The sequence below is a fragment of the Solanum dulcamara genome, chromosome 2, assembly GCF_947179165.1.
Source record: "Solanum dulcamara chromosome 2, daSolDulc1.2, whole genome shotgun sequence".
Classification (NCBI taxonomy): Eukaryota; Viridiplantae; Streptophyta; class Magnoliopsida; order Solanales; family Solanaceae; genus Solanum; species Solanum dulcamara.
In genome coordinates, this window is record NC_077238.1 from 81,711,791 (window position 1) to 81,772,738 (window position 60,948).

Consider the following 60,948-nt stretch of genomic DNA (forward strand, 5'->3'; position numbering starts at 1 on the left):
AATATCATATTTATTTAAATTAAGATACATAAAATGAAAAAATTGGATTACTTTGTTAGGAAATGAACATAAATATTTTTGTTTATGTTTCACCTTTTTCTCTTTTTACTTAACAAAAAAAAATATATGTTAAGCTTTATTATTTGAAATTGCAAATTTTAGGAATAGCCAAAAGTTCAGATGTAATACGTGAAAGTTTTGATGAGAACATGATATAAGTACTTTAAAGAGGAGTCGTCTAATATCCTTCTTTGCCTAAATATTAAAAACAAAATCACTTTCTAATACGGTATTTGATATTTATATTAGAATCAAGTTAATTCAAATTTGTACCCTAAACAATACATCACAGAAGGGGAACACTTTTAGTTATTAGTTATCTTTTTCATATTCAAAATTTGAATTTGAATCTGATAATCACAATATTAGACTTATAATTAACAAGATTTCTTGAACCTTTTCTTACACTTGGCATTATGTGAAAGGTAATTAAATTGTCCTATTTTGAATAGTTTAACATTTATAGCTTTTCTTTATTTAGGGAAAGAGGTTAGTTAGTTGGAGGGGTAAAAATGAACGACTAGCAATTTTGGGTAAAAATTGAAACCACATATAAAGCAGAGGCGGATTCAACTTTGAAATTTCAGGATGTCACGCTGATTTGTATAATAATCTATGACAAAAACTTTAGTGTAGAGCAAATAACACTTAATATTTATTAGTAAATTTGATATAAAATTTAGATTTTTTCTGTTGGTTTAGTTAAGATTTTACTTATAAGTAGTCTAGTGTTCTAATCTACTTATTCATAATTCTTCTTACAATAAATTCGCTATCGATGTCTTGCGTGATAAAAAAAAGTTTAAAGAAAATAGACACCACAACAAAACTCGAACTTGCATCCCCATGATGGTAAACTTGAACTTTAAGCATTTAACCATTAGCACTGCAGTCCTTATTATTTCTAAGGGTGTCACGTTTAATATTTATATTTTCCTCACACTTATATATAAAGATTTTCAATTGAGATCACAGAGTGGCATGACACCCCCTCCCATCTACATAGATCCGCCTCTGATATAAAGTATTAGGTATATTTCGAATAATTCAAAAGCTTTAATCACTTACCACCCCTTTTCATGTTATCAATAATATTTATATGAAAAATTACTTGTTATTATATCTTTAAAGTATTCACACGATGAAATCACTTAGCGTAAGTTATGCTAAGTGACTTCATCGTGTGTGAATACTTTTTAAAATATTTTCATCAATACATAAAACTTTTTTTTTATATGCATCCTTTTTTCAACACAATTTGTATTATTGATTGAATATGATGTGTAGAACTAAGGCAAATACACTGCATCTAGTATATGAACTTAATTTCCACAACTTGACCTAAGCAATGAGATAACTAATGGCAAAATTCAACCATCAATATTATCTGGAGAGAAAAAAAAGAATGAGCAAAATACGACTTAAAGTTTTACTAGCATCTTACAACATTAATAATTATGCTCTAACTTCAAGCAAGTTAAAATCGATTATATGAATCTTCGCTAATAATGTTATTTTACTTAAAATCTACAGTGATTATACAATATAGTTTGTCAAAATTCATAAAAAGTATACACTGATTATACAATATAGATTATTTATAAATGAGTTATACACTAAATATAGATTATGATACATTTTATACATGAAATATACACTGAGTATACACCGAATATACACCAAGTGGCCTTTTTTTGATAAATTAAAATGACCAAATGGTCATCGACTATAATTATCCCTATATTATACTCTCTAACTTACTACAAATTCCTAAAAACAGAACACAAAACATTTGTATTCTAGAATGAAATTTATAGAGATGAAGAAAATCCTATATAACCGAAAATATATATAAGTATCGAAATATTAACGATTATATAATATTGATTATTTTCATAAAAGTTTTTGATAGTAATTGTTGACCAACAATCAACAACTCTCAATTTGTTGATAAAGTAAGAGCTTCAAGTTTGATTTTTGATGGACGAAGCTATAATGCCCAAAACTTCAATCCATCTTTTTAAATGGAGATATCCGAGACATCTCATCTTCTCATTATTACTATAGTAGATAAATGCTTGCATGATTAAAAGCCCCATGAGGTCTAATCCTTAATTAATTAATAACGATTGATAGTGATTAGTCAAAACTCTCAACTTTCAGTGTCAAAATGTAAAATATTATGGTTGCTTACTTTTTAAGGACTTGAATAGTACTAAAATTATTTATTGTTAAAAATAATTATGTCAAATTATTTATTATTTAAAAATTCTGGAAGAATAATGTTCAAATTGACTATTTTTCAACCCATGTGTCACGGACTTAGACTTTCACTAAGACTTCCGTGCGGCACTTGACAACTTACTCACGAATCTTTCACGATCTTGTAAACTCAAGTAAGCCTTTAAGACTAGATCGCTAAGGGAATGCTAGATTGCAAGAAAGACAAGAGAGCTTTTATGAAGAAGGCTTTTGTATTGCTTTGGAAGAATGCTTGTTTGCTTGATGCTTTTCTACAAATGAATGCCCCCTCTATTTATACTACTCCTAAGGGGCTCAAGTGTAAATAAAAATTGCTATACAAGTCCTTCCATATTTACAAAGAAGTCCCTCTCTAGAATTCTCTACACACTCTAGAGAATTCTAAGTCTTTCAAGACTTCTCTACAAGTTTCTATAAGGATCTAGAGTCTTCTACTAACCTCTCCAAGACTCTAGATTCTTCTACCTTCTTCAAGATCAAGTGGCGGGTCATAACACTCTCCCCCACCTGATGTGGCGACGACCGCGGCGCACTGCTACTGCAAAAACTCTCGGATCTTGTCTTTGAACTGCCACAGGTCTTCATATCTTTCCCAGGTGGCCTCCTCCGGAGATTGTCCCTTCCAATGGACTAAGAACATAGCAGTGGCCTGTTGTCCCTGTTTTCGCTTGGCTTGGTAGTCCATAATGGCTTCGATGTCTCGATCATGCGAGGCGGTGATTGTGAGTGGCGCCCGACTTGATTCTCCTCGGCTAGGATCATCCTTGTCCTCATGGTATGGCTTGAGGACGCTGGCATAGAAGACTGGATGAACCTTAAGATGCGGTGGTAGCTCCAACCTGTAAGAGATCTTGCCAACCTTGGCAACGATCCTGAACGGGCCCTCGTATTTTCGCACCAAGTTTTGATGCATGCCTCGCAACGCCTTGAATTGCCTGGGGTTGAACTTGACCAAGACCATGTCTCCAACTTGGTAATCCGTGGGACGACGCTTGCGGTCGACAAACTTCTTCATCTTCTTCGCTGCCTTGTCTAAATAAGACTTGGCAGTGTCGAGCTGCTCCTCAAAGCCTTTGGCCATATGATAGGCCCCCAAACTCTTGCCCTCGAATGCGTCCGGTAGTGAATGTGGAGTTTGTGGCTGTTGGCCTGTGGCTAGCTCGAATGGTGTTCGCCCTGTGGCCTCACTCCGTTGTAGGTTGTAAGAGAATTGGGCTACGTCTAGTAGTCTCGCCCAATCTTTTTGATGGGAGCTCACAAAGTGCCTCAAGTAGCACTCCAGTAAGGCATTGACTCGCTCCGTCTGGCCGTCTGTCTGCGGGTGGAAACTAGTGGAGAAATGTAATTTCGTGCCAAGAATTTCGAACAATTCTCTCCAAAAGTTCCCGGTGAAGCGTGGATCTCTGTCGCTAATGATATGTCTTGGCAATCCCCAATACTTCACCACATTCTTGAAGAATAGCCTGGCAGCCTCCTTAGCAGTGCAACCTGCCGTGGCGGGCATGAAGCTGGCATATTTGGAAAATCTGTCCACCACGACCATAATCGTCCCATACCCGTCGGACTTCGGTAAGCATGTGATGAAGTCCATGGTCACGCTCTCCCATGGACGCTCCGCTACGGGCAGGGGCTCCAAGAGTCCTCCTGGTTGGCGCTGCTCTACTTTGTCTTGCTGGCACACAAGACAAGTCTGCACATAGCATTCAATATCGTCCCGCATGCGTGGCCAGTAGTAAATCGCCTCAATCAATGCCCTTGTGCGACGCTGCCCTGGGTGTCCGGCCCACAAGGTGTCATGGCTTTCCTTCATGATCCGTCGCCTGATAGTTCCGAATTTCGGCACATAGACCCTTCGTCCGGCGGTAAGCAGGAGCCCATCTTCTACCCAGAAGCGCCTTGTCTTGCCTTGGGCGGCTAACTCCATAAGTCGCTTTGCCTCTGGATCATGCCGTAGACCATCCTTGATTGCATCCTGGATGTCACAATGTGCTGTGGTGATGGCCGCTAGTTCGAACTTCCTGCTAAGAGCATCATCCACAACATTGCCTTTGCCCGGCTTGTACTCTAGCTCATAGTCAAATTCGGCCAAGAAGTCTTGCCACCTAGCTTGCTTCGGGGTTAGTTTCTTCTGTGACTGGAAGTAGCTAGTGGCCACGTTGTCGGTCTTGACTAAGAACTTGGAGCCAAGTAAGTAGTGTCTCCATGTGCGTAGGCAATGGACGATGGCTGTCATCTCCTTCTCCTGCACGGTGTACCGCCGTTCTGTCTCGTTCAGTTTGCGGCTCTCGAAGGCGATAGGGTGCCTCTCTTGCATCAATACTCCTCCAATGGCATAGTCAGAGGCGTCCGTATGCACTTCGAATGTCTTGAAGAAGTCAGGCAACGCTAGGACCGGCTCCTCTGTCATGGCAGCCTTGAGGTCTTCAAAGGCCTCCTTGCACCCCTCGCTCCAAACCCACGGCTTATTCTTCTTCAATAGCTCCGTAAGTGGAGCGGCTTTAGCGGAGTAGGCGCTTATGAACCTGCGGTAATAGTTAGCAAGTCCAAGAAAAGATCTAAGTTCGGTTACTTTTGTGGGCGCCTCCCACTCTTTGATGGCCCGAACTTTTGCTTCGTCCATCCGTAGCTCTCCCTGGATGATAATATGTCCCAAGAAGTGTACTTCAGGTTGGGCGAACTCGCACTTCTCCCGCTTGATGAAAAGCTCATTCTCGCGCAAGACTTGGAATACCTTCTTTAGATGCTCCACGTGCTCTTTCAAGTTGTTGCTATAGATGACTATGTCATCCAAGTAGACTACCACAAACCGATCCAAGTAGGGGTGGAAGATTTTGTTCATTAATGTGCAAAAGGTAGCGGGTGCATTGGTTAAGCCGAAGGTCATCACCAACCACTCGTAAGCTCCGTACCTCGTTACACATGTTGTCTTCGGTTCATCTCCCTCTGCTATGCGTACTTGGTAGTAGCCCTTCCTTAAATCCACCTTGGTGAAGTACTTGGCCTGTCCAAGTCTATCAAACAAGTCGGCAATGAGCGGGATGGGATACTTGTTCTTCACGGTCACCTTATTGAGTGCCCGATAATCTATACACAGGCGCAATGAGCCATCCTTCTTCTTTTGAAATAACACTGGCGCGCCATAAGGTGCCTTGGATGGACGGATATGACCGGCCTCGAGGAGCTCCTTCAACTGCTTCCTCAGCTCCTCTAACTCGGGTGGAGCCATGCGGTATGGTGGGTATGCGGGCGGCCTCGCTCCTGGCTCCAACTCGATCCTGTGGTCTACCTCGCGCCTTGGAGGTAGGTGTCTTGGCAACTCTTCGGGCATCACGTCTTTGTTTTCTTTAAGCACCTTCTCTATGTAAGGTGCCAATGTCTCCTTAGCACCATTGCCTTCATCCAAGCTCGCAATGGTGGCTACGAACGTCGGCTCCCCCTTCTTTAGGCCCTTCACAAGCTGCATGGCCGACAGGTGGGCTTGTCCTTCCTTCTTTGGCATCTTGACTAGAGGTACCATGCAGGGTCCCTCTCGCTCCATCACCAAGAGTTGTTGGAGATAGGGATCGATCATCGTGTGGTACCATTGGAAGAACTCCTATCCAAGGATGATATCGAAGATATCTAAGGGGGCGACAGTGAAGTTTATCTTACCTTGCCACTTGCCCAGCGTGATGTCCACTCCGTGAGCGACTCCGCACACGGGAGTCAATGGTGCATTGACCGTCTTCAGGCGGGTGTTGCTTGGCCCGTAACTTAGCCCCAACCTTGCTGCCGCCGACTTGGTCATGATGTTGGCTTCTGCTCCAGAATCCACCATGGCACGAGCTGGTCGTCCGTTGATGGATATGTCAACATATTGGGCAGAATAATCCCCCGCCTTCTCAGCTTGCTTCGCGATGGCTCCACATAGCCCGATCATGCCTAGCTGAGTCGTGTCCGAACCCTGCCCTTGGTCCACTTCCTTGTCCTTTCGCTCCCGCAGTATGGCACCAAGGTTCTTCATCTCCGGACACCTAGCATAGCCGTGAGGACCTCCACATATGTAGCAGCCGCTGCTCTTCGTGGTCTGCTCCTTTCTCTCGGCGTAGCCCTGTCGCCCGAACCTCCTACCGTCGGACTTGCTGGAATCATGGCTCTTGGGTGGAGGATGTTGCTCTTTGCCTTTGCCACGATCTCCCCCACCTTTGGCATGACTACTCCTTATTTCTTTGCCCTTGCCTCGGTCATGCCTGTCATGCTTAAAGTCCGTCAAGGCTTCGGCTTGGGTGATGGCCTCATCGATGGTGCTGACTTGCCGGCGTTCCAACTCCGTCTTGGCCCAACTCTGCAGCCCATCCATGAAGTGGAAGAGCATATCTTCATCTGTAAGGTTGGGGATTTAAAGCGTAAGGGTAGTGAACTCTTTCACATAGGCCCTTATGCTACCCGTATGCTTCAGCTCTCGGAACTTGCGTTTGGCCTCATAGATGACATTGTTAGGGAAGAAGGCCTTCTTGAACTCGTCCCGAAACTGCTCCCAGGTGCTGATGGTGCATAGACCCTTCCCGATCTCGGACTCCTTGCGCTTCCACCATAACATGGCCATCTCCGAGAGGTATAGCACGGCCGTGTTGATCCTTGTCTCGTCGCTCTTCACTTTGTTACACTTGAAGTAATTCTCCAAGTGCCAAAGGAAGTTCTCCACCTCTTGTGCATCACGGGCACCTTTGAACATTGGTGGCTTGGGAGCCTCAATCTTGGCCTCCCGGTCCGCACTGGATGTCATGCATCTCCCAGCATCTATGTCTCCTTTGAGTGCTGCCATCTCGGCCTTCATGGTCTCCACCGTGCTTAGCGCGTCCATGAGCCGACACTCCAAGGAAGTGATCACCTCCTTCATCTCGTACTCGATAGCCTTGCGCACCTCCAACTCCTTCCGGATGTTGTCATTCTCCTCAAGGGTGAACTCCTCTAGAGACTTGAACTTGCCGTCGACCTTGTTCAAGCGCTTGCCTAATATCTCCACAGCTTGCCGGGCAGCATCTACCCTTGCAATCTACTCCATGCCGGGCGTGACGTCCACGGGCTCCTCACCTCGCTCATCGTCACTAACCTCAGTGGCCGAGGGTGAGTAGGATGTTAGGGCCTCGCTTGGTGTAGGCTCAAGCGGCACCTCCTCATTTCTCTTAGAGTTTTTCTTTCCTTTGCGGTGCTTCCTTCCAACATCTTGCTTGACGTTGGTGGCGGTAGTGGCATTGATGTCTCCCTCACTTGCCATATCCCTTAGTAGAACCTCGCTCTGATACCACGTTGTCACGGACTTAGACTTCCACTAAGACTTCCGTGCGGCACTTGACAACTTACTCACGAATCTTTCACAATCTTGTAAGCTCAAGTAAGCCTTTAAGATTAGATCGCTAAGGGAATGCTAGATTGCAAGAAAGACAAGAGAGCTTTTATGAAGAAGGCTTTTGTATTGCTTTGGAAGAATGCTTGTTTGCTTGATGCTTTTCTATAAATGAATGCCCCCTCTATTTATACTACTCCTAAGAGGCTCAAGTGTAAATAAAAATTGCTATACAAGTCCTTTCATATTTACAAAGAAGTCCCTCTCTAGAATTCTCTACACACTCTAGAGAATTCTAAGTCTTTCAAGACTTCTCTACAAGTTTCTATAAGGATCTAGAGTCTTCTACTAACCTCTCCAAGACTCTAGATTCTTCTACCTTCTTCAAGATCAAGTGGCGGGTCATAACACATGTCTCTTATCACTGTACTAGATATAATAATAACCAACTAAGTCCAACAATCCATGAATTAAGAAACTATTGATTTATAAAAAAATTATCAGCATTTCAAATAACAAAAGACTCACTTTAATCATTTATAATGATCCAAAAAAATTGATCGTAAAATTTACGTTAGAGATATTTTTATTTTCTATTTAAACTTGTGTGTGCTTATAATATTTTAAGGTGATTTTAATCATTACTATAATTTTGGGGAATATTGAGCGGAATTATTACATAATAAACTCTTTATTGTAAATATAAAATATATATTTTTATAGATAAAGTTTTATTGAATTATGGAGGACCACTTTCTTCAAGCTTCGATTTTTTTTTACCTTATAACAATTCAAGTTGGACAAGTAATCCAATTTTCGAACATGTCTAATGTGTCCAAATTTTAGCCTTGCATGTAGACATAAATGTTGAGTACTTGATTAATTTTTATTAAATTAGTACTGTTAAATCATTTTATAACGATGTTGCTTATTTGTATATTCTTTTACTACTATAATAAAATATTATATATATATATATATATATATATAAAATTGATAAATAAATTAATCGTTATGATAAGATATTGTTATAAAGGTTTACTGCTATAAATTAAAGAGGACAAAACTCATACAATCATAATAACAACTAACTAAGTAAGCCAACAAAACGGACGTTAATGATGTAAGGACATTTCACTTATTTTTGGGTGAAATTCTGAAATTATTTTATTTTATATTTTATAATTAGAGAAGACGGATGTTAACGGTGTAATTAAGTGACAGTTTGTTACGTTCATTTTTGGACGAAATATCTATTTTAGTGCATATTTTTGGATAGGATCCGTTTTGATATGTGGTGTCAAAAAAACAACAAACAAACAAAAACAAGGCGGCTTCACATTCTAGAGACTAGCAATAATTTCTACTTCAAGAAGCCAGTTTTTCCCTTTTTCTTTTCATTATTTTTTTGTCCCATAGTTGGGCTAATTAAGAAAGTTTTACTTCAATTAAATATTTATTAAATCTGCCTAATTATAGGATAAAAAGCTACTTTTATCTCGTGTAAAATCAAACACATGTTTTATATCATACATCATATATATATTTCAATTTCAATCCAATAAACAAAATCTTACAAATAAAAAATATTATTCAAAAAATAATCTCATTATTATTTAGTTCTCGTATTATAATTCCCATATAATTTGTTCATAAATCAAACACTCTCAAAATTTCCGTCAAAGTAAATGCAAATTTATTTTGCTTTAAGCGATATCTCAAAATTTCAGTACTTATTATTAATATCGCTTATGAAAAATTATAATTACGTTAAAATATATGTGGACACTAGCAACTTTCCTTTTCTTGCATGGTCATGCAACAAATATTTTTCCATGATTCCTCCTTTTCATGGAAACATATCTTTTCATTTTCAAGCACGTTTTTCTTTTTAAATTCATCCACTTAATTTTTTAAAAATATTTTTCTAGGAAGTTTCATTTCAACAAGTACACATCCATTCATTAATTAGTAGTACTATAAATACCTTTCAAGACACATAAAATTGTACATTTCTCACTTATATCCAAATATTTCAAAATTCCCTTTACCATATATAGTACAAAATTTATCCATATATGATTTATATATAGATTAAAAAAAATGGAACAAGGCAAGAAAGGGAAAAATTCTAGTAGAAGAAATTATAAAGAAAAAGAGCCAATGAAGGTGAAATATATTTCAAGTCCAATTATGGTAAATGCAAAAAATACTAATGAATTTCGATTGATCGTTCAAGAACTCACCGAAAAAAACCCCGAGAGAGGCTGTGGAATAGGCGGCGATGGTGGCGGTGGTGGTGGTGGTTGGCCTAAAGATAATGAAGGAGTTGAATACAATTCAAGTACAAATAATATTTCTATGAATATTGATAATAATGATGAATATTTTTGGAAGCAATTTTCAGAGAGTTTATCTGCATTTCAATATCCAGATTACTAGTATAATTATTTTAATATTTAGTGTTCACTTTTTTTTTTGGATCATGATAGAAATTCTAGATATAATAAAATCAGTCTATCATTGTATTATAGCAATAAATCCAATTTGATACTTTCTAGCTTATTTGAAATATTACTATGTTGGATATGAAATGTGTGTAGGAATTATAGGTATTTTCTATGTGGTTTGATTTATTTTATTAAAAAAAAAGCATTGTCCATAAATTATAAGTTTAATTTTTATTTTAAATGAAGTAGTTTATCAGGCTAAATTGTGTGACCTTTTAGAAAAGTAATATTTATCATCAGTCATCTTAGTAATGGCGAACATGGTGAATATTGGTCATCAAATTGTTTTTAAAGAATGAATCAAACTTTACTAAATTTAAGAAAATAGCATATATTAATACACACCAAAAAAATATTAAATTTATGAATTTGAATGTCATATCCTTAAAACGCTAAAATAAATAATGTAAGTCATGACGAATATGGTGAATACTAATCACTAAACTATTTACGAAGGATCCACCAAATTTTAGGTCAAACCGAGTTCGCAATCAAATTAAAAAAAAATAGCATGTATTAATATCCACGAAAAAAATAAAATTCATCAATTCGGATTTAATGATTTTGAAATGCCAAAATAAATGGCATTAGTCATGACGAACATGGTGAATATTGATGACTATAATATTTTTGAAGGACCCACAAATTTTAGATCAAATAGAGTCCACAACCAAATTTAGAAAAATCAGCATGTATTAATAATACACATGAAAAAGATCAAATTAATGAATTTGAATTTCGTGACCTCAAAATCCAAAAATAAATGACGTTTGTCATGACGAACTTGCTAAGTATTGGTCATCAAATCATTTTCGAAGAGCCCACCAAAATCTAAGGTCAAATCGAGTCCATAACCGAATTTAGAAAAAATAAGCATGTACTAATACACACACCAAAAGATCAAATCTATGAATTCAAATTTCATGACATCGAAACGCGAAAATAAACGATGTTAACATGGTGAGTATTGTTCAATAGACCATTTCTGAAGAATCCTAAATTTTTTTAGGCTAAACAGAGTTCACAATCAAATTCACATAAAATCATTAGTATGTATGTAATACACACACAAAAAGATCAAATTCATAAATTCAGGTGTCATGGCCTCAAAACGCCAAAATAAACAATGTTAGTCATGACGAATATATTGAGTACTGATCTCCAGAATATTTTTAAAAGACCCACCAAATTTGAAGGCCAAACAAAGTGTCTAACCAAATTCAAAAAATCAATATATAATATTAAGTACAAAAAAAATATTAAATTCATAAATTCATATTTTATAACCTTGAAAGATTAAAATAAACCACGTTTGTCATAGCTAACAATATGAATATATATGTTGATATATGTTTCTACGAAATGGTGCGATTGATAGTACATGACATCCATCACTTTTCAAGCAATTAATTAACATTTGGAATGTTGTAAAACTTAATTCAAAACTTGATTTTTTTGTTGACCAAAATAATATTGCAGTGGTCAAAACTGAGGTGCTGTTATAGTATATTTAGCGGATGTCCCTCTTGTAAATGGGGCTCACTTAAAGTATATAACTTGCCCATTTGTTTTTTTTTCTCTTATTGCTGGCTATAAAATATTATACTTTGGCATTGAAAAAATACATACTGATACGTTTCTCTCGTCTTCTTCTCCTCTCTCTTTCTTTTATTTTCTCCTTCTTAAATTGCTAAGTTAATTTATTTTATAACTCGTTATCAGCATGAGCCTTCATCGCTTTGAGCTATATTTTTAAGAAGGTAACAAAAGGGGTAAAAATTTTATTTTTCTTAAAATGTCTAATATTTCTAAACTTGAATTTGTTGCTCTTGACATATCTGAAAAATGCTACTCATCATGGACACTAGATGCCGAAATACATCTAGAATCGATGGGTCTGGCAGACACCATCAAAGATGACAATACGACATCTAGTCAAGACTGTACCAAAGCCATGATATTTCTCCGCCACCATCTTGACGAGGGATTAAAATTACAATACCTCACATTAAAAGACCCTCTTAAACTGTGGAAAATTTTAAAATAAAGATATGACCACCTGAAGTTGGTCATGCTTCCACAAGCACGTCATGATTGGCTAAATCTAAGATTAATGGATTTTAAAAATATAACTGAATATAATTTTGCCTTGTTTAGAATTATAACTCAGTTAAATTTATGCGGAGAAGAAATCACTGAGTAAGATAAACTTAAAAAAATATACTTCACATTTTCACCCGCGAATATGCTCCTGCAGCAATATCGCGAAAAATTTTTTAAGAAATATTCTGAATTACTTTCTCACTTTCTGATTGTTGAACGTCACAATGAACTATTAATGAAAAATCATGATAGTCGGCCCGTTGGTTCTTTGCCACTCCCTGAAGTGAATCAGACAAATTATAACCAATGAAAAAGAGGTCATAGCCCCAGTCGTGGTCGTGACCGTGATCATGATCGAAGAAGAAATTATAATCATGATGCTCGGCTGATACCGAGAAATGATCAGCAGTACAAAAAGAAGAGTGAAAAGCCAGAAGCTTTACCAAAGAAAAATTTAAAAAGTATATGTCATAGATGTGGAGGTATGAGACATTGGTCACAGATATGCCGGACATCAAAACGTTTGGTTCAGCTATATCAAACATCCTTGAAGAGGGCAGAAAATAATTCAGAGACAAACCTTATCTCAGAAGATAATATTAAGCCTATGCATCTGGATGTAGCTGATTTCTTTAATTTTCTAGAAGAAAATATGAATATTGATAAGCCAAATAATATTTAAATAATTTTTTTTTATTTGTGTGTACTAAATGATATTTCTAATCCATGTAAATAAATAAAAGTTGTATAATGAGCTATGTATTAATTATAATATTTACCTTATTTCTTTTTGAAGAAAAATATGGATATACCTCAAATTTTATTTGGATCAATGATCAATCATGAGGATATTTGTGTAATTGATAGTGAAACAAGTCATGCTATTTTTAAAGACGAGAAATAGTTTTCCAACTTGCTTAGAAGAAAAGCAAATGTTACTATAATTTCTGGTAATTCAAAAATGATTGAAGGCTCCGGAAGAACTACTATATTTCTACTTAAGGGGACAAAATTTCTATAAAAGATACACTATTCTCTTCTAAATCTAGAAGAAACTTGTTAAGTTTTAAAATATCCACAGAAATGGATATCAAGTTGAGATACTATATGAAATGAATACTGAATACCTTGGTATAACCAAAAGTGTCTCAGGCCAGAAATATATTTTAGAAAATTTATCAACTTTGTCGTCTGGCTTATATTATGCAAAAATTAGTGTAATTGAAGCACATTTGATTGTAAACCAGAAGTTTACTGATCTAAATACATTTGTACTATGGTATGATTGAATATGTCATCCTGGATCAATAATGATGAGACAAATTCTTGAAAATCCAACTGGACATCCGTTAAAGAACTAGAAGATTCTTATGAATGATGAATTTTCATGTGTTGTTTATTATCAAGGCAAATTAATTGCCAGACCATTAACCCTGAAGGTTGACATCGAATCTCCTGACTTCTTAGATCGTATACATAGAGATATATGTGGACCTATTCATCCACCTAGTAGATTATTTAGATATTTTATGGTCCTAATAGATGCATCGTCTAGATGGTCTCATGTGTGCCTCTTATCATCTCGCAACCTGGCGTTTTGCAAAGTTATTAGCACAAATAGTAAGATTAAGGGCGCAATTCCCAAATTATTCAATTAAGATCATTCGCCTTGATAATGCTGGAGAATTTACATCTCAAGCTTTTGATGATTATTGCTTATCAATTGGAATAAAAATTGAACATCATGTTGCTCATGTTCATACTCAAAATGGTCTTGCAGAGTCATTTATTAAGCGCCTACAATTGATAGCCAGACCTCTACTAATGAAAACGAAATTGCAAATTACTGTTTGGGGTCATGCTATCTTACATGCAGCAGCACTTACGGCTCACACCGACACATTATAATAAATACTCTCCGTCATAATTAGTATTTGGTCATAAGCCAAATATAGCCTATTTACGAATCTTTGGTTGTGCGGTATACTTGCCTGTAGCACTACCACAACGTACAAAGATGGGCCTCACCCTTCATAATTCTCTACCTTGAACCGTTGACAAAAAACTTGTTTACTGCTCGAGTTGTAGATTGTCGATTTGATGAAATAATTTTTTCGCTATTAGGGAGAGAGAAAAAGGACCCCGCAAGAGAAATTGCGTGAAATATTTTATCACTATCTTATTTTGATCCACGTACCCGCACATATGAGCAGGAGGTGTAGAAGATCATCCACTTACAGAAAATAACAAATCAAATGCCAGATGCATTAGCTGATTTGAAACGGATAACTAAGTCACATATTCCTGCAATGAATGTATCTATCCGGATTGATGTCCCAAAAGGACCATCTACTAGTATCATAGCTTCTGAATCCCAAACACACTTGAAGCGTGGTGGACCATTGAGTTCAAAGGATAAAAATCCTAGAAAGAGAAGCGTGAGGAATTATAAAGATGATACTACAAAAGAACCCTCCGAACAAAGTCAAGATTTGAGTAATCCTGATATTCCTGAAGAAATCAGTGAACCCGAGACTCAAGTGAATGAAGAACTTTCAATAAGTTCTACCGGTAATGAGATAAATTTAGATCGATCAAAAATTACGGTGGATAATATTTTTGCATATAATGTTGCAATTAACCTCATACAAGATGATGAAAGTTTTGAGCTTAATTCCGTCGAAGAATGTCGACGTAGATATGATTGGCCAGAATGACAAAAGACAATTCAATCAGAACTAGACTCATTTGCTAAACGTGAGGTTTTTGGACCTGTAGTCCAAACCCCTAAAGGTGTAAAATCAGGATATAAATGGGGTTTTTTGCGAAAACGAAATGAGAGAAATAAAATTGTAAGATACAAGGCACGCCTTGTTGCACAAGGATTCTCTCAAAGACTCGGGGTCAACTATGAAGAAATATATTCACCTGTTATGGATGGAATAACATTTTAATATCTCATCAGTTTAGCTGTACATGAAAATATTGAAATACATCTAATGGATGTAGTTACAACTTACCTTTATGGTTCACTTGATAATGAAATTTACATGAAAATTTCAGAAGGATTAAAATTGCCTGAAGCATGTACTAAGTCTCGGGAGATGTACTCAATGAAATTGCAAAGATCATTATATGGTATGAAATAATTAGGGCATATGTGGTATAATCGCCTTAGTGAGTACTTGATAAATGAAGGTTATATAAATGATGTCATTTGTCCATGTATTTTTATTAAGAAAATGAAATTAGAGTTTGTTATACTCGCCGTTTATGTTAATGATATAAATCTCATTGAAACCCCTGAAGAGGTCCAAAAGGCGATTGAATATCTAAAGAAAGAATTTGAGATGAAAGACCTTGGAAAGACAAAACTTTGTCTAGGTCTGCAAATTGAACGTTTAGCAGACGGGGTCTTTGTCCACCAATCTGCCTACACTAAAAAAATCTTAAAAAGATTTTACATAGACAAAGCAAATCCATTAAGTACTCCAATGGTTGTTCGATCACTTGAAGTGGAAAAAGATCAATTTTGACCTCCAAATGAGGATGAAGAACTTCTTGGTTCTGAAGTACCATATCTCAGTATTATTGGTGCACTTATGTACCTTGCTAATGCAATCAGGATTGATATAACATTCTCTGTTAATTTGCTGGCAAGGTATAGTTCATCCCCAACGCGAAGGCATTGGTATGACAACGCTTTGGTAGTGAGTGGAAATGAACGGTATCAAACATATTTTGCGATACCTAAAAGGTATCATTGATATGAGTTTGTTTTATACTAACAAAGACTGTGCAGAACTTATTGGTTATGCAGATGCAGGTTATTTATCAGATCACATAAAGTTCGATCTTAAATAGGCTATCTATTTACACACAGAGGAACTGCTATAGCATGGCGATCTACAAAACAGTTTATTATTGCTACTTCTTCAAATCATGCTGAAATAATAGCAATTCATGAAGCAAGTAGAGAATGTGTGTGGTTGAGATCGATGATACAATTCATCAAAGAAAGATGTGGCCTGAAAAGTGATGTCAAAGTACCCACAATTATATTCGAAGATAATGCCGCGTGCATAAATCAATTGAAAGGTGGCTTCATAAAAGGAGACAGAACGAAACATATTTCACCAAAATTATTCTTCACATATGATCTCCAGAAGAATGGTGATATTGATGTACAACAAGTTCGTTCAAGTGATAATCTTGCAGATTTATTCTCAAAAGCATTACCAACATCAACTTTTGAGAAGTTAAGGTATAAGGTTGGAATGCGCCGTCTCCAAAATATCAAATGAAGTTTTCATTGGGGGGAGTAAAATACGCGTTGTACTCTTTTTTTCTTAACCATGGTTTTGTCCCACTGGGTTTTCCTAGTAAGGTTTTTAATGAGGCAGCAATCAAGGCGTATTACCAGATTTGTGTACTCTTTTTCCTTCATTAGATTTTTCCCATTGGATTTTGCCTAATAAGGTTTTTAACGAGGCACAACATCTATGAATATTGAAAATTACTATATATATACTTGTTCTTTCACTATAATTTTTCTTTTATATGGACATCCAAGGGGGAGTGTTATAGTATATTTAGTGGATGTCCCTTTTGTAAGCGGGTCCCACTTAAAGTAAACAACTTGCCCACTTTTTTCCCCCTCATTGCTGGCTATAAAATGCCATGCTTTGGCATTGAAAATATACAGACTGATACGTTTCTCTCATCATCTTCTCCTCTCTCTTTCTCTTATTTTATTCTTCTTAAATTGCTAAGTTAGTTTATTTTATAACAGGTGCTACATATGTTTATGAGGCATATTATTATAGTATATATGACTTATATTATTTGTCATTGGTAATATATGTTTCTAACTTTTTTGGAAACTACTATGAAACTGGAAATGAATTGAGTGACAGGTGTTTATATTATAATTATTGTATTATTAATTCTTGGACATGACATAATTTCAACTGATCAAAAATTAGGATAGAAAGTTAGTAGATAAAGGGGTAGAACTAAGAAATATTTTGATAATTCGTCATTAAATAGGATTATCGATGTTTTTTTTATTGTTTTGAGACAGAAGATATCGGTCACTAATTTATTTATTTTTAGTGTTGTACATGATTTTTGACATTTAATAATTGCGAGTAGATTACATAAGTGCATGAAAGCTTCAATATCAAGTGGAAAAATAAAGCAAATATTTGAGTTCACATTCAAAACCAATGTCATGTTGATGTTAAAACAGTAGCAGTAATTAACTTGATATAACATATTAAATTACGCTGGTAATATAAAAGTTCTTTATACTATCAGTACATAATTTTTTTTAAAAATAAATAAAAGAATCATCAATGGTACTAGAACTAAAGTTGAGTATCTACAATAAATCTTGGAGTCACTTAGCCTTTAAAGAATTTGCAAAGAATTATATATCCTAATTGAATCCCAAAAGAAATATATTAAATTCAAGAATGGTTTAATTCTTGCTTTTGGGTATTATCATTATTTTCAGAAATTGAAGTTTTCATAATTTTTTCTTCATTTTGAGCCAACATGCATCTCCCCCTTTTCTTGCCACCAGGAATATTTGTGCATGGATTTGCACCTTTTGATGGAATTGAACCTCTTGGAAGTGATTGCATAATTAACAATTGTTGATCTCCTTTTAATATCCTCAATCCACTAACATTATTGTGTAAGTTGAAGAAAATGAGGATTGATATGAAGAAGGCAATTTTGCAATAGTTGTATTGCTTGAATGCCATTGTTGTAAAAGACAAGATTACCCTTGGTATGATCGGAGAATCTTTGGGATTCGAGCTGTGAAAACAGTTTCTTTGCAGAAATGCAAAAGAAAGGCCTAGTGTATGTATATATGTTCACTCTTTCGAGCTCCTAATTGGTGTTGGAAACAAGTTAAGAAAATCTATTTCAAAGTAGGAACTCAGATGTCACGACTAATTTGGTGAGATTAAAGTAGTGGTGAGAAGTCTTGTTTCTTTTTCTTTGAGGAAAGAAGGGATTGGTGAGTGAAATGAGATGAAGAATATTGTGTTGTGATTTTATATATATATACATATACTATATATGTATGAGAAAATGTGGGGAAATTGACTTGAAGAAATCCGCGGTTTGAATAGTTTGACAAAATAATGGTTGGTAAAACGAAAACACGTATGCTTGAAATTTCAGCACCTTTTCTTTTCTTTTTTTGGATTGGGGGGTGGGGGCATTAGTCACACACACAATATTTTTACTTGTTCAGACGATATTGATTTGACACACCTCTTAAGACGCAACAAATAAAATGATGATTTACTATAACATCCTTTGAATATAATATATTAATGTTTTGAGAAATGACTACTGTTAATAATAAGGATAAAATAGGTATAGAATAATAGATTATTTTTTGATTTTCTAAACTAACAATTAAGAGTTGACATTTATATTTAGCATATGGACCAGTAAAAGTGTATGAAAAGAGTATACAACAACAACAATATACGCAGTATTGTTCTACAAAGTGGGGTTTGAGGAGAATAAAGTGTACGTAAACCTCAGAGATAAAGAAATTGCTTTTGATATACCCTCAACTCGGGAAAAAATCAGTTCAAAGCATATATATATATATATATATATATATATATATATAGTATGAGAGAGGAATAAGTCAGTCCAGCTTGGCATCATGTGTTTGACACTTTATATTTAGTGGTCAACCTCTATAATATGTCAAAAATAGTTACTACATTTTTTCCTTGTACGGATGAATCCATGTAATAGGTGCTAAGGGGACACAAACAAGATGTGAATGTTGATCAACGAGGGTTGAGGTAGAATAGATATGATCCTTTCATAACTTAAATAGAAATTTTGAGTTCAAAATTAAGTATAAAAAAAATTATGTTAGGGAGTAACTCCTCCTTAGATGAGCATTACGCAACGCTAATATAAATTAACTGAAATTTCAATATGAATATCAAACACTGAATGTGAAACTAAAAGAAGCTAAGATATGGTGAAAAAGTATATGAATTTTCTTTTGATGACTGACTAGAAATAAATGAAGCTTGCTGGAAAGTTGGCATATTTCACATGGGAAAGTGCATTTTTTGACTATTGATATTTAATGCAATATAGAAGTATATTTTACTTGGTCATGAGCTAATTGCACTAAGCATGGCTTGAAAATTAAACTTTCATTAGGATAATAATCTTCTCTTTGGCAGAAAGTCTTTTGACTTGTTCATGCTTTCCAAGCGACTCCACACCTTCAATCCCCAAAGGCCAAACCCCAATTCCAAGGGTTGTTCTTGCATGACACTTTTCTCTGAGGCAGAATGGTCTAAGATACTCTTGTATTTGTTCCGATTTGTCATTCCAACTTCTGTATGCCAACGAGACATTTGAACTTGATTAAACACTAATTTATATAAAAATAAATGATGATATGACATTAATTTAATTATCTATGTGGATATGATGTATCCTCCATGTCAAGGTGAGTGAACACACAGGCATCTAAAAGACTAGTTTTGATGAAGTTCAATTGTATCATTGAAACAACTTAGACTACAAAGACTGGAATGACAAATCGGAACAAGTACAAAAATCTCCTATACCATTCCGCCTTTTTCGAGCGTTTCACCCAATACTCATTTTTAGAGCTTAACTAATCCAAATTCTCACCGAGAAGTCCTATTTAAGAGGTAGCCCAAACATTAGACCTCAAAAAGTGCCCAAATTTGGAGTAGCTCAAACCAAAAAGTCTAATCAAGGATAAAGGACTATTTACCACCCAACCACAACCCTTGATGGTTTGTATTAACATTCGTTCAATCTTTATATGTAACTGTGAACTTTTTCTTGGGCAAATTCAACTATCAAAAGTAGGCTTACATAACCTTATCCTGTAGAATAGAAACTAATAGTAATATATATGTAATCTATGTTGCTGGGACCCTCCGAAAAATACACACCGGGCGAAATTTTTGGAAAGTCCGAACAACATAGCTTGTAACTTATGTATACATGAAATAAGTGGTACAGGTAATCCTAGATCAGGCGAAAATGAGAACCAACAGCATCATAAACAATCTCTGTTGCATAATTATGGGAAACCCAGAAACTAAAAATAATCTCACATTTTACAGATTTCCTATTTCGGTCTATAACTTAAGAAAATCAGAAAATTCTCAGAAGGAGAAATTGTATAGATCAGATGTTTTTGTCTAAATATAGTATCAAGTCGAAATCGATTTTCTAAATATAGGAGAGTCAAAAACCAATTATCTGTACCCTCTATACATACTCACCCAAAATCATATGGATTGCCTGCATTACAACTGACAGAAGCCAATTTTACCAGCAAACTCCCTCAGCCGAAAAACGGGTGCTTGCTTAATGAAATCTCAGCATAAATGTTTAACTGCCTCGGAAGACATAATTTATTCTACAACCAAGGTGACATCCCCACATTTAACTGCGAAACCGCTATCTTCTGCTGAACCTAGTGCACCTTCTTTGCAAAACAGCACGCTTCCTTTTGAAGATAATTATACGGAGATGTGAATGTAATTTTGAAGATTATCTAGTTGTAGATCCGAACAGGCTTCTCAAAATTGTGTCGGTTCTGCAGCACCAATACTAGTCAGTTATACATGTATTGAAGAAAAATTTCACACGTGAAAAAGAGTACACATAACAAACACAGCTTTCTAATTCGAATAATTTCGCTCTTGAATGGATATTACGCATGGCAAAAAAGGACACTATCTATATTTGAACCTATTTACTGCAAGCTTATCAAAAGGAAAGCAATTCTGTACTGAGGAATTTGTTTTGTCTGAGACCATGGTGTAAATTGATTACCGGATCCATTAAGGATGCAGGTAATTATTATAAGATTTAAGCTATCAAGATCAAACGTTCGAGCATCCAAGTATACTCCAGATGATGGCCATATGCCCATAAGCATCGATATTCTCTCAAGATAACTAATGGTGATAACCCTTGCTCAAACCCACACCACGAAACAAAAGAAACCCTCAAAAGTTCTGTTTCTTCACCCTTGAAAAGTTAGGGAACTTGGCTAACTAACTAGCTTCGGAGGGACTTCCTTTGGCATGGATGCAAAGAAATTAAAGATTATAACCTAATCAAATGGGAGATAACCTTGAACAACAGAGACAAAGGGGGTATGGGCATTAGAGATTTGAGGAAACAAAACAATAGCCTTTTGATGAAATGGTTATGGAGATATTATAATGAAGAGGGGCAAGCCTTCTGGAAGGATGTCATCAGATCCAAGTATGGTGAGTACAATCCTTGGTGCAGTAATGTTAGTGTTGATGCCTATGGGGTGGGAGTCTGGAGAACTATTAGAAACTTATGGCAAAAACTTGAAGCTAATATATACATTGAAGTGGGAGATGGAAGGAGAACTAAGTTTTGGGCAGATGCGTGGAACAAACAACTCCCTCTAAAAGAATCCTTTCCAGATCTGTTCTTACTATGTAGTCATCCAGATGCAAATATAAACGAATGTTGGACAGCACAAGGGTGAAATCTGAACTTTAGGAGGTTTTTGAATGTCTGGGAAGTGGAGAGAGTGGCCAAATTGCTAGAACTATTAGAAAAATTCTCTGGCACCACTAATGCTCCTGATTCTTGAGACGGAAACATAATAAAGATAGGGCTTTCACTGTTAGCAGAGCATACAAAATGGAAAGCCCCCGACAAGGCAACTCTAAGCAACGTTTGTGGAGAAAGGTATGGAGAACCTTAGCACCAACTAAGATAAAATGCTTTACATGGTTGGTTGCTAGAAGGGCTTGCCTGACACACGAAGTGTTGAAGAGAAAACGAAAGATTATAGTATCTTGGTGTTCATTATGTGGGAAGGCAGAGGAGACCAACAAGCATCTATTCTTGCATTGCAACTTTACAACACAAATTTGGGCCATCTTCAGCATACTGCAGACTTGTTGAGTTGTTGGATAAGAAGAGGGGGGAGCAAGAGCAAGAAGGCATGGAGGAGGATAATTCCACATTGCATTTGGTGGACAGTTTGGAAAGAAAGAAATAGTAGAAACTTTGAAGATATGACTAATTCCATTCAGAAGGTTAAATGGAATTGTATTGTATCTTTTTATTTTTGGTGTAAAGAGAAAGGTTTAGAGGAAACAGAGCAGATTGTGGAATTATTAGGATCCTTGTAAGTATTTTTTTTTCTTTTCTTTTCCTTTCTTTTGTCCCCCTCTGTTTTCTGAAGGTCACCAGCATATCCTTAATACTGAAGAATACAACATTACCATTTTAAAAATAAAAAATAAAAATAAAAAAACTAACTAGCTTCTGTAGTATAGTTAGTGCCCCGGGGCCAAGCCAATTTTCTTTCCACAATGTTGAAATCTTGCTCTGCCACAGTTCTAAAGACCTAAAATTCTCAGAAGGTTTCTCATAAATATGCTTCAAATTGTGACAACTCACGCAAAAAGCATTAGTTCATACCTGGTTGGTAACATATGATCGTTTTGGAGCATTGTCAGTGTGCTCTAATCCAAGGTACTGCTCCCAAGCACCATACACATCTCTTTTCTGGAAACCAACAGGAAAATTAGGGAATACCCAAACACATATGGTGAGGACTATGTGCCGACAAAGGTGAAAAGGAAGCACCACATACCTGAAAACGGTTGGAAACAACATCCGATTCCTCCAGGTACTCGGGACGACCCATAGACAAAAATGCAAATTTCCACTGCAGAGCAAAAGAAACACATGTCAAAGACTTTCAAGAACACAATTATATACTTAACTGAGAAAATGACTCAGAAATTTTCAAGCTGACGACAATTCCATGAATAATACGAGAAATGTAAAGGCAGGACGATTGAATACCTTTGAAAACTCTTCATCCGAAACCTGCAATTTTTTCTGAATGCGAGCTTTAACTTCAGTCAATGTCTCACCCTCATGAATAACTAGGAAAAAGGGCTCACCAAAGTTCTGAACTTGCTGTAAACACGAGAAGAATTAAAAAAAAAATTAGAGAGAGGAACCAAAAACAAGCAATTCAAGAAAGAACCTTCCCTGAAATGAACAGTTATTGCAACAAAATATTTACACTGTACTTACTGCTTGATTTTGAGTCGTGTCCTTCATAAAATGATAAACATGAATTAAGCGACTATGAGGATCCAGGGTTTTCTCCTCTTCAGGAATCTGTATGCAAACAGTGTCAGTAGAATGCAAACATCTATAAAATCTATGTTATAACTACTACAAGTTTATACTCAAACTCAGGGTGGCAGATAGAAAAAAGAAACTACAATGATTGGGAGGTAGAGGATTTCTGTCAATTTACTTCAGCAGTTAAGTTTCAATTGATCAAAGTAAGGTGGATTCACTGATCTGAGAAGTTGGTGATGATAAAAAAACTTCAGTTAAAAATTGTAACAGCATGATAAATAAGTCAGGTCGTTGGGATGCTAATTGGCCTCAGAAGATAATTTGGAAGACAAAAGCTCCTGTTAAGGTAGCATGCTTTGGGAGACAGCAGCTCGGGAGGCTTGCTCAAGACAACTTGCAGAAAAGAGGGTTCAGTTTGTGTAACAGAGGAGGATTCACGATTTTAATTTGATGGGCCAATGGTCAACCTTTAGCTTCTTACAACTGAACCAATTATATATCTATACTACGTGTCAAAAACACTGGATTCAGATGAACCCAGTACTTGTTCTCCACACCCACCACTGGTAATAAATGTTATCTGTGTGAAGAAGACTAGGAATCGGTGAATCATCCAATCCTCCAGTTTCTCAAAAAAAAGAATTATCTTTTCCTCCGTTGTAGAATATCTATACAATGTTTTTTTTTATGACAAGGGAAACCCGCAGCCGCTACCCTTTGGGTGCGCACAGGAACCCCCACCCCTATGCAATAGCTCGCAAACCAGACAGGAGAGGAAACCCGTACTAGGCAAGCCCAATGCCACGAGCTCGAGCTAGAAGGCAAACCCCTTGCTTTCACTGGCAAGGGATCTCGAACTTGAGACCTCCAACATGGAAGTCCCAAGCCCACACCAAAACCACTGTGCCACCCCGAAGGTTAAGTATCTATACAATGCTGGGAATTACTTTTAAACATCTGCGGAATTTCTTGGGTGATGCCTCAGTGTAGAAAAGGTTTATTGGAAGATTGACAAGCTCAAAGGGCACCTAGAAGGCATGAAGCAGATATGGAGATCCATTCTGTTGTGTATCTTAAGGATTTTATGGCTGGAGAGGGAACAATGTTTTGCTTTGAAGGGCATAGAAATCACATATCTAGAATTAATAATGTCTTCATAATCTGTATTACTGGTGTACAAGTAATCCCTTAGTGGATCTGAATCTGTATATCGACTTTCTGGATTTGTTGGGAGGGAAAGGATAGTAGGTGGTTTGCTGGTTTTTTAGATGTTTTCTGTACTTCATTGACAAACTTTTTGTCTTATAAAAATAACATTGATTGAATGTCATGTCTCAGTGCAATACGCTAGATGGTCAAGCAGGGATTGACTGAAACAATCACAAAGATTGAAGCTTGAAATGAAAAAATAAAAATAAAAAATGAAATGAGTGGCATTCATATAGATCCATTTTCCAAAAGTAAATTACAATCTACTCTAGTGAATAAACTAATGAAGCAAATATCAGATATTAAAACGTACCTCCTCTGCACGTAGTGTCCAGTATTGATCATTTATGTTCTCAATCCTTTCATTAAGGGGGAAAATCTGCAGCGAAAAGATGGATACAAGGTTACAAATGCTACCTAGGAGCAAACTGGAAAACACAGTTATATCATGTCCTTCCATGAATTCTTTTACATCCTTCGACAAAACATATATCCACTGCTTACACACACATGTATAGCTACATTATTGTCCAATAAACATACATACACAAAGACACATGTATTATATTCTTCTATTCATTAATCTAGAATTTTTTTGGTCATCCTCTACTGCCTTCAGCATCATATTTCAGTGTCCTTTAGAAAACAAAGAAACAAGTAAAAGAGATTAAATTTACAACCACTGAGCTGATCTGAGTACTACAGAAGGGAGAAGCATCTCAGCAGACCCAAAACCACAGTATAAAAGGAAGTTATGCAACATCATAGTACCTTATATATCTTGTGGTAAAAAACTTCCAGCAATCTCAGTTCAGCATCTGGGCGTGACAATTCAACCTGCACCATAACAAGAGATAAGTTGAGTGATCCTCTTGCTACAGAACAGACAAGGTCAGTTTTTCCCATCTCTACTAGTTCCCACAACGTGTGTTTTATAGACTTGATATTTCTTTGTTGATAGGGGGAAAAAGTTCAAAGGCATCCAGTTCTAAAGCACAAGAAAACTCCAAAGTACCTTTGTTTTGAGGTCATTAAGAACATCTCCTATGGTACTTTGTTTTGGCAATCTGATAGTATGGATAGTCACCTGAAAATAGTCAGTCCAAGATTATATTACAAAAAGGTGAGGCAAAAATGTGTCATAAAAGCATAAAAGAATGTCTTTCAGCACTCACTTCATCTTTGGCAGAATGATAAAAAGTAACTTTGAGAGTTTTTAAGCCCTGAAGCTCTGGTAAAGGAATATCCAGGACTTCATAATACAAAATATCTGAAGTCTATCCAAAGAAGGAAACAATAGTTAGTAATAAGCAATTATTTGCAGTAAGCAGGAGGTCACGGGTTCAAGCCTTGGAAACAGCCTCTGGCAGAAATGCAAGGCAAGGCTGCGTACAATAGACCCTTGTGGTCAGGCCCTTCCCCGGACCCCGCGCATAGCGGGAGCTTTAGTGCACCGGGCTGCCCTTTTTTTTTTTTTTTTGCAGTAAGCAGATACCTGTGTATCTAGAAAAAATCCAAAAAAGACAAAATACCTGATTATAGTGACTGAGCATTTCTGTGAGACGATCAACTCCACGATACCTTATTGGCTGAGGTTTTGGCTGCTGTGAGTAGCAGTTATGTGATGTAAGCCTTACTCTTGATGGATCATCCAAGCGAAGATGGCGAGCTAAGCACTCAACAACTTCATCATAGTTGTTCTGCTTTGACCTAGAATTATGTGTCATCAACCAATGAAAAGAGTTAACACAAGGTCAACCTAGAACTACTAATTATACAAAACCAGATACATACAACTCAAGACTGAACTCGTCCTCCTTGGGTTTCTCCAATGAGCGAAAACGAACAACCTGTGGAAACCATAGAATAGAGCTGATAACTGTAAAATGATAAGGCTTTTAAAAAATATACATCAAAGTCAATAAATATTATTTTTCAACTCCATCCCAGTCAAACTAGGATCCTAAACTGGGTCAAAGCGAGCAAAATAAAGTACGGCAGGCATGCTGGCAAGGTTGTAGCTATCATCAATATCTATTGCAGTGCTGTAACAATCTTTTATCCTCCAGGGGCCAATCACTATAAGAGCATGCAGGACAAACCTGGCGATTGTGCACGTACTCCAAAAATGAAGGGACCTCTGGAAAGCGATATTGTTCATTCCCTTGCTTCCGAATGGATTTCTGAAAGCAAATAATATCCCCATCTTCTAGCTGCAAAGCCAGAGTAGTGCATAATTTTTTTCATTGCTGATAGATCCAGCAGAAATAAAAAAAAAAACTATTGAAAGAAATCGACTACACAAGCAAATGCATAAAAACCCCAAAGTGGATACCGGCAATTGATTCCACATACCTGACAGCCACGAAAGCTCAGATTCATGTTAATGTGCTCACACATCACATTTGGTTCAAATTTTATTTCCTGTGAATAACAAAACCTGAAAAATCACACATCCTATGTTTTGAGTTAAAAAAAACTGGCAGCAAAAGAAGAAGAACAATTAACCTCAAAAAGTTCAATTTCTTCATCAGGCAAAAAGCCAGCTAACTCATTCAGCTTTGCTAGTATCTCCAGCGGCTTGCCACTTCCCTTTACAAAGAGCCGTCCAACATACCTGACAATAAGAAGGAAATTAAAGAGACTGACCAATAAAAACTTATCCACAGCATGGTTTCTCATATATACACAGCCCCAAACAGTTTTTAACAGCACTTCAAGGTTCAAATGCATTAAAATTTCAGATTAACCCTTTTAGTAAGATGTCTTTATCAAGTCCAAAGGAAAATGCAAAAAATACATAAATTTATTCTTCTTATTTTTTCCCTTTTCATTGTATACTCATGCTAACTTCGGTGTCACGTTTAAATCTTTACAATGTTTTAGACCTCCAGATTGAGTAAAAGTAAAAGCAGCTTCCCATGTCATTGTGTTCGAAAAAATAAATGAGCAGATCCCATATTCAAACATGAAAAGCACTACTTTGGTGTTAGTTTTCCAGCTATAGAGAAGCAAGATGTAATACCTTATCTCCTCTTTCAAAGGGTCATAAAGTTTGAAAAATAGAAGAATATCTTCCTTGGTCTTATCTGGTGGAGGAAAAGGTTGCAAATCCTGTAAGAACAGACAAAACAAATAAAATGCAAAAGTAAAACAACAAGAATACCTCACAGGAAAAACATGCAACATGCAAATCATCAAAAGAGAAGACAAGTAAGCAACCGATACATTACCAGGCCAAATTCTACTTCCAAAAACAATTTTAGCTCAGCATTATTCGCTTTATTTGAAACCTCTCTCAGTTGGCCAACCTAAAAACACAATATGTAAGATCATTAAAACCAAGTAAACCAAGCATTCCCATTCTTCAACAGATTGCAGGAATCATGCACTACAGAAGAAAGACTGCCAGAAAAAAACAATGAAGAATACACACATCAAGAATATCACTCTCAAGGGCGCATGACGGTTCCAACACTTGGTCCAATCAAAAGACATGTCTAGAGGGTGGGGAGGGAGGAAGAGAGAGAGAGAGAGAGAGAGAGAGAGAGAGAGAGAGCAATTGACTTGAGAACCAACCATGGATGAATCAACATGAACAGAAAAACTGATCCTATTCACTAACACCTGAAGGCATCTATTTTGGTAGATGTGGGGATACTGGTGGATGCCAAATTCATAATCAAGGTTTTCAGGCACCAGAGTTAAGCTTGCTATAATAATTACATTCCTAGTGGATTGGAGTCCATATATGCTTAACATACAAATTGATTAACCTTTACCTACAACATTTTTTCATACGAAGACAGATAAAGCACAGATAAAGCAAAGAGAATTTAAAGGATCAAACTGCCATAGAGCTGCAGCTCATATAAGGAATTGTCTGGTAATGACCTACAGCTTACACCAATGACAAATATATCATGCTAAGATCATTCTTTTTTCCAAGTAAAAACAATACGAAATATAGCAAAGGACATCATCAATAGAACTACAGTCATAATTCAGATGCAGAGCACACAGCAGAGAGGTAGATTGTCAGACGGAACTTACGGATTGAACTTCCTCTTGAGCTGTCAATGGCCGATTAGGCCGATATGTATGGTTCTGGCGCTTTGCCCATAGCCAGTAACGTTGAAATTGAACTGGTATACCAAATTCCTTAGCAACTTCCTCCTAAGAACATACAGACCATCAGAAACATGTCAAACTTAAGAATTACAGTGATTGACCAATGATTATCATAAGAAATATGTTTATCTTGTCTGCTGAAAGCACAAACAATTTTTGTGAACCCTCTTAGCTAACCATGAGAACTCCACATTCTCCTGAATACTTTGATTGCTTGTTCTCAATTTTAGCTATATAAGCACTAGAATTTGAAGTTTTATCTCTCTCTCTCAAAATAATACACAAGTACAGAAGTTCATAATCCATATTTTTCATAGGCGAAAAAATGTCACATTATTTAACATGGTCAAAACTGAACGCATTCCATGCAGCACAAACAATTGCTCGTCATGTTTAATAAGAGCAGTATGGCTATAACTTCTCCAAAATTTACAAGAAAAGGAAATGCAGAAGAATGATACCTTGAATTGAGCAAATGGCATCTGCTTCTGAATACGGAAACTATGCACTTTATCATGATCCACAAGATCAAAATAAATCTCCTTTCCAATTTGCTCACCAAGGTCTTCATCACGAGCTACCTGTAAATGAAATGGCCATTTTCAGTTAAAACATTTTGTAAATTTAAAGATGCAAGAAGTAAAGGATATAGACTAGTAGTTGAAAGAAACCTTGATGATTGTATACAGGTGAGCCTCTGCTTTCTCCTTTCTCTTTTGTTCCTTTTCTTCTTGCTCCTTCTTTAGTCTTATCTGAAATTAGAGGTTGATAGATTACTATGGCTGAACCAAACAGAAACCAAATCAATAGTATTGAGTTGAAACCCACCCTGAGATGCTCGGCTATGTCCTTCTCATCCACGTTGCATATGATTTTTTCCTTGTCACTTTCACGTATATAGACAAGCATATACGCATTTGAATATTTTGTAAATTTGAATGGTGAATTGTTGAACCCAGGATTTGTGTGGGGTAACTGTTAAGAAGAAATGGACACTTAACATGTGCAATACATAAAAGAAATTTTCCGTATAACATAATATAGAAGGTATAAGTAAAAAGGGTGCAAAGACTAGGACAAATACCTCTTCCTCACCACCATATTGTTCATCCAGAGCTCTCTTTGTATCTTCTTTTGTTACACGGTCATCATCAAATTTATACCTAAAAGTAAGAAATGCATAATGAATCAAACCAGTAATCAAGGACAGTAGAATCTCTAAACATTGTCAATGTGAACCAGCCATCAAGAAGAACCAAAGCCAAAACTGCTTGGCAATTAAAAGCAAGCAGAGACAGGTGGATTACTGAATAAGAGCATGTATCTGATACAGGTAAAATCAAATTTTAGCGAGTTCTAACGTGTTCTGAAGCATCCTTGTGAAGTACATAGAAAATGAGTATAACAAATATGAAGCTCCAGAACATGTCAAATCTTCCTTGGGCTGAGCTACAAATCTAGAGAACACTAGAAAAGGATACAGGTTATTGAAACACCCAATTATAAATGCTGGAGAAGCATGTCTGCTGACTGCAGTACATTGAGAAAAGCCCAACTACAAATGCTGGAGAAAAATGTATGATGGCGCAACAAACTGCATACCATTGATCAGACAGTGTTGGCCTGATATATGCATAATAGTGTCCCCCGTGCACCCCACCGCTGTGAACTAAAACACTGTAAATAAAAAATAAAAGCATTAGTACAAAATTCATAAGTAATCATCATCATGCAACATAATTGCCTGAAGCAACTGAAAATTGAGAATGAACAGCTATCATGGTCAACTGCCCAAGTTTGTTAGACATCATACAGAAATAAGTAAAAGCTGCAGTAAAGCACAAGAGGAGATGTCAAACAAGAAGGTAGAACGGGGAGAAACAGATGTTAGTGACATCAACAATTACAACAGAAGCTGCCCACGAGAAAAGCCATCATTTTTCCACTAGAATAGTAGCATGCAATTTTATAAAAAGAAATGAAATAAATTCCCTGCCATTATATATAAAAACTGAAATAAATCCCATGCCGGCATCCAAAACAGAGCTGAATCAATATTTCAAATTACTGGTTCATACATGGATGAGATGAAGAACTCTCAGTACCCTCCTATTGGGACCACATAAGATCAAATAACCTTCGCTGGACTCAAGGCAACATAATATAAACGCAGTAAGACATTTCTGATTGACCATAAATAACCCCCAAAAAAAAATTGTACTAAGAAAAGCCGAAAGAAGTTGAACAGAGCGAAAATTATACCAACATTGTTAAAGTGAGGAAGAAATTAAATTATCAATGAATATGAGCATCCAACCAAAACCTTAAGGAAATTGGCTGAGTAGCCCGACCCATAATTAAACCTTTTGGGAACCTTCAAAAAGCAATACAGGACAAGCATATTCTAGCAGTTCCCACATGTGTAACCTGTTTTTAAGTTTATATGTGGTCACTTTACTTATATTTTTATTTTTTTCCTTATGTTTGGAAGATTAAAATAGCTCAACAGGCTAAAGTGTGGGCCTAGACTAGACGAAGTAAGCTCAAGATGAGAATGGGCCTAAAGAAGACTCAATGAGCTAAAAAGTATGTGCCAAATAGAACTAAAGATTCGGGGGACTGATTTGAGAGAAGAGCCTAGAGAAGCTCAGTGGGTTGAGATGCGAGAGAGAAGCCCAATGCAATGGAATAAGTAGAGAGAAAATGGATGCGCAAACGGGTTCACCAAAGTTTGCCCTGTTACCATGTAAGAATATAAACATACAATCCAAAACCATGAGGCAATGGTTGGATAACCGATGACAATTACGAACCCCTTAGGAAACCTTAAAATGATGTGGGACAAGTATATTCTAATAAAATAAAGGGAACAAAAAGGTAAGATAACTAACCTATATCCCAAAATATAGTTGAGTATATTTTGCTATCTTGTCAGCAAGAGTATGCCGTGTTTGACTAAAGCATATGTGACATGGTAACTTATGCATGATTTCATTGCTAGAATAATATAGAAGAAGAAAAAAACAGTCACTAAGATTACTTTAATTTGGAGAAGGAAGTTGCGAAAAAGGCAGAAGTGGCACTTTGCACATAATCACTTGAAACTCGGTGGAAAGGGAGAAACAAACTTAGGTTCGCAATATTAGACCTACATTTCCCAATTTCCATGTTTACAAGAACTAGCTCTAGGTGATAATACCAATCCATCAATCAACTGCGACCAATCCCAGATTAGTTGGGAGATGTTCAAGGTTGAAAGAACAAATATGAGCAATATGAATGAATGCTGTGGATGATTTGGTTGAGTCCTCTCAACCGTACGTACTTTGACATGGACTTAATGATGTTATTAATGAAATTATTGACATATTAGGGAAGTGTGAGCTATATTGCTTCATAAAATAGTGTTGTTAAAGTTTTCAACTACCAAAACAAATAAAAAAGGCAAATTGAAACGTAACCTTATTAAGGGAGATTACAAGATTCCATTCTCCAGCAGATAGCCAATTTTACATCAGCAAACTTGTTACAAGTATGCCGCTTTAAAAACTATAGATGTATCAGAAACCATAAGAAGAACATGTATACGAATCAGGCTAAAGTAAACCAAGTTTGACATAGTGAGGTTGATCAGAAAAGAACATGGCGCAGAATTATTGCATAACAGCATGAGCGGAAAGAAAACAACCAAGTAAACGAAGTGATTAAACTGGTCCAAAAAAAATGAGAAATCAACTGTATATTTGGATGACTCCAATGATATGCAACAGCAGGTGATCTCAAGCCAACTAAATTTGTGGAAAATATAACTAGTCAACTAACCACAAAAGAAAATATTGAACATGAAGAATGTGAAACCACTAAGATTAAATCTTTGACTGCCACGTTATTTAACTTAATGGTTGACCAAAAAAGTTCATGAAAAAATGAGCAATAACTAGCAAGGACATATCATTAAGAAAACAGAATAAATTTTGACCTGTGCAGAGTATAGAGATTGCGGACACTTCGATCAGCATCTGGAGATAAATATTTTCCGTTCTCTCTATCAAGATCGAGTTGCAAAGGGAACTCATAGCGATCATTTATCTATATTGTCAATAAAAAAAGTGATAAGCATTATGTGGTAAACATATAGTTATAAGTCGAGCACGCTAGCAGTAGTACTTATCACCGCAAACCATCTCCTCGAAATTTATCTCAAGATGAGTAAACTTCTTACTACAATAAAATAAGACAAATGAAAAATAGAGTATTACTCCAGATGAGAAACATATGGAGAAAAAAATGACGGACTGCTTAATCCATGAAAATCTAGGATTCAATAAGCATGAAACTTCCATGTAATGTAGAATAACAAATAAGACTAAGCCAAATTGCATTGTTTTTATCATAATCTACTTTCCATATTGTACATAGGACACCAGGACTCTACTTAATTAAATATAAAAATTTCTCCGAGATGGCTATTTATCACATTCAAAGAAAAGAAATAAAATGTTCTCACTCGTTGGCTAGGACTGTACAATCATGTGAGAACTAATTAATTACCTTGATCATAGCATCCCGCACAAAATCGTATTCAAAGCGTTTTAACTGAAGTTGAAGAACAGGAGGGAAGTCAATGAAAAGGACACCTTTCCGAGCATCCTGTAAAACTAGGAGTTAGCTACGAACATATCAGATATCATGACTTTACAACCCAAGCATGACACTACAGGAAAAGGAGGATAAGGAAATAACACAAATATCATCTATTAGGTGTATTTACCAAACTTCCACACCACTCATTCACATCCTTCTCTTCTTGCAATTTTCTTTTTAGCTTTATAAATCCACGCACCTCTTATTCCCTATCAATCTCCAGCTCAAAAGAATCTCAAAGTTTCAATAAATATGTAAATTTGTAAACCACTAGCTCACAGAATTTATTTATTTTTTAAATAAGGTAAATGTATTTTCATTCATAAACATGGCCAAAAAGCTGGCCGTATACAAGGATTATACCAAAAGGTAAAAAATCTACAATAATAAATGATTCTCTACAAACTCCACCCAATCTCCTATACAACTTGGAATCCTATGCGTACACCAAAAGAAAATAAGGGACTTTCATAGAAATATTAAAGACATTTAACCTGTAAACCATGTTTTTCTGCTTGGTATTTGTTGTCACCCTCAAGGCGTTCCACTTCAACATACTTGTCAAATGAAGCATACACATCACGACACCCTTTCACATCAAGCTGAAGATCTGATCAAAGACGCATTTTCATAAATAAAATGATAAAATGGTCTTCCAAATTCCAAACCAAACCATCATAAAAAGTTATGCTGGTTCTATAGGTTATATATCTACCATAAAAAGATTCTTTTCTTGTTGATTTGTAGTCCACATTGATACATTCGATGTAATTCATATGATGCCCCTCAAGTAATTGTTGTATTGTGCCCTCTACAACAGTTCCCTGAGTCAAAGAAACCAAAGTTAACAGAAAACAATAATCGGAAGCAATAATCTCACCTATAAGTATACTATAAAAGGTGTCTGCAAGTTATAAGTGTTCAATTCCATTATACCAATTACCTTCATCTTATCTTCAAGCTTTTCACAAAGAACCCTGTTAAGTTCTTGCACGTCATGCTGCATGAAAGACTCATAGCTGTCCCATCCAAAGGACTTTGTCAATTCTTTTGTTGCTACACTAGTGTCATTATACTGGAGCTTATAAAACAAACTCTGCAAAGCTAAAGGGATGCTGCCAGATGGATTGTCATTCTCAGTTGTTGGCATATGATACACAGCCTGAGAAACAAGAATGAATTAATCATATAAATGAAGAAAATATCAAAAAAACCATTCATCTACAAGTCTAACCTTTCTAAAATAAGGAATATGGTATAGTGTCTGGAGGAGAGAGTTCATATAACAAGTGGCTCCCTGATTCTTAAGGCCAACATAACCAGTCTCCTTTTTGGAGTCATGGGACCAGTAATCAGTGACTTTACGAACAGCAACATCAGCTTCAATTATGACTGTATCATCCATAAGATAACCTCTTCCAGGATCATATAGTTCACTAAGAGGCATGAATGATGTGAAACCCCAGTCACTCTCCCTTGCATTAAACTGGTGCTGAGTATCTGCCATAAGGATCATAACATTTAACAAAACAGCCATCACTTCTACAAATCAAATCAAAATACTCTATGACATATATTCAGCCCCCTCAAAGATAGATAGCAACAGAAGCAGCAGCATAAAATAAAGATCTCAAGAAGCGTAAGTTAGAAAGGTCTCACTATCATATTAAGAAAGAATTCAGGATAAACTAAAGAGAAGATGACAACCAAATCAAGTTTCCTTCAGAGTAATCCCCAATCGTGATTCTATTCTCTCTCTCCAATGCAAGAATGTGACTAGACACACCATCTAATTAATTTTCTCCGACAAGCTGCTTGATATCCCTTCTCAGGAGAGCTTTGAGGGTTGAGTTAAGAGATGGACACAGTTCTGAGCATTCCCAAATTCACATTTTAAAGAAGGTCAAGATCATTCCAGTCAGATCTTTCAGGCAGTCCCTACAAAAGATGCATTCCATAGGACCACCTAGAAAACTATCGCAGTCATCAAGATCCCAAAGATAAGTCTTTGAAGGATCAGATATTTGATGTACTGTTCCCCAATGAATGAAGAATCATATGATCTGCACCACTAACCCAATTTGCACAGGCACTCTATACAGGTGGGAGGTGAGCCTTGGTTCAACGGTATAGTTGTTCCTTTGGTTGTCGTGACCTGGGCCTCGCGTTAGAGGTATAGAAGCAGCTCCTATCAGAAATTCAAGGGGAAGGCTATTAACAGTAGACCCTCACTTTCCCTTACCCCCTGTACTAGGGGTGCATGGCTAAGCCCTCTGCTCTATAAAAGGTGGCAACGAATAGAGAAAAGAAGATAGTTAGTGATCATCTCGTGCTTACGTCTGAATAAGCCCATGTAAACCATTGAAATTCAAGAATTGCCTCTTACAAAGAGGCCATCCTCCTCCTCAAGTCTACTCCAGACAACCATGGCCAAACACTACACAAACTAATAGTTGATGCTTATGTTTATGTTACTACACATGCTACATACACACAAAGTTCGCCGAGTGACTCATCATTCTGACAACATCCCTATTTCCGTTGAGCACTCATCAGATGAAGTTGATCTTCCTACTATTCAAAAAGGTATCCAGACTACTCACAAAACTCATCTTGTTTATAATTTCTTGAGTCGTTACTATTTTCAGCCATCATATCATGCCTTCATTATTCAACTTATCCACTAACAAAGTATCAAAGGCTTTGGCAACGGCGATAAGGGTTGGCTATGATTGAGGAAATAATTGTTTGTGATACTAGTACTTAGGAAATAGTTCCTTTACCACCAGGAAAATCAATAACTAGATGTCGGTGGGTATTTATAATCAAGGTAGGTGCTGGTGAGAAGATCGTTCGCCAAGGGATTGATCTTGATTATGGTGATACCTTTTCTCCAATAGCGAAGATTGCATCTGTTCACCTCCTTTATCTCCATAGCAGTCATGTCTTATTGGTTGGATATCAAACATATCTTTCATCATGGCAAACTTGCTTCAAAAGTCTACATGAAGCAACCCCAAGAATTTGATGCTCACATGGAATCTAGGTGTCGATTGTCGATCTTTGTTTTTTCATCAAGTAAACATATTTTCATTCATAAACATGGCCACAAAACAGCTCGTATACAAAGGCATTTGATTGTCAATCTTCGTATAGTCTCAAGCAATCACGAAAGGCATGGTTTGACCGTTTTAGCACAGTTGTGCAACAATTTATCATGCTTACAAGTGAAGCCAATCTATGTGTTTCATAAACATTCTTATAATGGCAACTCATTTCTTGGTTGTTTACGTTAAGAGACATTTCTATAACAGGCGATGATCATTAAGGCATTACTCAACTTAAGTTGAGTATCTTGACAATCATTTCCAAACCAAAAACAAGGTAAACGACACTTCCTAGGCATTGAGGTTGGCACAGTCCAGCAGTAGGCCTGTCATTTCATCAATCAAGAATGCTTTGGACACTTGGACATGTTGAATTGTTAACCTATTGATAATCCTATGGACCCGAATGTTATCTTCATGGATTGGGGTTCTTGCGGACGTACTCCAGTACTCCCTAAGTAGGGCCTTTGACGAACCTCAGCTGTTACCAAATATAGGCTAACAAGGGCAATTATCTTAAGTTCACACGATCAGACATCTTGTTATGGGTGTTATTAGTCAGTTTCTCCAAGCTCCTTGTGACAATCATTGGAATGCAGTGATCCGTATTATAAGGGATATCAAATCTTCACATTGAGTCCTGGACACGGTCAATATCGTATGCAGTGTTTTAAGAAGGCGACGAGGGCTCGCTTCACAGAAGCGAGAAGGGTGAAGCGAAGCGCACGCTTTTTTCAGAAAAATGCTATTTAGTATAAAAATAAAAAATATTAAATATGTATAAATAAATAATCAAGAACTCAATAGAGGTAACATATTAAGCAAATCTTTCAATTCTTAGATTAAAAAGTAAATAGATAGCAATAATCCTCACAATTCATAACAGTAACTCAATCACAGAAGTCAGAACAACAAAGAAACAAAGGAAAAAAGAAATAGAGACAAAACAGAGCAGCTGGCAGCAAAACAATAAAAACGGAGCATACACACAGCATTACAAACAGAGCATACTGAGAACCTCAAATCAGGAAAAAAAAAAGAACAGAATAACGCTACTTAAGTGGGCTTTGCCCCAGCTACCGCTATCCTTGGGAAACCAAACTAGCTACCGAAGGAAAGGGATGCAGTCTCTCTCTTGGAAAGTAGCATTACAAACAGAAAATTGAAAGGAAAAAAAAACTAGTTACCTTCAGCAACAGTCGCGCAGAAGATAAACAGAAAAAGAAGAAGAGAAGAAGAGAAAAAGAGAAGAAGAGTAGAAGAAGAGAAGAGAAGAGAGGAAAGAAGAAGAGAAGAACTAACCTTCAGTAGCAGTCACAGCAGTAGTCGATAGGAGGGAAAATAATTGGAATAATTAGCTGTAAGTATTTTTACAGAAATTAAAAAAAAAAAAACTAGTAGCGCTTTATTTCAATTAAGTGAGCTTTTTCTCGCTTTTATAAAAAGCGCGCTTCTCGCTTCTACCCAGAAGAGCACGCTTTTTCAATATCACCTCGCTTCAAGGCATTAGAGCGTCGGCTTGTCGCCTCGCTTCGCTTCTCGCTTTAAGCAAGCGCTTCAGCGCTTTTTAACAACACTGATAGTATGAAGACACGGGACATACAAATAATATTAGATATGCAAATTGGGTAAGTCCCTTGTATAGACCATCCACTTCAGGGTACTGCATTCTAATTGGAGGAAATCTAGTATCTTGTAAAAGCAAAAAGCAAGATGGAGTAGTTCGATCAAGTGCAAAAGTAGAATATCGAGCAATGGCATTGTTTAATCTGTGTTTATATGGCCGAAGCAACTTCTCGAAGGATTAATGTCAGGAGGAGATGCGCTAATGAAATTGATATGTGACAATCAAGTCGCAATATATATTGCTTCAAACCAATGCTTCATGAGAGAATGAAACACATAGATGTATATAGTTGGTTTATTCGACAAAATATTGAGTCAGTGTGCATTGGGAGTTGGTAGGTTATGTCAACTCAAATGATAAATTGGCAGATTCTTATGAAGTACTCTATCACCCTGAAATTGAGTATCTTTGTGGCAAGTTAGAAGCATACAACACGTACACTCTAACTTGAGGATGAGTGTTAAGAATTAGGAAATTTCTAATAAGGAAAGAATTCATCCCTTCAGAGTTCTGATGAAGAAGGAAAGAGTACATTCCTTGTAAATACAGAAAAAGTTTAGACTTCATAAGCATAACAAGTTTGAGCGTACGCGTGTCCCTCGTATTAATAAGAATAAGCATTTAAAAATAACATAAATAATATTCAAAAATATATTTGTGTCATAATATGAAAGATAACAAAAAATTGCATGTTCTAAAATAATAAATGTTAGTCGATCCACTGTAGTCGTTCTTCTTTCAACTGTTCTAATATTTGTTTCGTTGTACAAAAGTATCATAATAGGAGTAACATTTGATTGAATGGTAAAAAAGTTGTTCAACTTTACATGAGCACTTGGTATGTGCATTGCATGTATATCTTATGCATTATTATAAAATTTGTGTCTCATAATTTACTAACAGTTGAAAATTCTTTACCCACATTTTACTCATTTTACAAGAGTGCTAAAACTTGTATGCCTTAGTAATCACATAGGCACCTGAACTCGACAAATAATTAATTGTTCTTAAAATTTTAGCTCAATCGTATCTTATTCTACCCATAATTTCTAACGTACTTTATGTACCATAATCAATTACATTTTTTTATCAGGTAAAGAATTACATTAGTCAAAAGGCCAAAATCGGCCATATACAAGTATGCCAAAAAGTACGAACCTACGACATGACATGGTTCACTACAAAAGACACTCAATCCTCTATATAACCCAGCACTACATGGGTGGCACCAGAAATAATAAGGGATTGACTCCTCAACTGCACAAAAGTCAATTCTACCCCTTCAAAAGCTCTCTTATTTCTCTCTCTCCAAATAATCCACATCAAAGCTAAAGGAACAACACCCTAAGCTCTGCACTTTCTCCTGCTTCTTCCGATTTTCCAGCAAAACACAATTTCCTTCACAGATCTAGGCATCACCCAAGATCTCTCAAACCAGATACACATATCCAACCACACAAGTACGTCATTTTCCTATTCTTAATCCCTTATACAAAAAATTGATCAACTTTTTGCCCTTTTAAGATAGATTTCACATTAGAAAAATTGTCATTTAATCATTTTCTAATATTAATGACTTCGAAATTAAGTCGATTTGACAACAATAGTGGACACAGATTTTGAGTGTACTTCCAATTCAAAGTCCTTCCATTGTTCAAAAAAAAAAAGAACCTCCTACTTGCTCTTGAAGTTCTAAATTCATTCCCACCTCTTTGCACTGTATGAGTTATCATTAATGCCTCCATATATACTTTTTATCGAAACAATATTTTATGTGCCTTTATACATAGTACGGCGTCAAAATTGCAAGATCTATTAACTATTTTAATTATGTTAAAAAGGACACATTAAATTACTCTTATTTCCATCAAATATATATCGATTAAAAGTAACATGAAAGAATATAAAATTATGTAATATATAGAATTCAAATAAGGAAAGTATAAGGTAACATCTGAATTGATTTTAAGATCCGAAATTTTAGGACTTCCTACCTAGTTCAAACAAGGAAAGATTTAATAACCAAAACTTTAGTCGATTTCAAAGTTCTAAATATTAGGAAAATATAAACGACTATTTTGTCTAGTGTGAAATCAATTTTCAAAGACAAGGAAACATACGACATTTTGTGAAGGGACTTTGTACTCCTTAATATATACAGATTACAAAGACGAAATCACCTCCATTTCCTTTTTTAGATTAGTTTTCCTTCCTATTTAGGCTACTTGTATACACTAATTAAATCCCAACATGCTTGAGAGAATAATTAAGCAATTCATTCTCAAATCTCTTCTTCTTTACAAATTTAATGAACAGACCATTTCAGAATCAGATTTGCCAGTACTAAAAAGGTCTTTCAGAAATGCTAAATGTAAATAAAGTAAAGATAAAGCAATAAGACATCCATACAATCACAGTGGAGAATTAGCATCAAATAAAGTAAAGATAAAAACAAAAAGACATTAAATCTTTCAGCAAAACAAACAAAAGAATCTCGTGGAAAATTAGCATCACTATATTGAAGCATGTCATCAGAAGAATAGAGCAATAAGACATTTGTGCAATCACATATCTAAACTTATGCACAATGTCCATATCGTTTATACAACAAATAAGATCTCTGACCTTTTCTTACTGTTAACTTGTTATGAATTCGATTGATAACAGCTAAGCTAAACTGAGCATATCTACTCCAACCATAAGGCAATGTTGCAGCATCCGCCACATCTAAATACATTGATAAATGGTCTGCATTGTTCCCTTTTGGGAATATCAGAATCCTCCTGCAAGACAATGCACAGTATAGTACATCATTATCATATCCGCATTGAATTTGTAAGCCAATCCACTAAAAAATGGGCGGATGAATATGATTACCATTTATATCCTCCTACATTAAAAGCATCAGAGTACAACTTCTTCACATTCAACCTTGAAAATTTGTCGACAGTCCATGTGAACCGGGCGGATGCCGGATCATCCACTGCCTGTGCATCAACCTTATTTGTTGTGTCTGCTGGTGCAACTGCCAAAACTAAAGTATGCAAAAATTTAAATGACTGAGAAAAAAATACAGTATCACTTATTCAGTTGACAACAGCTCAATCCCAAACTTGTTGGGGTCGGTGATACATTCCTCTACATATTCTGCTCAACTGTGCTCGGTTTCATACTAATACTGGTAGGAATTAGTGCAAATTACACATACTAAAATTTAATCAATGCAAGAATGTGCAGATGTTCATATATATTCCACTAGTAGCGTAAGAAAAGCGACATCAAATGCTAAACAAAAATGACTACACATACATTATTTGTATAAGTGTGTGCATGTGTGTGTGGAAGTACGTGAAATACCTTCCATTGGCTGAGGTCCCTCAGTGGGAAAGTCAGAAGTAGGAACAAGCATTTCGTGGTCTTCTGGCTGCCAAAGACGAAGCAATAGAGTAAGCAATTAGATCTAACAAAAGTGGACAATTTTGATCATTCACATCTAAAAAGTTACGAAACTTTTACACCATGGTATTCCAAATATTAAATTCAGCACATATTCATCCAAAAGATCAAACTACTTCAACTCCACAAAGATGACCATAAGTTTAGTGAAACTCCACCAAACAAGGCAACCTTAAGCAACATAAAAAATACGCTAAACAAACTAAAACTGTTAAAACCAAAGTGAATTAACACATTAATGTAGCTAATAAATTCAGCACTGAATCCACCCAAAAAAAAGCAACTTTAACCAAAACAAAACAGACGAAACAAAGCAAAACTGTTAAAAAAAACAACGTGAATTCACACAGCGACATAGCTCATAAAATTCAGTCACTATCGCGTTTTAAGGAAAATTTTTAGGTCAATTTCACATGACAATCACAGTGGACCACATTCAGCACCTTAATGTAGCTAATAAATTCAGCACTGTATCCACCCAAAAAAAACAGCAACTTTAATCGAAACAAAACAGGCGAAACAAAGCAGAACAGTTAAAAAAAACAAAGTGAATTCACACAGCGACGTAGCTCATAAAATTCAGCCAATATCGCGTTTTAAGGAAAAATTTTAGGTCAATTTCACATGAGAATCACAGCAGACCACATTCAGCACCTACAAATCAAAACCATTCAAAATTTTAAAAGCTACTTCAAACAAATAACACAAACAAACTAAAACAGTAAAAGCAAAATGAATTTATATAACAAAAAGGATTACATCTATCAGAGGAGTGAGGAGAGTCGTCCAAAAAGGATCAAAATACACAAAACAAAGTAAAACTGTAAAAGCAAAGCGCGAAAAAAAAAACAGAATGCGGAAATGGAGATTACATCTAGCAGAGCGGCTTAAATTCACCAACTATATCACCAAAAAAATGCAACTTTAACAAAAAAAAAAGTGAATTCACACAGAAACCTAACTCATAAAATTCAATCACTATTGCATTTTCAGGAAATATTTTTAATCAATTTCACACGGCAATCACAGCGGACTACATTTAGCACCTATAAATCAAAAGCATTCAAAACTTTCAAAGCTACCTCAAACAAACGACACACGAACAAAGTAAAACAGTAAAAGCAAAAAGAATTTATATAACAAAAAGGATTACATCTATCAGAGGAGTGAGGAGAGTCGTCCAAAAAGGATCAAAATAGGCAAAACAAAGTAAAAAATGTAAGCGCGAAAAAAAAAGGAAAACGGATATGAAGATTACATCTAGCAGAGCGGCTTAAATTCATCAACTATATCCACCAAAAAAAACACAACTTTAAACAAAAGCAAATTCACACAGTAACCTAGCTCATAAAAATCAGTCACTAATGAAACTTTAAGGAAATTTTAGGTCAATCAACATTCAGCACCTATTTAATCAAAATAATTAACAATTTTTCAAAAAACTAAACTACTTCAAAACAAATAATAATTCAAAAAAATTACAGATGATTAGAGATGAAGATTTATTTACATCTATCGGCGGCGGAGTAAGGAGAGTCATTGCCGGAGAATAGTAACCGTACGATCGTCCGACGAATCGGAGAATTGAGAGGCGATGGATCGAAAGACTTTCGGTTGAGTAAAAGAGTGCGAGGACGAGGTAGTGAAGAAAGGAAAGAGGTTTATAGTGGGGGGCACTTTCGCAATTATGAGAACATTTATTTTATTTTTTATTTTTTACTTTTTTTGGGTTATACACTTCTACTTGAACAAGTACGGATATTTACGTCAGTCGGTCAGGCAAATTTTATTTGATTGTGATAGTGATTCCACATGTATATAATATTTCTTGTTTTAATTTATTTATCTAATTTTAATTTAATAACATAAAATTTAAATAAAATAAAGAAATTTTTTGAATTATATAATTTTAAATTAAAAAAATACATAAAACGTATAAAAATAATAAAAAGTTAAAATTAAACAGTTACAAAAAAATAGTTTTTTAAAAAAGAAATGTAAGACAAATCAATTAAAATGGAGGACAAATGAGTTTTTCTTATTATAATTTTTTATGTCTTTAAAACTGTTAATTATTGTGATTTGTAATATTTTTGACATAGTTTTTCAAATATGTAAATTATATTTCTAAAAATTAAAAAATTTAATTATCGAAATATGAGCTATGACACATGAATTGGACAAAATTAAAGTGTGTGTATGTTATGACTCTAAATATTTTTTGGCGAGCGGCCAAATGTGTAAAGAGTTTTTAAAATATATTGATGTAATTTAACGTATTATAATATGTTAATTATCATTTTAATTTATTTATTATAAAAAATTAGTAACAATGACTTTATAAATAAGTCTAATTGTGTAAATAATGTTTACATTTTATTAATACATAATAAATAATATGAACTAAACTCCATTTATTGTTGTTCTACTTTTTCTTTTAGATGATTTTATGGCATTTATGATTGATGGGAACAATTGTCGTTAATTTTGTAGTACTTTGAATATTAGTCTATCTATTTCAAACATGTCATGTCTCATTGTTTAAGTGCTCCTATAGCATTAATTATTCAAATTATCCTTAATTGAAAATTTCTGATTGACATTTATATACAATTCTTTGGTAAAAAAAAACATTACTCTTAGATCCGACCTCTTCGATGCTTTTTTCACTGTACACTCCCTCCATCCTTCGGGGAGCGGTTAGTGTATTTGATACTTATTAATTTAAATTAATAATAATTGTGAGTTACGATTATTAAATGTTTTTATGGATATCTAAATTTGCCTTTCATTATATTTGTATCTAATATTATCTATTTTACTTTAGTCATTAGGTTAAAGAATGTTTATATATTGTTGTCAATCTAGCAAATCGAGGTATCTATATAAGTTCGCATTTACACATAGTTCATAGTTTTTAAGAGAAAAGAAATAATTTTATTTATCAAAATTAAATACAAACTTAATATTTTGTCTATAAATTATTTGATTGTTTGATGCTATTGGACAACCACAAACAGACAAGCAAAGAGTGTTAGTGATTGGCCAATTATAACTCTAATAGAGTGATCTTGAATTTTCTTTAATATTCTTTAATAGAATGAAATGTTCACAGGACATCTTAACTTAATCTCATGGTCAAATAAATATTTCAACACATTAAATTATCTTCGTTATGTCAGTTAAACACTTTAACTTACAAAATAATCATCTAAACATCTCCAAGATTTAAGATTTACATGTCACGTCAACATCTAGTGATCGCAAGATAAATATGTCACTAGGAGCAACAATAAGTTAGAAATGATAGCACATTGGCTAACAAGGAAGGAATCATTGATGATAGCAAGATACTTTAGCATAAGATAAAAAGATTTGGGAGTAATAAGCAAGGGAAATGCTTGACAGGGATCCAGAGGCTTGTTGTCTAAGTACTTTCAACAGTTTGTATTCAACTAATTTTGGAGTAATTTGATATATTAATATGCATCATATATTATGCAAAGCAGAGGGTAAAAAGTAGTAGGATCATGCAACAGCTGCCTAACAAAAGTAGTTCTTAATTTGTCTGCAATTAAAACTTATATAGCATATATATACTGGAGGAATTGGCATATAAACAAAAGACATGATCAAAAAGTTGTTTTCCAGTTCTTCTTTCGCAAGTCAGTCCGCTACCCCATTCTGCTCCTGATAACTATGCCTGAGTAGTGGTCCTCCTACTCTCTATCAATGACCTGCGTTCAAGTAAAATGGATGAATGTGTCATGTGATTTTACCACCAAACATTGTGGTAGATTAAAAGGTCCATCCATAGGGAGCGCTTCCCCCACTGTAATGAGACTAACGCAGAACAAATGCAAATTAGTTGGAGACTTGATGCAAGTACCAAGACACTGGATGGAAAACTAAAAAAAAAAAGTGGTGTGATTTTATGAATTACATAGTAGCCTCTCCATATATAGCTACTATGCAATGACAGTGAATTTAAGAAAAGTAACTGTTTCGTGGAGAAATGAATTTTTCTACATTGATCCTTACTTAAAAATTGATACCTTCAGTAGTCACTGACTTTTAGGCATGGAAACATCAGCTTCAAGTATGATTTTATCATCCACAAGATAACCTCTTCCAGGATCATGTAGTTCAGTAAAAGGTATGAATGATGTGAAACCCCAGTCGCTCTTGCTTGCATTAAACTGGTGTTTAGTATCTGCCATAAGGATCAGAATATTAAGCAAAACAGTCAGCACTTCCAATTAATCAAATCACAATACAATATGAGATAAATACAGACCACCCTCAAAGGGCGAAACCAATGAAAGTAATTACAGGTGAATAAAAGGCAAAATTCCTTTCTGATCTTATAGTGATTCGAAGAGCAGCAAGGATTCTGCATCATTTGCAAATTACTCATTACACCAAAAAGAATACAACAGTATACATAATCTGTTGGAATGAGTTGGCAGCTTTGCTGCCAATTTTGGAGTACTTGAAATTAATAGCCAAATGAAAACCTAAAACACGTGTTTAACTATTAAATGTCCAAAAACTATAATACATGGTGTATTAATTCGTTCCGTAAGGATGGAAAGAAAAACAAAAAGTACACACATAATACAATCTGAAATATGTTATCCAGATAAATCTAAAGTTGACGACTACTCTCCAAAGCAGACGATGAGGAAAATCAGAAAATCTAACATAACAAAGCCTTATTCAAACAGCTTAAAATATGCAGTTGTTAGATAATCTAAAGATTTCATCTCATCATAAATTCACGCACAAAACTAATTCCTATCATTTTTACAACAAATGAGATACTGACTTTTTCTCATTGTGAATTTGCCATGAACTTGATCGAGAACAGCTAAGCTAATCTGAGCATATCTACTCCAACCATAAGGCAATGTTGCAGCATCCGCCACATCTAAATATATTGATAAATGGTCTGCATTGTTCCCTTTTGGGAATATCAGAATCCTCCTGCAAGACAATGCACCGTATAGTACATCATTATCATATACGCATTGAATTTGTAAGCCAATCCACTAAAAAATGGGCTAATGAATATGATTACCATTTATATCCTCCTACATTAAAAGCATCAGAGTACAACTTCTTCACATTCAACCTTGAAAATTTGTCGACAGTCCATGTGAACCGGGCGGATGCCGGATCATCCACTGCCTGTCCATCAACCCTATTTGTTGTGTCTGCTGGTGCAACTTCCAAAAATAAACCACGCAAAAAATTTAAATGACTCAGGAAAAAAATACAATATCAGTCAAAAAAATCAACACCACCACAATCCCAAACTTATTGGGGTCGGTAATATGAATCCTCTACATATTTTGCTCAATTTGGCTCCATTTCATTCTAATATTGATAACTAAAACATACTACATTTCAATCAATGTAAAGATGTGCAGCAATTCACATATATTCCACAAGTGGAGTACGAAAAGTGACATCAAATAATAATAAAAGCGACTATACGTACACTATTACTTCAAAAGACCATGTGTGTAAAAGTAGGTGAGATACCTTCGATCAGCTGAGGCTTCTTAGTAGAAAAATCAGAACTAGGAACAAGCATTTTGTGCTCTTCTGGCTGCGAAAGACTAAGCTTAGTTAGAAAACTCGAACAACAAAGCTGGACAATTTTGATTAATCTTTCACACTTAAAAAAGAGAATCTAGGGAAAGTTTACACTGCAGTAACATCATACTATTAAACTCAGACATATTCATCCAAAAGAGCAATTTCTTTTGGAAACTCCACCCAGCAAAGCACCTTCCGTAAAAAAAAAAAAAGGCAAAACAGTGTAGAACTGCAAATAAGTGAATTCATAGAGAACAGAATGCATCAAATTCAGCAACTACAAATCCCAAAAATATCACAAAATTTTGAGAAACCACCGCCAAATAAAGCTACATTAACCCAAAAAAAAAAACGAGATACAGAAATAAACAGTAAAAACAATGTAAATTCACAAAGCAACACAGCCGAGAATTCAATTACTATGATATTTTTACTTTAGGTCAATTCATACCGCAATCACAGCAGAGTATATTCAGCACCTACAACTAAATAAAGATGTAATAGCCTAATAGGATAGTTAGAATCTTTTAGCATAGTTAGAGATTTCGAGTTCAAACTTAGCAAACTAAGAACCATTAGATAAAAAGTATTTTACTACCTTGGTGGGTCTACCGGGCTTGAATTTGAATTAGTCAAGTCTGTGAATTACAAATACATGTCTACACAAAAGTTGTTAAACTAATAATCTTTTCCTAATGGGTATTTGAATATCTTCATTGTATTTGTATCCAATATTATCTATTTTTTGGTCATTGGAATTAAACATTGTATTGCATGTTGGTTTTGAACAAGAAGATCGAGGTTTCTATAAAATTATGACAACTAGATTTAGGAAATGTCTTCTAAACACCCCAAGTCCTCCTTGTTCCCCAATTCTCCCTCTCTAACCTTACTCCCTTCAGTTACTCTCCTCCTATAAATGATTTTTCGGCCATTTAAGAGCTTCCACCGACCATCATCATTTCCAGCCAATTACTATTTTCGCAACCCCCCGTTCCCAGAAAAATAACCCCTCCAAACTAGCAAGGAAGTAAGCCATTCAATAGCCGGACTTCCTCTTCGAGAAACCAAATTACCATGGAGCTCTACGTTTCACAGGTGATAGTGGCTCCTGCTTCAGAAAATGCTGCAGCAATTCGTCATTTAAAAATGCTCTGACAGATCATCTCAGCATTTTTACATGTCTTCGAATCTGTCTCTTTCTCTTGACTGGGTTGCTTGTCAGGTTCGGTTGTTTAGTTAAAGTCAAAGTGAGCGAAATAGAGTACAGCAGGTGTACAGCCAAAAATAGAGACATCATCAAAATCTATTGCATACTCTAAGAAATATTATAAGAGTGTGCCAGACATACCTGGCGATTGTGCATGTACTCCAAAAATGAAGGAACCTCAGGAAAGCGAAATTGTTCACTGCATAGATTTTGAAGGGATTTCTGAAAGCAAATTATATCGCCATCTTCTAGCTGCAAAACCAGAGGAATATTGCAGAAAAAAGTTTCATTGGTGATAAATCCAGCAAAACAAACAAAAAGGAAAAAAGTATTGAAAGAAATTGAATACACCACAAAATGCATAAAAACCCCAAAATGTCAACTCACAATTGGTTGCACATACCTGGCACTCAGAAAAACTCAGCATACTGTCAATTTTTTCACACATCACACTGGGTTCAAATCTTATTTCCTGTGAATAACAAAACCTGAAAAATCACATATCATATGTTAAGAGTTAAATAACTGCTAGAAAGAGAAGAAGAAAAATAACCTCAAAGAGTTCAATTTCTTCATCAGGCGAAAAGCCAGCTAACTCCTTCAGCTTTGTTTTTATATCCAGCGGCTTGCCACTTCCTCTTACAGAAAGACGTCCAACATACCTGACAACAAAAATAAATTAAACGGAGAAAGACCAAAAAACTTCATCCACATCATGACTACTCATATATCCAGCCCCAAGCAGTTGGACTTTAACAGAACTTCAAGTTTCATAACTATTAAATAGTGAATTAACCATATTAATATGATGTTCACCAAGTCCAAGGTTTTGACCAAGTCTTCTCCTTTTTTTTGCCATGTTTTTGTATACACTCACGTTAACTACAGTGCCCATTCAATTCTCTACAATCTCTAATTTAAACCACTAGATCTAGTAGAAGTCAAAGCACCTTTACATATAATCGTGTTCTCTCAAAATAAATGAGGAAATCCCGAATTCAAACATGAAAATCACTACTTTAGTGGAAGTATTTCATTTCTCAGAAATGTTTCAAGAATCAAACTGTTGATATTGAGAAGCAAAATGTAATACCTAATCGTCTCTTTCAGAGGGTCATAAAGTTTTAAATATAGAAGGATTTCTTCCCTGGTCGTCTTCCCTGGTGGATGTAAAGGTCGCAAATCCTGCAAGAATACACAAAATAAAAAATTAGATGTAAAAAGTAAAAGTAAACAATGTAAAATAAAGCCTCACGGATAAAACATGCAACAAGTCAATCACCGAAGTGGAAGACAAGTAAGCAGGTTATGCATTACCAGGCATAATTCTACTTCCAGAAAAAGTTTGAGCTCATCATTGTTCCATTTATTTGAAACCTCTCTCAGTTCACCAACCTGAAAGCAGATCATGAAAGATAAATCAAACATTCCCATCCTTTAACAGATTGTAGAAACCATGCACTAAGAAGAAAGACAGAAAGAAAAAAATGATCACAATACCAGTCACAATTGTCACACTTCAAGAAAATTGGGCCTGAGGGGTCCCAATACCTTCAATTGGAACACGTATCCGAAGAGTGGGACGGAGGGAGTTGAAGAGGGAGGGGCGGGGGATGGACTTGTGGACCAGTAGTGGATGAACATGATCAGAAAATTGATTCTGTTCACTAGCAACTGAAGACATTTATTTTTGAAAGCAAGCAAAATTGGTGGATGTCAAGCTCATAATCAAAATTTTCAGGAAACAAAGTCAAGATTACAATAACTATTATATAACTTAGTGGATTAAAGTCCACATAGCTTTCTTGGTAATGGTGGAGTCCTGGTCAATATGTGCATACCACGACTATTCCACCGGGTATCTACTATCTCCCACCAATACCAATACAAGTACTGATTGAGTCCAGATAACTATTGTTGAAGATACAATTAATTAAATAAAAGCATGCTTTCTCTAAGAGCTTTAACATTTAGATGAGATGGTCGCATACTTTCACATAGTATCAAAGAAAGTAGAGGTCCTACGTTCAAATTTCGCTGCCAACCGTTATCAAAAAGAATTTCCATGTGTGACTCATCAAAAGGAATCAAACCCACACGTGAAGGGAATGTTGCAGACATTATTAATTAAATCAAGTATATGACTCAAATAGCTTAAACTTTTAGATGAGATGGTCACATACTTCAACAATTGTATTACTTTCTTTATTGTTGCAAACATACAAATTGATTATCCTTACGTATAGCCATTATTTTTTGTTAGTATAGATTAGGCACGTCAAGAATGAGAAATTAATGAATAAAACAGTCCCATATATCTGAAGAAGAAATAGAATAAACTCCTATCAAGGGCTTAGATGAAATAAGGAATGACTGGTAATGGAGGATGGCTTTACACCACTACAAGAGTGTAATGCTAAGATCGTTCTTTTGTTTCATCTGATGGATAAACCAAAGAGAACAAATTTTATGTGGAACACCAAACATAAAATATACAAAGAATATCACCAGTAAAGTTACAGTCATAACACAGACGAACAGCACACTGCAGAAAGATAGGCTTGTCAGACAGAACTTACTGGCTGAATTTCCTCTTGAGCTGTCAATGCACGATCAGGACGATACGTGTGGTTCTTGCGTTTTGCCCATAGCCAGTAACGTTGAAATGGAACCGGTATACCAAATGCCTTAGCAACTTCCTCCTGGAAGCAGATGTACAATCAGAAACGTACCATACTTAAGACTTACAGTGATTGACCAATGATATAAGTTTATCTCATCTCTTGAGAGCCCAAATAATTTTAAGAACCCTCACCACCTAAACACTAGAACTCCCTTTTCTCAATTTTTATGATTGTTTGTAATCTCCTCATTTTATTTACCTCTGTTAGCACTCGGAATTCGAAGTTTAATCTTTTAACTCAATATAGAACGAAAGTACAGAGTATTTACATTCCATGTTTCAATAAGTACAGAGAAGTTACATTCCATGTTTCAAGTCGTAGGGCAGAAATTTCACATGACGCCTCTTTATTAAACAAGGGCAAACTGAATTCATTCACAGCAGTACATACAATTGCTCATCAGAAAACGAAATGCAATAGAATGATAAAAGTACCTTGAATTGAGTAAATGGCATCTGTTTCTGAATATGAAAAGTACGCACTTTATCATGGTCCACAAGATCAAAATAAATCTCCTTCCCAATTTGTTCACCAAGGTCTTCATCACGAGCTACCTGAAAAATGAAATGACAAATTTCAGTTAAAAGTTTCCCAAGTATTAAGACACAAGAAGGGATAGAGACAAAAAGTTGAAAACAAACCTTGATCATTGTGTAGAGACAAGCCTCTGCTTTCTCCTTTCCCTTTTGTTCCTTTTCTTCTTGCACTTTCTTCACTCTTACCTGAAATTTGAGGTCAATAAAAGATTACTATGACTGGACAAGTATAATAAGAAACTAAATCAGCAATATTGAGTAGAAAACTACCCAAAGATGCTAGGCTACGTCCTTCTCATCCACATAGAATATAATCTTTTTTCCTTCACTTTCACATATATAAACAAGCATATACACGTCAGAATATTTTATTAGTTCAACAGTGAGTTGTTGACAAAATATGGACTACTAGAGTTTATAGACTTTCTAAAGGCCTAAGATCTTACATAATTTCAACATTTGGAAATACTACGTTGCTGATGGACACACTCAGATGCTTCATGGCACTGTTCCATTCCATGACACTGTTTATGTGGGGATGATGGATTTCTATAGTTTTACTTTGACTTCCACTACTTAAATTAGGTTTATGATTATGTTTATACAAGATGACGGTTAATTGTGTAATTTACATAAGTCTAAACTAACCTGGTTAGCTAGGCAGAGTAGGTGCTTACCTTTTAGAACTGGGTCTTGACATTCACACAGAAAATAAAAATCATTCAGTATAGAGAAATTTTAGGTCAATTTCATCATAGGGAGCTAAAATTCAGCAGCTATATAATAAGAAAATCAATATTTTCAAAACTACACCAAACACAACTACTTTAAATAAAACAGAAAACATGCAAAAGAAAGTAAAGCTGTAGAAACAAAGTGAATACACAGAAAAATATATTCAGTAATAATAGCATTTTTAAGAGAAATTCTAGGTCAACTTCATACCACAATCACAGCATACTACATTCAGTACATTTATTTTCAAAACTACACGGAGAAAAGCTACTGTCAGCAAAAAAAAAAATCTCAAAGCAGAGAGAAACTGTAAAAACAAAGTAAATACACACAATAGCACAGCTAATAAATTCAGTAATGATCTCATTTTTGGAAGAAATTTTAGGTAAATTTCACACTGTACTACCCCAAGAGAAGCTACTGTGAGCGAAAAAAATGCGCAAAGTAAAGTAGAACAAAACTGTAAACGAAAATGAAATCACAGAGAGAAAAAAAAGAGAGAAATGAAGTAGAAGAAGATGATTATTACATCCAACGGAGGAGTGAAGAGTGAGAAGTGACGTCGCCGGAGAATGGGAAACCGTAAACCGGCGGCAACTTTGTTGAGCCACTGGAGTGCTTGTGTGACGAGGAATAGAAAGTGGAAAGGTAGTGAACGAAAAGGTTTAAATTTAAATTGGGATGGTCCTTTGATTTCCCCAGGCGTTTTCTTTTAAAAAAAATCTTTTGTTAATCGCTGTGGTACAATTTTGGGAAAATTATATAAATCCCACTAATTTAAGAGTCGGTAATTATTTAGATACATTCTAATTTGTAATATTATGAATCTTGTTAGATTTTGGTGCGTTCAGATCGTCTAAATAAATGTATCTCGAATATATGAGGTCAAAATTAGGTGTAATAGAATAGCTAGAATCTTTTAGCTTAGCTAGAGATTTTGTGTTCAAACTTTGCAAATTAAGAACCATTAGATAAAGAGTATTTTACTACCTTGGTGGGTCTACCGGGCTTGAATTTGAATTAGTCGAGTCTGTGAATTTCAAATACATAACACACAGAAATTATTAAACTAATAATCATTTTTTTCATTGATATTTGAGTATCTTCATTGTATTTGTATCCAATATTATCTACTTTTTGGTCATTGGATTAAACATTGTATTGCATGTTGGTTTTGAACAAGAAGATCGAGGTTTCTATAAAATTATGACAACTAGATTTAGGAAATGTCTTCTAAACACCCCAAGTCCTCCTTGTTCCCCAATTCTCCCTCTCTAACCTTACTCCCTTCAGTTACTCTCCTCCTATAAATGATTTTTCGGCCATTTAAGAGCTTCCACCGACCATCATCATTTCCAGCCAATTACTATTTTCGCAACCCCCCGTTCCCAGAAAAATAACCCCTCCAAACTAGCAAGGAAGTAAGCCATTCAATAGCCGGACTTCCTCTTCGAGAAACCAAATTACCATGGAGCTCTACGTTTCACAGGTGATAGTGGCTCCTGCTTCAGAAAATGCTGCAGCAATTCGTCATTTAAAAATGCTCTGACAGATCATCTCAGCATTTTTACATGTCTTCGAATCTGTCTCTTTCTCTTGACTGGGTTGCTTGTCAGGTTCGGTTGTTTAGTTAAAGTCAAAGTGAGCGAAATAGAGTACAGCAGGTGTACAGCCAAAAATAGAGACATCATCAAAATCTATTGCATACTCTAAGAAATATTATAAGAGTGTGCCAGACATACCTGGCGATTGTGCATGTACTCCAAAAATGAAGGAACCTCAGGAAAGCGAAATTGTTCACTGCATAGATTTTGAAGGGATTTCTGAAAGCAAATTATATCGCCATCTTCTAGCTGCAAAACCAGAGGAATATTGCAGAAAAAAGTTTCATTGGTGATAAATCCAGCAGAACAAACAAAAAGGAAAAAAGTATTGAAAGAAATTGAATACACCACAAAATGCATAAAAACCCCAAAATGTCAACTCACAATTGGTTGCACATACCTGGCACTCAGAAAAACTCAGCATACTGTCAATTTTTTCACACATCACACTGGGTTCAAATCTTATTTCCTGTGAATAACAAAACCTGAAAAATCACATATCATATGTTAAGAGTTAAATAACTGCTAGAAAGAGAAGAAGCAAAATAACCTCAAAGAGTTCAATTTCTTCATCAGGCGAAAAGCCAGCTAACTCCTTCAGCTTTGTTTTTATATCCAGCGGCTTGCCACTTCCTCTTACAGAAAGACGTCCAACATACCTGACAACAAAAATAAATTAAACGGAGAAAGACCAAAAACCCTCATCCACATCATGACTACTCATATATCCAGCCCCAAGCAGTTGGACTTTAACAGAACTTCAAGTTTCATATCTATTAAATAGTGAATTAACCATATTAATATGATGTTCATCAAGTCCAAGGTTTTGACCAAGTCTTCTCCTTTTTTTTGCCATGTTTTTGTATACACTCATGTTAACTACAGTGCCCATTCAATTCTCTACAATCTCTAATTTAAACCACTAGATCTAGTAGAAGTCAAAGCACCTTTACATATAATCGTGTTCTCTCAAAATAAATGAGGAAATCCCGAATTCAAACATGAAAATCACTACTCTAGTGGAAGTATTTCATTTCTCAGAAATGTTTCAAGAATCAAACTGTTGATATTGAGAAGCAAAATGTAATACCTAATCGTCTCTTTCAGAGGGTCATAAAGTTTTAAAAATAGAAGGATTTCTTCCCTGGTCGTCTTCCCTGGTGGATGTAAAGGTCGCAAATCCTGCAAGAATACACAACATAAAAAATTAGATGTAAAAAGTAAAAGTAAACAATGTAAAATAAAGCCTCACGGATAAAACATGCAACAAGTCAATCACCGAAATGGAAGACAAGTAAGCAGGTTATGCATTACCAGGCATAATTCTACTTCCAGAAAAAGTTTGAGCTCATCATTGTTCCATTTATTTGAAACCTCTCTCAGTTCACCAACCTGAAAGCAGATCATGAAAGATAAATCAAACATTCCCATCCTTTGAGAGATTGTAGAAACCATGCACTATAGAAGAAAGATTGCACGACAAAAATGATCACAATACCAGTCACAATTGTCACACTTCAAGAAAATTGGGCCTGAGCGGTCCCACTACCTCCAATCGGAACACGCATCTGGAGAGTAGCCCAGAGGAAGTTGAAGAGGGGGGGGGGGATAGACTTGTGGACCAGCAATGGATGAACAAACATGATCAGAAAATTGATTCTTTTCACTAGCAACTGAAGACATTTATTTTTGAAAGCAAGCAAAATTGGTGGATGTCAAGCGCATAATCAAAATTTTCAGGAAACAAAATCAAGATTGCACCAACTATTATATAACTTAGTGGATTAAAGTCCACATAGCTTTCTTGGTAATGATGGAGTCCTGGTCAATTTGTGCATAACACGACTATTCCATTGGGTATGTACTATATCCCACCAACACAAGTACCGATCGAGTCCAGATAACTATTGTTGAAGATATAGTTTAATTAAATAAAAGTATGCTCTCTCTAACTGCTTAAACTTTTAGATGAGATGGTCGCATACTTCCACATGGTATCTAAGCAAGCAGAAGTCCAAGGCTCAAGTTTCGCCGCCAACCGTTATCAAAAAGAATTTCCATGTGTGACTCATCAAAAGGAATCAAGCCCACACGTGAAGGGAATGTTGAAGATATAACTAATTAAACGGAGAAGGGCCTAAAATGCAACTCAACTATTTGAATTGGTACAAAACTACCCTCTATCTACCTTTTGGCCCTCAAATATCCCTAACGTCAACTTTTTGGCTCAAAAATACCCTTATTTCCAACGGCCCACACTTATAAGGTGGATGGAGGGTAATATTGTACCAAATTTCATAGCTAAAAGGTATTTTAGGCCCTTCTCCGTTAAAATAATTTGAAATTACTTAATATACGAGCTCATATGATTGACCTGATTTTGGATTACATCGTTAATTAAAAATAAAAAAGGTTAGTCCTCTACTCTCTGCACTCACCCCCCCCCCCCCACTTCCTATCTCTTCCACCTTTTTCCTTCTTGGATCTTGTTCACCATTTTAAATTATAATTTTTTTCAACTAATGACAAAACAAGGAAGAAAAAAGGAGGAAAATAAAGACATTCACATAGAAATAATAAGTTTAACAAAAGATGATTTAATTAAGCAATTATGTACGTATATTGCATTTTTCTTTTGTGTGTATCGAAATTTCAAAATAAAAGAATGAAAATAACTTTTTCTCCTATTCCCACCCCAACCCCACCATGATAATAATACAAATTAAAAGAATATGAGCATGTAATTAGTTCATTTCAAATTTGAGTCCTCGATATTCTAATTAAGAATAAGAGATTAAAAAAAAGAATAAAAAGAGGGAATAACAAGATAATTGGATATTTGATAGAAAATTTTATATCAATAACAAAAAAACTTTTTTAAGATGCACAATCAGACGGAGCGAATACGGATTTTTGTTAAATTTTTAATCATGAGTTAGGGTTATAATAAATTGAGGTTTGATTTAAAATAGGGCAATAGGAAGATATCATGAAATTAATAATTTTTTTAATATTATTTTCAAGCGTATCGGGTCAAAATATGAATCATATGTGGTTTTATTATTTCTCAGACCCCACGTTGTGGGATTTCACTGGGTTGTTGTTGTTGTTGTATGTGATTTTATTATTTATTTTAGAAGGGTTTAAATTTGGATCAATCAGATTAAGTAATATAATAAATAAATATTTAATGATTTTACTTTAGGGGAGCTGTTAAAAATAAGTGCAAATATGAACCAAAGAGTTAATATCGAGCGTATTTTGGAGTCAAAAGGTTGACATCAGGGTTATTTGGAGGCTGAAAGGTGGATGGAGAATAGTTTTGTACCAATTCAAATAGTTAAGGCGCATTTTAAGCCCTTCTCCATTAATTAAATTAAGTATATGACTCAAATAGCTTAAACTTTTAGATGAGATGGTCACATACTTCAACAATTGTATTACTTTCTTTATTGTTGCAAACATACAAATTGATTATCCTTACGTATAGCCTCTATTTTTGGTAGTATAGATTAGGCACGTCAAGAATGAGAAATTAATGAATAAAACAGTCCCACATAGCTGAAGAAGAAATAGAATAAACTCCTATTAAGGGCTTAGATGATATAAGGAATGACTGGTAATGGAGGATGGCTTTACACCACTACAAGAGTATAATCCTAAGATCATTCTTTTCTTTCATCTGATGGATAGGCCAAAGAGAAAAAAAATTATGTGGAACACCAAACATAAAATATACAAAGAATATCACCAGTAAAGTTACAGTCATAACACAGACGAACAGCACACTGCAGAAAGATAGGCTTGTCAGACAGAACTTACTGGCTGAATTTCCTCTTGAGCTGTCAATGCACGATCAGGACGATACGTGTGGTTCTTGCGTTTTGCCCATAGCCAGTAACGTTGAAATGGAACCGGTATACCAAATGCCTTAGCAACTTCCTCCTGGAAGCAGATGTACAATCAGAAACGTACCATACTTAAGACTTACAGTGATTGACCAATGATATAAGTTTATCTCATCTCTTGAGAGCCCAAATAATTTTAAGAACCCTCACCACCTAAACACTAGAACTCCTTTTTCTCAATTTTTATGATTGTTTGTAATCTCCTCATTTTATTTACCTCTGTTAGCACTCGGAATTCGAAGTTTAATCTTTTAACTCAATATAGAACGAAAGTACAGAGTATTTACATTCCATGTTTCAATAAGTACAGAGAAGTTACATTCCATGTTTCAAGTCGTAGGAGCAGAAATTTTACATGACGCCTCTATATTAAACAAGAGCAAACTGAATTCATTCAAAGCAGTACATATGATTGCTCATCAGAAAACAAAATGCAATAGAATGATAAAAGTACCTTGAATTGAGTAAATGGCATCTGTTTCTGAATATGAAAAGTACGCACTTTATCATGGTCCACAAGATCAAAATAAATCTCCTTCCCAATTTGTTCACCAAGGTCTTCATCACGAGCTACCTGAAAAATGAAATGACTAATTTTAGTTAAGAGTTTCCCAAGTATAAAGACACAAGATGGGATAGAGACAAAAAGTTGAAAACAAACCTTGATCATTATGTAGAAACAAGCCTCTGCTTTCACCTCTTGCTCCTTTTCATTTTGCTCTTTCTTCACTCTTACCTGAAATTTGAAGTCAATAAAAGATTACTATGACTGGACCAGTATAATAAGAAACTAAATCAGCAATATTGAGTAGAAAACCACCCAAAGATGCTAGGCTATGTCCTTCTCATCCACTTTGAATATAATCTTTTTTTCCTTGTCAGTTTCACGTATATAAACAAGCATATACGCGTTTGACTATTTTATTATTTCAACAGTGAATTGTTGACAAAATATGGACTACTAGAATTCATCGACTTCCTGAAGGCCTAAGATCTGACATATTTGGAAATAATGCGTTGCTGATGGACACTCTCAGATGCTTCATGCCACTGTTTCATTCCATTATACTGTGTATGTGAGGATGTTGGGTTTCTGTCATTCGTTACTTTCACTTCCCCTACTTAAATTATGTTTATATAAGATGACGGTTATTTATGCAATTTACATAAGTCGAAACTTATCCGGTTAGCTAGGCATGGCAGGTGCTCATTTAGTGTTAGTCACGGCCTTTGAGAATTGGGTCTTGACATTGACACAGCAAATAAATTCATTCAGTAGCAATTTACAGAAATTTTAGGTCAATTTCATCACAGGGGACTAAATTCAGCAGCTATAAAATAAGAAAATCAATATTTTCAAAACTACACCAAACACAACTATTTAAACAAAACAAAAAATATGCAAAATAAAGTAAAGCTGTAGAAACAAAGTGAATACTTCGGTAACAATCGCATTTTTAAAAGAAATTCTGGGTCAACTTCACACATTCAGTACATTTATTTTCAATACTACACGGAGAAAATCTACTGTAAGAAAGAAAAAAAATACGCAAAGCAGAGTGAAGCTGTAAAAAACAAGGTGAATACACACAACAATAACATTTTGAAAAGAAATTTTAGGTCAAATTTCACATAGCAATCACAGCGGACTATATTCAGCATATTTATTTTTAAAACTACGCGGATAAAAGCTATTGTAAGGGAAAAAAAACCTTATACATAAACATGCTCTTTAACTTGGCCCAGCAAGCATCTATCCTTGCCAACTTTGGAACCTTTGGGTGTGCATAAACAAGCTTTTAAATTGGTATAAAGTTGAACAGATAGACACACGCGTCGTACATGACATAATATAAATAAGTTCGAGCATATCTCGCAAGAATTGTTAGTAGGATGTGTATATCTACTTATTCAGTTTTATACAAATTTAAGTGTCTATTTGTGCACACCCAAAATTAAAGGGCATAAATATCAGGTGAAGACAAGTTAAAAGGACATGATTATCACAAAAAAATACCAAAGCAGAGTGAAACTGTAAAAACAAAGTGAAAACACACAACAATCGCATTTTCAAAAGAAATTTTAGGTCAAATTTCAAACAGCAATCATACAGGAGTATAATATTGAGCACATTTATTTTCGAAACTACACCCAAAAAAGCTACTGTCAGCAAAAAAAAATACGCAAAGCAGAGAGAAACTGCAAAAACAAAGTGAATACACACAGCTGCACAACTAATAAATTCAGTAATGATCTCATTTATAGAAGAAATTTTAGGTGAATTTCACATCGCAATCACATCGAACTACATTCAACACATTTATTTTCAAAACTTCACTGAGAAAAGCTACTGTAATAAAAAAAAATATACGCAAAACAACGTAAATACACACAACAATCGCATTTTTTTCAGAGAAATTTTACGTGAACTTCACATCGGACAATATTCAGCGCATTTTAAAACCAAAACTACACCGAAAGAAGCTACTGTAAGCAAAAATAAATAAAAATACGCCTAGTAAAGTAAAGCAAAACTGTAAACGAAGATAAAATCACAGAGAAAAAACTAGAGAGAGATGAAGAAGAAGATTATTACATCCATTGGAGGAGTGAGGATTGTCGTCGCCGGAGAACGGGAGACCGTAAAACAGGTGCGGCAACTTTGTTGAGCTGGAGTGCTTTGTGACAAGGAAAAGGAAGTGGAAAAGGTACTGAAAGAAAAAGGCCCTTTCATTTTCCGTCGCTTTTTCTTTTTAAAATTTCTTTTTTTGCGTGGGATTGATTTTATTGATGTTCAATATTTATATTAAATTTTAATTAATTTGAATTTGTATTGCTTGAAAACATCTTAATGTAAATTAAGACTGCATGTAATAAATCTTTGTGATCGGACCTTCTTCAAACCTTGCGCATAGCAGAAGTTTTAGTACACTTCACTGCTTTTTTTTGAATTTGTGTTGGGCGCTACCTATCAAAAAGATTAATATATTTATTGGGGAGCTTTTATCCTTCATATTCAAATGGAGTCAA

General features: G+C 35.4%; 2 protein-coding genes across 4 annotated transcripts; both read right to left on the minus strand.

Annotated features, from left to right (window-relative positions):
- Positions 1-20,341: 20,341 nt before the first annotated feature.
- On the minus strand, positions 20,342-43,292 carry LOC129881066 (ubiquitin C-terminal hydrolase 12-like). Its single transcript, XM_055955394.1, has 32 exons — positions 43,148-43,292; positions 41,539-41,605; positions 41,059-41,215; positions 40,807-40,964; positions 34,682-34,947; positions 34,391-34,609; positions 34,163-34,271; positions 33,942-34,057; positions 33,355-33,453; positions 32,783-32,892; positions 30,406-30,480; positions 29,888-29,966; positions 29,632-29,778; positions 29,475-29,555; positions 29,265-29,384; positions 28,726-28,848; positions 27,906-27,983; positions 27,698-27,786; positions 27,181-27,289; positions 27,028-27,096; positions 26,775-26,885; positions 26,467-26,522; positions 26,205-26,382; positions 25,848-25,949; positions 25,688-25,759; positions 25,444-25,509; positions 24,986-25,051; positions 23,410-23,496; positions 23,173-23,289; positions 22,958-23,032; positions 22,783-22,869; positions 20,342-20,902 (listed from the first exon to the last, which is right to left on the minus strand). The coding sequence occupies exons 1-32, from the start codon at positions 43,175-43,177 to the stop codon at positions 20,861-20,863; spliced, it is 3,360 nt and encodes a 1,119-aa protein (XP_055811369.1). The 5' UTR covers positions 43,178-43,292; the 3' UTR covers positions 20,342-20,860.
- A 1,729-nt stretch (positions 43,293-45,021) lies between these two features.
- LOC129881067 (ubiquitin C-terminal hydrolase 12-like) lies at positions 45,022-60,670 on the minus strand. 3 transcript variants are annotated; one of them, XM_055955396.1, is made up of 22 exons: positions 60,515-60,670; positions 58,580-58,654; positions 58,373-58,492; positions 57,833-57,955; positions 55,325-55,402; positions 55,101-55,192; positions 54,561-54,669; positions 54,411-54,479; positions 54,149-54,259; positions 51,777-51,827; positions 51,570-51,689; positions 51,031-51,153; positions 49,769-49,846; positions 49,545-49,636; positions 49,005-49,113; positions 48,855-48,923; positions 48,593-48,703; positions 47,185-47,251; positions 46,718-46,865; positions 46,466-46,623; positions 45,693-45,850; positions 45,022-45,374 (listed from the first exon to the last, which is right to left on the minus strand). In XM_055955396.1, exons 1-21 carry the CDS (start codon positions 60,650-60,652, stop codon positions 45,702-45,704), a joined length of 2,190 nt encoding a protein of 729 aa, XP_055811371.1. In that variant the 5' UTR covers positions 60,653-60,670; the 3' UTR covers positions 45,022-45,374; positions 45,693-45,701. The 3 variants fall into 3 exon arrangements, with proteins under 3 accessions (XP_055811371.1, XP_055811370.1, XP_055811372.1); XM_055955395.1 differs by having other exon boundaries at positions 51,777-51,857; XM_055955397.1 differs by lacking the exons at positions 45,693-45,850; positions 46,466-46,623; positions 46,718-46,865; positions 47,185-47,251 and having other exon boundaries at positions 51,777-51,857.
- Positions 60,671-60,948: the final 278 nt, after the last annotated feature.

Excerpts from the sequence above, each read along its gene's own strand:
- LOC129881066 (XM_055955394.1), bottom strand. The coding sequence starts at position 43,177 with ATGACTCTCCTTACTCCGCCGCCGATAGAT. Across the intron at positions 34,948-40,806 it reads CAAGTTAACAGTAAGAAAAG|ATACTCAGCACCAGTTTAAT; the intron begins GTCAGAGATCTT and ends TCCTTATGGCAG. Across the intron at positions 23,497-24,985 it reads GGACACTACGTGCAGAGGAG|ATTCCTGAAGAGGAGAAAAC; the intron begins GTACGTTTTAAT and ends GTTTGCATACAG.
- LOC129881067 (XM_055955395.1), bottom strand. The coding sequence starts at position 60,652 with ATGAAAGGGCCTTTTTCTTTCAGTACCTTTTCCACTTCCTTTTCCTTG. Across the intron at positions 51,154-51,569 it reads TGCCATTTACTCAATTCAAG|GAGGAAGTTGCTAAGGCATT; the intron begins GTACTTTTATCA and ends ATCTGCTTCCAG. Across the intron at positions 46,624-46,717 it reads AATGTAGGAGGATATAAATG|GAGGATTCTGATATTCCCAA; the intron begins GTAATCATATTC and ends ATTGTCTTGCAG.